Consider the following 72,089-nt stretch of genomic DNA (forward strand, 5'->3'; position numbering starts at 1 on the left):
CCAGCCACGGATGCGCTTTGGTGGCGGTTCGTCGGAGGAGGTGTCGTCCTCCGGTTCCTTCTTCATGTCGGAGGAGATGTCTTCGTCTTCGTCATCCTCTTTTTCTCTGGTGACGGAGGTAAATTTACCCCGGAAGGGAGGGTCGTCGTCGTCGCTCTCTGCCTCCAGTGCTCCGTCGATCAGGAATCGGAGGTCATCCTCCCCGTCAGTCAGGGGCATGGCCCCATCTGACCAGACGAGTTCTTCGCCTTCTGGCACGAAATCGAAGTCCCACTCCCGCTTGTCCCAATGCTTGGGAGCGCGCCGGTTGTACGCCTCCATCTGGTTGGTTTCTGGGATCGACTCGTTTGAGGAGGAGGATTGGAGGGAAACAGAAGAGGAGGAAGAGGACGACATAGCCATGAAAGGAGAGGATTTTTTTGGCTGAAGGCTAGTTTGGAGCAGAAGGGTGAAGTGGCGAACCATTCGGCATAGATAAATAAAGAGGGTGTAGTGGAGATTTAATGCCATAACGGTTCTCGAGGACGTGATGCCAAAATTGTCAATTCGTGCAGAGAAGCCCAGGAGGCGAGGCGTAATGATGAAAGATTCTGCGGCAGTTCTGCTCTGCCACGACATGACCCGACGAAAGAAGAGCATAATGATTTTAGAAATGTCATTTCCAAAACCAGGGGGGCATGTGTTATCACCAGATTTTGGCTAAATCAGCAGATGGGCCGCGATCAAGATGGGCTTGGAAGATTACACATGGAAGATCTCTGAAGCGGCCTTGCACGGAGAATGAGGGCTAGATTGCCCATGTATCTTTAATTTCAGTAGATTGTATCTAGATTAAAAGTTAGAGTTTGTCTCGTACACGGTGGGGATCTCCCACGTTAGAAAGTCCGCTGGACTATAAATATGTATCTAGGGTTTATGGAATAAACAACAACCAACGTTCAACACAAACAAATCTCGGCGCATCGCCAACTCCTTCGTCTCGAGGGTTTCTCCGGTAAGCACCATGCTGCCTAGATCGCATCTTGCGATCTAGGCAGCACAAGCCTGCCCACGTTGTTCATGCGTTGCTCGTACTGAAGCCTTTTTGATGGCGAGCAACGTAGTTATCTTAGATGTGTTAGGGTTAGCATTGTTCTTCGAATTACATGCTTTCGTTATGCGACCCTTGCACATCTAGCCGCCCTTACACCTATCTTAGGTGTAGGGGCGGCACCCCGCTTGATCATAGTTTAGTAGATCTGATCCGTTACGGTTGCTCCTTGTTCATCAAGGATTAGTTTAACATCCGCAATAGTTAGGCCTTACAAAGGGTTGGAGGATCCAGCGGCGTGTAGGGTGACGTTTGCTAGCCCTAGAAAGGATGTTCCGGGGATCAACCTCGTGTTGGTTTTTAGGCCCTGTCTAGGATCGGCTTACGGTCACCGTGCGCGAGCGCGAGGCCCAATCGTGAGTAGGATGATCCGATTATGCGGTGAAAACCCTAAATCATCGTAGATCTAATCAGCTTTATCTTGATCAAGCAGGACCACCATATATTCGGACACCTCGTTCGAATCATGGGTGGATCGGCTCTTTGAGCCGATTCACAGGATAACCTGAGAGCCGATCGAGGCTCGTATTTAATGTTTACGTGTATGCCATGCAGGAAACTAAGCGAGGCATCATCCACACCTTCCTGACCAGGTATAGGTCAGGTGGCACGCCCTTGCGATAGCATCGGACGTGCGACCAGGAGGCTTTGCGGGCCGTCGCTCTGAGGGACTGGGGCCAGCCGCAGCCCTAGTTGTTCCCGGCTCTACTGTTTTGCCCGTCTCTGCCCGCCAGGGGGTTTCTGACGTCAACAATTGTACTTTCTCCACTGCCAGTTGCTCATATCTAATTGGAATACTCCCTCCTTTGCCCGTACAACCAGCTCATTTTTGTCCTCAAATACGCAGAGTAACCTTACTGCATGTTTCCAATTGTATGGAAATGATGTGTCAAGGCCAAAAAAAGTATCCAATTCAAAATTTATATGACATGTCCATGACTCGTGATCGCCTGTTGATGATCTTGTACTGGCCCATGTTTGTAGGGTGAAGTCTCTTATAACAGCAAGGGCAACATCTCCATTTTGTCCCTTGAAGATGTGAATGTTAAGCATGAATATATCATGCGTCTCATGAGGGCACTGAATATATTTCAGAGCCTTCTTTGCATGGTCAAGCTCAATGATATATCTAGACTTCGTTGGCCAGTACAAAATACCCCCTATGAGAGTTGCCGGTCTACGGTCAATCTCTGACAGCATCGGAGTTGATCGAGCTAGAAACTCCCATTCTTTTGAATCTGGTGAGTAGATATGAGCCTGTGCATCGTAATGTTTAGTTGTTATCCAAACAACCGAGAACTTGCCACAATGTGTAAACGGTTCAGAGTTGTTTCTCGAACAGAGAATTGAGCCGCTGCTTTCAATTGTGTGATTGCGCCACAATGGTGGTTCTGGTATCGCTGTGAGAACTTGCCTAATTGGATCCTGCATCGATATATACCCACTGGATACATTAGAATGGAGTAGCACCATACCATCGTGGCATCCCAGGACATAGATTTTGGGACCGTTCACTTGAGACGGGATTGCCAGCATCTTCAAGATGGCCGGGTGAAGATCATGCTCTGTGATGAATCGATTGTCCTCGGAGTTGTTGGTGAAAAACCCTAGCAACGGGTTTCCTCCATTGTGTGACACAGTTAGCTTTCTGAAATAATTGCTTCCCATACATTGCCTCCATGCTTTCTTGGTGCCTGATGCAGCTAGTAAGCAGGTTGGATGGGGAGGAAGCCTGACAAGATTCTGAGAGACTACATCTCCAGGCAGATCGTTGATTGTTGTGGGTGTCCTTCGACTGAAGCTGGTAGGATTATGCAAATCGCACGATGCATCGTCAAAATTATGTAAACAACACACTGCATCATCTATTTTTAAAACAAAATGCAACATCTAATTTGACTGAGCAGCAAAATGCATCATCTAATTCATCATCAAAGTTTCCTAAACTGCACGGTGCATCAGCAAAATCAAAATAGTGTAAACAGCACAATGCACCAGCAAAATCAAAATAATGTAAACAGGACAATGCATCAGCAAAATCAAAATAATGTGAACAGCACAATGCATCAGCAAAATCAAAATATTGTAAACAGGACAATGCAATTGTAATCCTGTTGCATAATCAATGAAGCCCTTAATTTGCAAAAAAAAAAAAAACACCACAAAAATAGGACGCACCAACGGAAGGCAATCTCGCATATACAGTAATAATTGCTAACGTGTCAACACGATTGGAGGAAAAAGAGACCTCTACAGGACCCAAAACGCTGTGGTAACATCAGATGGGGTTAGCTTTGATATAGGTAATAAAATGTAAACAGCACAATACATCATCTAAGTTGACAGCAAAATTCTTCATCGAAATTTCCCACACTGTTCAAGGAATCAGAAAAATTACCTAAAAGGCTAAAAGAGCAAAATGCATCATCAGAGTAAAATATATGTAAACAGTACAATGCATCATCCAACTTTTGGCTAAACAGCTGAGAGCATTAGCTAGGTTGACAGAAGAAAAAAAAAACCATGAAAAATTCCTGAAGAGGTGAGTGCATCAGAAAAATTACTACCTAAAAAGCATAACGAATCACCCAAATTACAAAAGAAGCAGAATGCATCATCAAAAATACAAAAACATCTCAATGCATCATCACGTCTGGTTTGGGAAAAAAACCCAATCCACCAGATCTAACCTCATTGCAGTTGGGGAAGCTAGACATTACAAAGCGGTAGACGAGACACGATCATCTGCAACAATCGCCGCCTTACATGAACTCACAATCCAAGCTCTCGACGCGTTCAAAGCAGCCAGCTTCGAAGCCTCCGACGGTTCTCCCGACTGCGCCACCAAAACTCTCGAAGCACGCGCCAAGACTTTCCAACAAAATGCAGCTTCGATACGAGCATTTGCCAGCGCCACAGCGCCCGGGCCCGTCCTAGCCACCGCCTTCGCCTTTGCCTCCGCATCCGCATCCGCATCCGCTTTACATGTCTCCGCCGATGCATGCAGAGCATCCGTCTCCGCTTTCCATGTATCCGCCGACGCAGTGTAGGCATCGAGCGACGCCGTTTTCATTTCCTAGAAAACCCAGTAAGTTACTCACATTGCAATCCCCAAATTAAGGTTATATCGAACACAATGACCGATGAACCTCTGTACTCGCTGGAGGTTGGAGATGTACATACCTGCGAAGATCGGTCCGGTGGTGCTTGACGTAGGTGCGTCGGGGACGGGGGAGAACTCGGCGGGGAGAATGGTGGCGCGGCCCAAGACGGCGGCGCGGAGAGGAGCGACGGTGCGGTCATCGAACCTCGGCAGACAGTATTTTGTATATATATATGAGAAGAAGAATAAAGTCTGGTCGAATGAGGCAGCGAGACCGGCAGAGTACAACCGAAGGCTACTAGTGCTACCTTGGAGTATTGTAGTAATATAACATAATAAAAATAATGGCCTTGTTTAAACCACTCTTGTCAGTGTGGCATCGTGTCCAAATTTAATGCATTCTGTGGAAATCGGAATAATGCTGTAAAAACTCTCATACTAGTGTGGTATATAGCATGCACCGACACTTTTCAACAAAATGTCGTCTCCATTTCATAGGAGACTGCTTGCACACTGGGATACGATGCTGACATGACGAAGGGCGCAGAAGTATTTTGGAGTATTTCATTCGAGCAGATCGGGGCGACGGTGCGTCTTTGGAGGGAATACCGTGTGGTGTGTCTTTGGAGGGAATACCGTACGTACTTAGGAGTATTTCATTCGAGCAGACTGCTTGCACACTGGGATACGATGCTGACATGACGAAGGGCGCAGAAGTTTGCGAAAATGGTTGTACTACCATCCGACCATTAGTATAATCATTGCGCGATAGCTTACACGAGAAGGAAAAGAGCCGAACAGCTGTGGATAATAAAAGCATTTGGCTCTTCGAAGATCCTTCTTCTACTGCCTTCTCAAAGGAGTACTACTATTGTAATCTTTTTTTGTTTTTCTGGGACCTTCGGGTCCCTTCCCCGTTGAAAAGTGAAGTGTTTCGAATACATTCATATGCCTATGTTTCTATTTTTACAAGCAAATAAATAACAAAGGATGACTCAATGCACAAGTTGATCTCATTTTGAAATTTTTTTAAACTTCTTCTATTGTATTCAAATTTGATTAGAAGGAGTCGATCGATTGTACATGCCAATCGTATAGCTTGGTGGGTGGATTGGCATTTGAAGTTTGGTCATTGTGTTCTTGTTTGTTACCACCCTCGCAAGGCACGTCCAAGTATTTCCTGTCAGAATTTATGGCACGTATGTAGTTAAATAACCTACATTATTTCAATTATGAGTTTAATTACTAGGCAAAAGCTTAAAAATTCATATATAGTTGCAGATTAAGATGAACAAATCCTTGAACCTTGATGACCCACAAGTATAGGGGGTGTATCGTAGTATCTTCGATAAGTAAGAATGTCGATCCCAACGAGGAGCAGAAGGTGTTGACAGGCAGTTTTGATGAAGGATTCACTGTAAATGCTCACAGACAAGTATTCAGGGGGTTTTGATGTAACAGATGAATAAAGTACGAGTAAGTAAAATGCGAGAGAAATAATTGCAGCGAGTGGCCCAATCCTTTTTAGCACAAAGGACAAGCCGGTTTGTTTACTTATAATGACCAAACGTTCTCGAGGACACACGGGATTTTAGTCTAGTGCTTTCGCTACATACAGTTGATTAATCTTCATTGTTTTGATAAGTGTTGTGTGGGTGAACCTATGCTAATGTACCGCCCTTCCTAGGACTAATACATACTTGTGAGTATACCCCTTGCAAGCATCCGCAACTACAAGAAAGTAATTAAGATAAATCTAACCACAACCTTAAACTCTGAGATCCTGCGATCCCTCCTGCATCGATATACCAACGGGGGTTTAGGTTTCTGTCACTCCGGCAACCCCGCAATTGGCAAACGAGTACAAGATGCATTCCCCTAGGCCCATAAATGGTGAAGTGTCGTGTAGTCGACGTTCACACGACACCACTAGAAGAATAACACCACAACTTAAATATCATAACATTGAATATTACTTAACCATAGTTCACTACTAACATTTAGACTTCACCCATGTCCTCAAGAACTAAACGAACTACTCACGAGACATCATATGGAACATGATCAGAGGTGATATGATGATGAATAACAATCTGAACATAGACCTTGGTTCAATGGTTTCACTCAATAGCATCAACAACAAGTAGAAATCAGTATCGGGAGAGTTTCCCCTATCAAACAATCAAGATCAAACCCAAATTGCTACAGCGGTGACGATGTCCAGCGGTGGAGATGGCGGTGATGATGGTGGAGATGATGATGATGGTGATGGAGATGATGTCCAGCTCGATGGCGGTGACGATGGCGTCGATTTCCCCCTCCGGGAGGGAATTTCCCCGGCGGATTCCTGCCCGACGAAGGGTTTCGCGAAGAAAAGGAGGCGAAAGAGGCCGAGGGGGCTCCACACCACATGGTGGCGCGGCCAGGCCATGGGCCGCGCCGCCCTATGGTGTGGGCCCACCTTGGGTCCACCTGACTCCCCCTTCTGGCTTCCTTCGTCATCTGGAAAAATAGGATTTTTGGTAAAACTTCCTTCCACAGTTGATCTTCCGAAATATTGCATCCTGACGGTGCTTTTTCCAGCAGAATCCTGGCTCCGGTGCTCGATCTCCAAATAATCATGAAACATGCAAAATAGATGAAATAACATAAGTATTGTGTCCCAATATGAAATATATCAATGAATAACAGCAAATTATGATATAAAATAGTGATGCAAATTGGACGTATCAACTCCCCCCAAGCTTAGACTTCGCTTGTCCCCAAGCGAAACTGAACTCGGTAAACAGGTCCACATGTTTATGGAGTGAAGAGTCGATAAATAAAATACGGACAAGAAGCATCATATTCATTCACACAAGACATTATAGTAAACAACTTCCTCATACAACTCAACTTGAAACAAGTATAAGGTAATCACAAATAAAGGTGCATAAGAAATCATAATTGATGATGGCAAACTTTGTTCTTGGTCAGAGAACAGTTAACAGATTATACTTATCTATTGAGCAGCGCTCTCATATTAAAGCTTATGGTAAATTTGCATATTCAATCATATTAATCATTGATGACTTTCAAGGCTATATTCATTCAGGTAAAACTTGTAATAAACAAGAAAGAGTAAAGACATGATGAAGCAAATCACAATATAATAGTTTGATCACAACAACTCAAATGCTTGCTTGAGATGGAGGGAAATAGGTTTACTGACTCAACATAAAGTAAAAGACAGGCCCTTCGCAGAGGGAAGCAGGGATTAAATCATGTGCTAGAGCTTTTTCAGTTTTGAATCATATAAAGAGAATAAAAGTAAAGTTTTGAGAGGTGTTTGTTGTTGTCAACGACTGGTAGCGGGCACTCTAACCCCCTTGCCAAACAGACCTCCAAAGAGCGGCTCCCATGAAGAACGTTATCTCTACCAGCAAGGTAGATCATCCCTCTTCTCTTTTGTTTACACATGTACTTTAGTTTATTTAAGGATGACACTCCCCCCAACCTTTGCTTACACAAGCCATGGCTAACCGAATCCTCGGGTGCCTTCCAACAATCTCATACCATGGAGGAGTGTCTATTGCAAAATTAAGTTGCTTACTGATGAATCAGGGCAAAACATGTGAAGAGAATTATTAATGAAAGTTAATTAATTGGGGCTGGGAACCCCGTTGCCAGCTCTTATTGCAAAATTATAGGATAAGTGGATGAAGCCACTAGTCCATTAGTGGAAGCTGTCTAACAAGACTGAAAGATAAAACACCACATACTTCCTCATGAGCTATAAAACATTGACACAAATAAGAAGTAATAAGTTTTGAATTGTTTAAAGGTAGCACATGAAGTATTTACTTGGAATGGCAGAAAATACCATGCAGTAGGTAGATATGGTGGACACAATTGGCATAGGTTTGGGTTCAGGTTTGGATGCACGAGAAGTATTCCCTCTCAGTACAGGTCTTTGGCTAGCAAGGTTAAATAGCAAGCATAGGAGTTGAGGGAAACAAACAAATATACATGTGATAGAAACAATCATGCATCTTACTTGTAAGCACAAACAGTTTTAACTTTAGAATACTAATGCTAAGGACTGATAAGAAAGATAATAATATCTTCTACATGTACTTCCTCTATTCTTCTTAAACTCAAAATGTTGTTGCTATTGACCATTGCTAAGTTTGCCAAAACCAAATAGATTTACTCAATGCTCCCAAAGTGGTACCAATACTAAAATCAAGATCAATCATATAGTAGAAATTGCAAACTAAAATAAGGTGTGCAATATGTAAATGATAAGACTTCTCATTAATATTCCATAACGATAACTCACACCAAGGGATACATAGACAAACTAAAGGAGAGATACTTCCACACTGCAACCCATCTCATACGATAACTTCCCTACTCATGATATGACACTACTTGATAGTAAAAAGTAAAAGGTAATGATAATGTGATACCGCGGCACTCCCCCAAGCTTGGAACAAACCAAGGGGATGCCAATACCGATGATGAATTACTCCTTTGGCGATGGTGGTGATGAATTCCTGACAAGCTTCTCAATAAGCTCCTGAAGCTCATCAATCTTGTATATGAGGTTGCGAATCATCTCCGAATTGTGCTCGACGCGGTTAAGAAGTCTGTCCGACGAAGAGTCCCAACTCTTGGAGTTATTTCCCCAACCTTCAGCTTCGGGCTCCGTCTTTCCTGCATTGTTAGAACGATCTATATCCCAATTGCTAAGCAGTGCTGCCTTGGGAGTCCTTTCAATTTGATTATTGTAGATTAGATTGTGGAAAGGATGGTGAATGCCTGAAGAAGATGTCCTTGGAGCTAGGTAATGGCGGGGAAGTCCTCCTCCGGTCCTAATCCGTGCGCTCTTCTTGGCGTTGAGCGAGTTTGTCACCACTCCGATGCTTGCAATGGTGGTGCGTGGGTGCTCTTGCGGAACTTCTTAGACTTCTTCTTCATCCTCCTTTGCTTCTTCCTTGATGCTCTTGTCCTCTTCTCTCCACTCACGATCTTGATTATCTTCATCCGGAAGCTCCTTGCCCTTGTTCTTAGAGACCATGGTGCTTCTAAACTGAAAACAGATCCTGGCAGAAACAGCTCGAAACAAAACACGTCGAGAAAGCGATATACGGACCTCCAGGGGTCCGGGGGATTTTATAATAAAAAATTTCAGAACAAACGGAAAGTACCAGATCGAACCAGAGTCGGAAAGGGGCGACGAGGCGGTGTCACCATAGGGCGGCGCGGCCAGGCTGGGGCCCGCGCCGGCCTGTGGTGGTGTAATATCCCAGGTAATGGGGTTACAAAAATAGAGGAAACAGATGTGTGCATTGCATTCATGCATAGAAAATCTGGGGAATTTTCGCGCTTTAAAGTAAAACAGTCACAGTAACTGAAGTTTCACTTGACCTTGGTGGAATTGAAGAAGCTCATCAAGTCAAGCGCTATAAACCTCAATGTGACTTTGGTTAAACCTTGTTTTGGGTAGAGATGATTTGATCTAAGGGGTTAGATCAAATGGAACGAATAATCAACACAACAACACTTTACTCAATGATCAACTACCTGATCTTATTAAATATCACAACATGATATTCCTAGCCATAACATGTGAACATCCATGTAATTGGAAATCAAGTAACAATAATTGAAGAAACTATTCTCCACTTATCTTCTCCATGTATTAAACTAATCCATGATCCTACCATGAATCTCATGGTATTTATTTTACTTCATTCTTGGAAGCAAGACAAGGAGATAAACTCTAGAAATATATAATCCTCTCTACTACATATTAATATACATCAAACCTAGAGAAGTGAGAGTTCTATGTTACTTATTAGAGGATCAATGATAAACCTTGAACTAAACCTTGAATATACATCCATGTATTCAAATCATCATCTCAGTGAAACCCTAGGATATTATTGAAGACATTTCCTAGAGAGAGAGAACCCATTTATGTAACCATAGATAGTGGTGACCACATCATTATCTTTGGAGAATAACCTTAGGTTAGCATTGAAGTCCTTTCCAAATGAGAGAGTCCATTCATATCAATCCTAACTTTACCTAATTAAGAATAAAGGACAACCTGTGAACTAAAAGTATTAGGAGATTAACCATTACATCTTGGAGTGGTGAGACAACTTAGTATCACATGGAATAATAACATATCCATGAATTGATAGAGTAGGGAGGAGATTAATTCAACCAAGATAGCCAAGTGGAGTTTAGACTAGATACCTATTGAGATAAGGTGAGTACACCATAAACTCTAGGATAAACCATTCCTTTATAAGAAAGCCCCAAGCTATGGTGTTACACTTAAGTAGTTAAGGAAACAATTGAATATGAGGGAGATAACTATCCATACACTTGATGATTATATCATCATTGATTAAGTAGAACCCTAACATAATATCTCAGGCATTCTCCTGGGATATAAACTTAAGAGGCAACCATAGTAGTCCAATTCAAGAAACTATAAAAGAAAGTAGTTATTCAATTGATCAAGACAACACTTGATCTTGAGAGTGGGAAACCTATTAAATAAGAGATATCTTAGGAAGCCAAACTTTGATCATTATAAATTGGGTAATGATCATAAACCCTAAGAACTTGAGGTAAGGATTTTAAGAACAAGTGGATCATGCCTAATCCATGATCATGCTCTTGAGGTAGGTGAGGATAAGTTAAATCTTAATAGGATAAGAGGATATCGTTCACCACATGAAATCATAGGGAGGAAACTAATAAGCAACCCTTGGCTGATATTCCAACCTATAATTGTAAATCAATTGGTGATAATAAGTAGAATCTTCCCACATCTATTTTCTCATTCATTCATCAGTTAATGAACCTAAGGAAACCTTAGAGTTAAACACTATACTTCATATGGTGAGAACCCATATATCCATATGACCAAAGTTAACTATAAAAAGAACTATAACCAATGTAATTACTTAAATGATAAATTAAGGTTAATAATAGAAGCCAAATAGTAGAAGATAAAACCAATACTTAATTATGGAGTATAAGATAAACCTGGTCTAAACCTTTCAGTTAAACCATGTATGGTTCTCAACCACTTAACATTATAATCAAGACCAAACCATAATGAGGGTAATCTCTACCTTAGGTAATTCATGGTGCTATTAAAATATGATGATAATGCCAACCTTGAAATAGGATAAACCCTACAACATCTTAGAAACAGTTCTTCACATAAAATCATGGTCCAATCCAATCTCATTACCATTCATCCTAAAACCTAGCCTTAATCAAAATATATGTGAACCTTCAATATTGCTAAGTATTAGAAAACCTAAAAATGTGCTCACCCTGCACATGTTAGAAACTTCAAATCATCTAAATAGATCTAGTTCCCAAATTGGTTAGGGAATTGAAATAATTACCTCAACCCATGCTTATTTCTAATTTGGCATAACTCTCACAACAATCCCAATTTAATCAAGTAATAATTATTGTTAAGCAAAACAATTATGCTATAAGCATTATTCTCAAATCTTTTGGAGACTCAGATAATTTAGAACCTGCAAGTATAACCTGAATTCAAAATTTGAATTCAAACAATAAAATAGAAAACAGAAAATAAAAACAGAAAAAGAAAAAGAAGGGAAAAACTTACCTGGACCTTACCTGCACCGCAGCCCAGCCCAAAGAACCAAGCCCGTAGCAACCAGCTGACCCACCAACACGGCCCAACGCCAGCCCAAGATACCCTTTCGCCAAAATAACAGGGGAGGGGCGTCGTCCTCATCTTCACCGTGTGCTGGAGGACAGCACGACGCCGTGGAGCTTTTCTCCTCGCGCTGGCGCCTCCTCCTTCCTCGACGGTGTGACGAGGCTCGCTTCTGCGCCTATAAAAGCTCCGCGATGAACACAGGCCCGAGTTCTTCCCTCTCTCTGTAAAAAAATTCCCCAAACCGAAACCCTAGCCGCTCGGACGCCGACCATCGCCGTCGTTCGGAGCATCCCTGAGCTTCGCCGTGGCCACCATCAGCATCGTCGTCCTCGACTTGCTCTTCCTGCAAGAGTGTAACAGCCCAGGGTAATACCCATATTAGAATTGTTTGTTCTTTTTCTTTTATGCATCATCATGGCATATGCATCACATCAACCATGTTTTCAACAAATAAAATAATTTTTATTAAACCCTAGCTGCTATTTTCCCTCTCATATGGTTTATATAATAAAACCTCCTCTTCTCTTTCATTTAACAAAACCCTAAATACCGGCACTATGAAACAAAATAATTATTATTTTCAAATGTTTCAAATAAATTTGTTTGTTTGGGTTTGTTTCCAAATGCATGTTCCAAAACCAGTTTTCAATTTCGAATGAGAAAAGAAAAACCCCATCTCTCTATCCCCGAACCTCCTTTCTTCTCCCTGGCCCATCCTCTTTTTCTTTCTCTTCTGGCCTGGTTTAGCCCAACACATCCTGGCGGCCCATTTCTTTTCTTCCCTTCCTAGCCTGGTACCGTTCCAGAAAACGGAGGAACGCTCCTGTTCTTCGTCCTCGCTCACGGTCGATGGACGCCGTGAGCATATCTCTCTATTCCCCTCACGGCCACCTGCTCCTCCCCCTCCTCTTTTAATCTCCTAGCGCCTGGAAACCCTAGCTCATCTCCCCTCTCTGCCGCCGCCAACATCCCATTTTTTTCCCTCACATTGTCTTCTTCTCTGTAAGCAACCGAACAACATCAACGAACACCTCTGGACCATCTCCTCGCCATGGCGCCGCCGCGGCAGGCCGCCCCTCGCCGAGCCGATGGTACCAGGAGATGTGGCTCGACGTCCTCGTCATCTCCCTGCAAGGAATCGACCTGGGATCCCTTCAATCGACGGCGAATTCGCCGATTCTGTCTCCAACTCCGGCGAGTAAATCTTCGATTCCGGCCGCTACGGTGCACCTCCGGCCTCAACGACCCCTTGCACGGCTTCCTGGTGATGTTCTTGTTCACCATGACATCTTCTTTTCCTTCGTCTCGCTCTGGTTCGTTCCAACGTCGTTGACCGTCGCCGTTTCCCCGCAGCACCTCGACGCCGGCGATGCTCCGGTGCCTCCCCGACCCTCGCGCCGCCCGCTGCTGGTCCGCGGCGTCTAGGCGAGCCTCCGAACCCAAGTTCTCCGTCCTGGTTCGGCCGTCCCGGCATTCCTGTGCTCGACCTGGTCATCCTCCGCCATGAGTGTTCTGGACCGAGCTCTTTGTTAGGCTGCTTCAAGTCGTTACATGACCCTATCTGTACGTGAAGCTGGTGTACCGTAGTGGTTCATCCTTGATCTGTTATATGCTGCAGATCCAAGTTCAAATCCCCACCCCTGCGAGTTAATTCGTCCTTTTTGTCTTTGTTCTGTCCAGATCTTGAGTTCATAGATGTTTCACTTCGTGCGTGAGATCATCCGAGTCAACAACAGCAGTTAGCTCTTCTGGTTCGTGCCCCTGTAATGCATCTGGAGATCTAGTGTTCAATTCCCAGGGTTGGCGATTCCTTTTTTAACCCTATATGGTGTTTTTCTGCTCCACATACACAGACGGGCCTCAGCCCATATCTCCCTGGCGCAGCTAGATGCTGATGTGCGCCCAGCATCTATCCACCGCCGGCCGAGCACCGGCGCAGCAGAGTCCCTAAGCCAGGTCCGGCCCGGTTCACTACCCCTCTATGTTAATCTTTTCTTTTACAAAATTCATATCTTTCAAACCGTTTATCGAAATGCAAAGTATTTTATATGAAAATTGATCAGAAAAACATGAGGAACATGAATATGCCAACCATGCTTGCTGTTGCACCATGCATCATAAAATTTCGTGGTAGTTTGCATTACCACCTAATATGTAACATATGGAATATGTGGGATATTATATAAATGTTGTCCCGGTTCCATTTAATTTTGAAGTATCACACCCCTGCCATGTCTTTGCCATGCTAACCAACAATTAGTATGCGGGGTAGATAAATAACTTGAATCTAATAGTTGTTTGTCGGAATTCCGATTCCGTTTAAATTGGATATAAGTTGCATCGCCGCATCATGTTTGCCATGTCATGCATGCATATCATATCATGAGCATGCCGATTCTTCTCCGTAGTAGTAAGATTTGCATTTGTTGCTTGTTCCAGCATTTGCTTCTTCCCGGATAGGATCGCGAAGTGGTGTTGTGAGACACGACAAGTTCTCCGGATGTCCCTCGACAAGTTTTAACAGGCAAGCATTTCCCCTATACTTCTGCCCCTGCAGAAGTCGCTCACCTATTTTATTTTGCCTTCTCCCTCATGCTATCCTTAAGTTGCGTTCTTGTCACGTGTCCCTTCCACTTGTTAACTCAAGCAGCCCATATTGCCACCACCAACCACCAACCTCCTACAGCTGTTGTTTGGTTATCGGGTCTGCCTTGCGAGTCGTAGTGCATGCTAGTGCTGTTATATCTTGTTACCGTTATCTTTATCTTATCGGGTAATATGTTAAGGAATCATGACACATGCTACATGTTTATATCTGTTGAGGGTATCATGGTTACTTGTTAATAGTTGTTAACGGAGGCATCGGTGGGTCAGCTGATCGTTTTGTGACGGCTCACTTGTGTTTCTTTAAAGCTTAGGACCCGAGTTCCTGTTATCTGTTCCGAGACTGAGCGCTCTAACCACACGTGGGTATGCCTATGGGTCTCCCCTCGACCACTGCCGGAATCTACAGCTTTGTCCAGTGGCCACAACTAGTTCGTAATGTTTTACCATTTGTTGTTGCGTGCATGCCAGCTTGTTACTTGTTTACTTTGGGAAGCCCCTGGGTGTCTTGTATCCCTTGTTTCTGGTATGCACGTATAGGATGCGGTACGTTCGTTCATCGATGCTGAAGCGGGTCATTCGCCCCAGTGTGTGTTCTGACCCTCGGAAGCCGTAGGCGCAAACAGCTAGGTCCGTCTCGGAGATTCGGCCGGACTTCGATTCGGGTTCAACTTAGTTAGGTGGCTTCCTGGACATTGATGTAGTGAAGGAGAGTGAGAGTCGTGATATCTTTCCCTCGCCAGGTTGGATAGATCGTGCGTGTGGGTACATTTGGGCACCCATGCAGGGTAAAATCTTATCGATAAGCCGTGTCCGCGGTTATGGACGACTTGGAGCTGTATGACTCGACCATAGACAACTTACACCTGTTGTTTCCATACTAATAACTTGCGTAGTAAGTTAGCACAACTTCAATAATAACTGGTTAAAACTTGTCAACCGTGTGTGTGCCCTTGTAAGTACTTCCTTGCGAGGGGGGAACGCATCGGCTGTGTTATGTTTGCAGAGTATAGAACTGTTAGTTTATGCGCTCTCTCACCTTCTCTGTTTAGACGAATGTTGTAGAGCGTCTCTATAGGTTTTTAGTGCTTGCGCGCTGCCGCTTAACCCCACCATATTGCCTATGACGTTCCTCTTGCGTCCTCTAAGTCCCCTGCGTGCCTCAAGTACAAAGGACGACTGGTTGACGATTGCTTATACGTCTTGAAGTCTTGTTAAGTACGAACCCGTACTTATTGCTGCTTCTACGGGATATAACCGGGCAGGTATGAAGATCATGTTCAATGAAGACGACGCTAGCAAGGTTACCCTTCCGGCTTGGCCTGGGCAGGGTTATGGACGCCACTTGGTTATCTTCAGGACTCTTAGTCCAAATTTGTATCTTATCCGTACTCGGATGTATTTGATCTTCTGTATGATTTGGATCTTTGAATGTATCTATTTGTATTCTTGACTCGTTGGAGTCGTCGTTGTAATATATCTGTTTCTTGTGGGCCCTATTGTAATCCTGTTGTAATGTTACCGCTCGTGATTGATTCCACCCGCATCGCGTGCATGCTTCGGCGTGTACGAGGCGCTTGGTGGTGCGTCTCCTAAAATCGATATCGTGCGGATTTCGGTGGATTCACTGGGATCCTCATGGTACCGGTTCTGGGGCGTCACAAAGAGGAATCGAGCTGGGGAGACCCGTAGCGCCGTCGTCGACTCCATCCTCTCCGACGGCCGGAACTAGAAATTCCGGCGATGCCGACCTCCTCTCGTCTCGCCGCCATGCTCATTGTGCTCAGGGTGAGTCACTGATGCTCAAGCGCCTCCTATCCCCCTCGATTGCTCGCTGTATCGCCGCCGCCGCGTTAGACCGTGAGTACCGCCGCCGCCCCTCACCGCCGAGCACGCTCCGGCGACCATACCGGAGCGGCGCCACCACTATTAGGTTCGCATAGATGTCCTCTCGCGATTGAGCACGCGCACGGGTCCGCGGGAGGCCTCCAACGCCGGCGTCGTCGACGACTGGCCGCCGGTAAGGCACAAGGTTGCCACCTCGGCGCCATGTGGCCTCCAGCGTGGACACGGACCCACCAGCCAGTGGCTGTTTGGGTAGAATCCCGGGTAGCTTTAGTCAATCCAGTTTTAAATTTAAATCCAGTAAATTACTGCAACTTCACATAAATTTAAAAAATTCAAATTAAGTCAGAAAAATATAAATGAGATATGAAAATTCTTAGAAAAGAAAACTCTATCCAATAAAAATATAACATGCAATTTTTATTTTTAATAAAAATTCAATTATTTATTACTTGTTAATTAAGCCTTTAGTTTTAATTCCAAATCCAAGTAAAAATTCAATAATTAGTAAAAAATCTCATAAAATAAATAAAAACCAGTAAATAAATAAGGAAAACATTAAAATTAGTTTTCCTTTTCTATTAACTTATTAAATCCTTATTAGGAGGATTTAAAACCATGATTAATAAATACCTTAATTGTTAATTATTTAAAAATAATAAAATATCAAATCTAATATTATTTTTATTTCAAATTTATTAATAACTTCAACTTTATCAATGAAGTTATTAACCCAATAATTATAGGGTAATTAGCAAACCCTAATTCCACATGGAATAATATTATAACCCTATCATTTCATGTTGAACTCTAAAACCCTAAATTAATTAGGAACCCTAGTTCCATTATAACATGTGAACCCTAAATTTGCTTCTAACCTAAACCCAAGGTTAGAACTGGTGATCATGGTACTTTAATTCAAATCATAGAGCCACCATTAGCAACTAAAAGACATACCTATATCCACATAAAATGTAGAACCCTATCACTAGCCAATTAGTATTCCATATATGCATATCACTAAACCCAGTTGATCAAGTAGGATCAACCAAGTTTAAACCCTAGCTTCTACTGTCAAAACCATCATCCTTATTCATCCATGTTTAGCATCACACCATTGTGATGAACCCAAATAGCATCTAGGCCCAATATTTATCATTACATAACCATAGGCCACTAAACCCTACAAGTACTTCATAATTATGAACCATCCTAATTAGGAGCCAATAATTCTTTACTTAGGAAATGAAATAGCAAACCTAAACAACCTCAACCTAATTGATATACTTCTTAATACTTAAGAAGTATGTTCTTCAAAAGTTATTCTTTTGAAGTAAATAAAGAATCATCATCAACCCTGCTTATAAGAACCTATAAACTCTAGCTAGCACTCACCAGGATGAATCAACCTTGATAACAACCATGTATAAATACTTGCTTAGGATACCTAGGCTTATCTTAACCTTACAAGCCCTAGTAGGTGATGAATCCAACTAGGTTGTGATCCATCTAATATTTACTCCAACAACTACACCGAAACCATAGTCAACCATCGAAACCCAACCTAATTACCATACTTGTTCTTTATCTAAGAACATGTTCTTCAAAAGTTATTCTTTTGAAGTATATGATAATCAATCATTAACCATGCCATATAGTACTAAAACTGACCACTGTTCTTTACTTGATAACATTATGCCAACTGTTATTCTTTGTGTGCTCAATTGATTACTATGCTTTATTATCTACCTGTTCATGATACCAAGTAATCACACCTGAATAAGAACCTTGTTTGTGAATCACTCTAAAAGTGCAACACACCTGACTCAATCATTACCACTGACTAATCATAAATCATCGGGGTTAGGTCACACTTAGAGCGATTGCATCTCATTCTTATGCATTATTGCATCCTTGCCAATCTTTTAAACATTGTCCTTACCGGACGATGATGCTATTTCAGAATTTGGAGTTATTACGCATCGAAGACCTTGTCTGCATAATCTTCTGAGCCAAGAAAGGCAAGTTCATCACTTGCTCATGTCATTTGAAGTATTTTTATCAAATTACTTGCAAAGTATTATGGTTATCACTATTGCACAAAAATCAAAACCACTACTTTCATAATATGAATATGACTATGTGGTGGGCAATGGAACCATGGATTGTGTTGATATGGTGGAGGTTCCATTGCACGGGTTTATATCCATCTAGGATTAAACAACAAATGTCGCCAGTGATTCTTGTGCCGTAATACCCGTGTTAACCATAAGATCCGGAGTGGGACGGAATAGTCAAAAGTGTTTCCACCTCTCGTTCATCAACGGATGCGCTTTACCGTAGTACACTTGTGATCCAAGGGGGCAAGGCTGGTGAGGCTGGGAGTCCTAAGTCCCCACGGCATAGTCCGTAGTACACTTGTCACCCGAAGGAGCAAGATGGTGAGGCTGGGGAGTCCTAAGTCCCCACGGTATTGCGGTCTATGATGGATTGTAAGATGTCCGGAACGGTCTATCCATGATGATAGGGGAAGGCATATGAATGCCCGGAACGGTCTCATCATGGATATAGGGGAGGACAATCTTACAAAAGGGTGGGTGTTCGAGGTAGCGGAGGAACATGATTGGCTAGACCTTATACCGGGCCTCACACCATAGGAAGTGTGGACGGGGAAATTGCCCGGTTGGCACCAAGGTTAAGATCTCTTATGGGTAAAGCAACACACCTCTGCAGAGTGTAACGAATCGTGACCGATCCACTCCTCGTTCCGGATATGGAATCGCGAACGCGGCCGGAAAGGAGCTCCATGAAGTTCTAGTAAACCGGTGAAGGCCGACGGACATAGTTCTTACGAATAAAAGCAACCTCTTGAAGAAATGATTATGAAAACCTGCATTGGTATTAGACTTTACGGTCTAATGTCGTAGCTAGTGCATTAAACACCTCTTTCCTATAATGAACTTGTTGAGTACGCTCGTACTCATCCCACTCTTAAATCCCCTGCTTAGATATGGAGGCCACGATGGAGGATCTACAGTGCAACTCGAAGACCGAGGAGTCAACAACTACTTCAAGAGACAGGACCATGTCAGAGGAGTCAGATACCACGTTCAACAAGGAGAAAACCTAGTTTAGCCATAGAAAGGAACTAGCTTCCTAAACCTAGCTCCTATTTAGCTAGAATCTATTCATAGCCCCTACAGCTAGTCAAATACTCTACAAATAGAGTTCGTGATAGGATTAGACTACGAGTCGTTCTTCTGGAGTTTATTTGCAGATTTACCTCATTGTAAAGTAGGAGGCTGTGATGATCTTATGTAACAGAGTAAATGTTGTAATTCTATAGACATGCCTTGGACCCGCATATGTTTCTGTTGTACCACTCTGAGCGATATAATACGAGTGGAACTGTGTTTCATTGGTGTTATATCAGACCTGCATACTACACCATGCAGTGGTATGCCGGGTCACCACAGTTGGTATCAGAGCAAATGCTTTGACCTTAGGATTAAAACCCTTTAATGGAGACCTATAGGATTGGTAGCGTCTATAGGAAGTTGTCCTAGGTAAACCACATACTTCTTATGACTTGAGATGGATATTCACTTGAGAATAATCCTGACACACTTGAGTCAACATTTCCTACCTATCCTTCCTAAGTGAAGTTAGTTAGCTAATCCAAAACATGTAGCACATCAATAAGACTTTAAAACAATAGATGAGTAGATCACAGTTGGTATACAATACATGGTAGTCCAAAGAGAGGATACAACCATAAGGAAGATATCCTATTGGAAGATGTAGACCAACACATGTTATGGTCAAGTAAGATATATCCAGACCTGTAAGTGGAGTAATATCAAAAGATGAAGGTAATCCAGATATCCTAATAGAAGATGTAGACCAAGATAAGTAATGAGTAAGTAAAATTATCTAGACATGTGAAACAATTGATAGTAACTGATAACTATGAGTTATATGAGGTAGTATAGACCATGATGAGTCAATCATGAGAGGTAAGGAAGAGAAATAGGAATAAAATATGTCCACTTACATGGTAGAATTGTTAATCATAGATGATTCACTTGAGAGTCATTATGTGATGGACTAAAACATCATAAATAATTAAAATATGTACAATAAGAAGCCAGTTGTTCAACAATAGTGCAAGAACTGTGTACCAAAAATAGGAAAGTGTGCCAAGCACATCATGACCATATGCTTATAACAGAAACACTTGGAAGTATAGGAGTTATATCTTAATAGATATGTATTCAGAGTAACCATATTAGAACTAGAGGTATCATACCAAATAGTCCTCAATAGCACTTATATAAGGTATAATACTAAGTTAAGTAGTACTTCCAAAGAAAATTAGGCTAACCTTAGCTATCCTAGACCATTTTGTTTCCAGTTTATCTCATTGCAATTGTGCAATTCAGGTAAATGTCAAGACAAATAGTAGAATGCCAACTATATGTGCTAAGTATCACAATATAAACCTATCTATGTGGTGTTATATACTACACATCAGAGCCTGATGTTTAGAGATGTCTTACTCAAATATTATATTCAGGCTTATGATGATGTGTATTATAAGCACAAAGCTGAATCTTCTTGGATTTTATTGGATTTTCGTTGTTTGACTAGATCCATACATGAAGTTTGACTTTGATATGCAAATGCATGTTGCAATATCAAGTTCTTACTTGATGCTATAGATCTAGAGGGTAATGGTAAACGTGTGAGGAAGCGACGAATTCTGGAAGATTCCAAAGACAATATGAAGGTTCATCAGAGAAAGGAAGCAAAAATTGTGGGAAGCAACCACAATACTCCGAAGGTAGTGACAATCAACATTCATGCTTTACCTCCACAGAGGAGTACTTTAGTACATAAGAAGCATGAAGGTGAGAAACCTGGTGATTATGGTGAAGCTGAAGCAGATCCATAGTCAACATAGAAGAGGGAATACATGGGAAATCACTTAGGATACTATAATGATAGTGTCAGCTAGTGGTTTTCTTGCAAAATAAACCCTGAATGAAGGAAGGTGATATATGAAATCATAGCAGACATAAGAAGACCATAGTCGATATCAGAAGACCACAATTGGTATAATATCAATACTGCGAGATAAAGCAGAAGATATCTCGTACAGTTGATCAGAACCTATAATAGAATCCATTTTTTTTAGATATCAAATAGCCACAGTTGGTATAATAACCACAGCTGGTATCAGTTGGTATTACAAATAGTCCACGATTTAATTATTTGTAACAAAAGTTTGTGAACAAATAAAACCTTATTAGCCAAATAACAATGATCTATAAACATTTAGTCGAAGGATTCACATTGGAGGTCCACAATTGAGTGGATACACCACTGATATTCTTCGTAAGACCTTAGAAGAGTACAACCCATAAGCTAGACCCAGACTAATATTCTAAATCATAAGCTCAATAGTTGGAAGAAAAGGAGTCGAAGAACATAAGTAAACTCTAAGGGGTAGAGTAAAGATTGAGTTGGATGTACAATAACTCAATACTTTGAGCAAGATAGATGAAGAAGGTCTGAACTGAGAGGAAGTTCGATCTTATTTTCATAAGATTGTTGAACACTACTTCCAGAGGGATGTCAGACCAGAAGCCGAGATTCATACCTCGAGGAAGTAAGAAGTGGACTATAACTTGAGAAAGTGAGTAGTATTTACTCAGAAGTACAGAAGCTCAAGTAAGCTAAGTTTAATGAAGTTGGATGGAGGAAATACCATAGACCAAATACAGTTCAAAAGGGCCAAAGACCGAAGAAGATTGAACATACCAATACCAAAGACTAATAGAATGATTCCTTTCATGGAACCTAAATAAACCAAAATAGTTATAGGTATCAATAATAAGCCATGATTGGATGGACTAAATGAGTCTAATCCATTCTTAAAGGAACAAACCAACATGCTCATTCCCATGTCAGGTACCTTACTTAGTACCATTATTGAAGTTTTGGTAGTAAGGGAAAAACAAAGACCTATTTTATCAAATAGGAGAATGTTAACCAATTAGTCCCCAATTTAGATTATTAGGACAAGAAGAAGTCCCAATCATTGAATATTCAATGAGAAAGGAAACAAGCTTATAATGTTGGAAGAAAGCAATGAATAAAAGTAAGAACCATGGTTCGGAGACAAACCCTAAGGGATTCCAGGAAGAATCTGGACAAGGGATATATTCAATTATATCCAGTGAGATCACCAAGGAGTTTGGGAAAAGATGTAGTCTGCACAAGACAGATCCACGCTCCGAAACGTGAGAGATATCAAACTTCGAGGACGAAGTTTAGTTTAAGGGGTAGAGACTGTAATATCCCAGGTAATGGGGTTACAAAAATAGAGGAAACAGATGTGTGCATTGCATTCATGCATAGAAAATCTGGGGAATTTTCGTGCTTTAAAGTAAAACAGTCACAGTAACTGAAGTTTCACTTGACCTTGGTGGAATTGAAGAAGCTCATCAAGTCAAGCGCTATAAACCTCAATGTGACTTTGGTTAAACCTTGTTTTGGGTAGAGATGATTTGATCTAAGGGGTTAGATCAAATGGAACGAATAATCAACACAACAACACTTTACTCAATGATCAACTACCTGATCTTATTAAATATCACAACATGATATTCCTAGCCATAACATGTGAACATCCATGTAATTGGAAATCAAGTAACAATAATTGAAGAAACTATTCTCCACTTATCTTCTCCATGTATTAAACTAATCCATGATCCTACCATGAATCTCATGGTATTTATTTTACTTCATTCTTGGAAGCAAGACAAGGAGATAAACTCTAGAAATATATAATCCTCTCTACTACATATTAATATACATCAAACCTAGAGAAGTGAGAGTTCTATGTTACTTATTAGAGGATCAATGATAAACCTTGAACTAAACCTTGAATATACATCCATGTATTCAAATCATCATCTCAGAGAAACCCTAGGATATTATTGAAGACATTTCCTAGAGAGAGAGAACCCATTTATGTAACCATAGATAGTGGTGACCACATCATTATCTTTGGAGAATAACCTTAGGTTAGCATTGAAGTCCTTTCCAAATGAGAGAGTCCATTCATATCAATCCTAACTTTACCTAATTAAGAATAAAGGACAACCTGTGAACTAAAAGTATTAGGAGATTAACCATTACATCTTGGAGTGGTGAGACAACTTAGTATCACATGGAATAATAACATATCCATGAATTGATAGAGTAGGGAGGAGATTAATTCAACCAAGATAGCCAAGTGGAGTTTAGACTAGATACCTATTGAGATAAGGTGAGTACACCATAAACTCTAGGATAAACCATTCCTTTATAAGAAAGCCCCAAGCTATGGTGTTACACTTAAGTAGTTAAGGAAACAATTGAATATGAGGGAGATAACTATCCATACACTTGATGATTATATCATCATTGATTAAGTAGAACCCTAACATAATATCTCAGGCATTCTCCTGGGATATAAACTTAAGAGGCAACCATAGTAGTCCAATTCAAGAAACTATAAAAGAAAGTAGTTATTCAATTGATCAAGACAACACTTGATCTTGAGAGTGGGAAACCTATTAAATAAGAGATATCTTAGGAAGCCAAACTTTGATCATTATAAATTGGGTAATGATCATAAACCCTAAGAACTTGAGGTAAGGATTTTAAGAACAAGTGGATCATGCCTAATCCATGATCATGCTCTTGAGGTAGGTGAGGATAAGTTAAATCTTAATAGGATAAGAGGATATCGTTCACCACATGAAATCATAGGGAGGAAACTAATAAGCAACCCTAGGCTGATATTCCAACCTATAATTGTAAATCAATTGGTGATAATAAGTAGAATCTTCCCACATCTATTTTCTCATTCATTCATCAGTTAATGAACCTAAGGAAACCTTAGAGTTAAACACTATACTTCATATGGTGAGAACCCATATATCCATATGACCAAAGTTAACTATAAAAAGAACTATAACCAATGTAATTACTTAAATGATAAATTAAGGTTAATAATAGAAGCCAAATAGTAGAAGATAAAACCAATACTTAATTATGGAGTATAAGATAAACCTGGTCTAAACCTTTCAGTTAAACCATGTATGGTTCTCAACCACTTAACATTATAATCAAGACCAAACCATAATGAGGGTAATATCTACCTTAGGTAATTCATGGTGCTATTAAAATATGATGATAATGCCAACCTTGAAATAGGATAAACCCTACAACATCTTAGAAACAGTTCTTCACATAAAATCATGGTCCAATCCAATCTCATTACCATTCATCCTAAAACCTAGCCTTAATCAAAATATATGTGAACCTTCAATATTGCTAAGTATTAGAAAACCTAAAAATGTGCTCACCCTGCACATGTTAGAAACTTCAAATCATCTAAATAGATCTAGTTCCCAAATTGGTTAGGGAATTGAAATAATTACCTCAACCCATGCTTATTTCTAATTTGGCATAACTCTCACAACAATCCCAATTTAATCAAGTAATAATTATTGTTAAGCAAAACAATTATGCTATAAGCATTATTCTCAAATCTTTTGGAGACTCAGATAATTTAGAACCTGCAAGTATAACCTGAATTCAAAATTTGAATTCAAACAATAAAATAGAAAACAGAAAATAAAAACAGAAAAAGAAAAAGAAGGGAAAAACTTACCTGGACCTTACCTGCACCGCAGCCCAGGCTGCAGCCCAGCAACCAAGCCCGTAGCAACCAGCAGCAGCCCACCAACACGGCCCAACGCCAGCCCAAGATACCCTTTCGCCAAAATAACAGGGGAGGGGCGTCGTCCTCATCTTCACCGTGTGCTGGAGGACAGCACGACGCCGTGGAGCTTTTCTCCTCGCGCTGGCGCCTCCTCCTTCCTCGACGGTGTGACGAGGCTCGCTTCTGCGCCTATAAAAGCTCCGCGATGAACACAGGCCCGAGTTCTTCCCTCTCTCTGTAAAAAAATTCCCCAAACCGAAACCCTAGCCGCTCGGACGCCGACCATCGCCGTCGTTCGGAGCATCCCTGAGCTTCGCCGTGGCCACCATCAGCATCTCCGTCCTCGACTTGCTCTTCCTGTAAGAGGAATCGAGCTGGGGAGACCCGTAGCGCCGTCGTCGACTCCATCCTCTCCGACGGCCGGAACTAGAAATTCCGGCGATGCCGACCTCCTCTCGTCTCGCCGCCATGCTCATTGTGCTCAGGGTGAGTCACTGATGCTCAAGCGCCTCCTATCCCCCTCGATTGCTCGCTGTATCGCCGCCGCCGCGTTAGACCGTGAGTACCGCCGCCGCCCCTCACCGCCGAGCACGCTCCGGCGACCATACCGGAGCGGCGCCACCACTATTAGGTTCGCATAGATGTCCTCTCGCGATTGAGCACGCGCACGGGTCCGCGGGAGGCCTCCAACGCCGGCGTCGTCGACGACTGGCCGCCGGTAAGGCACAAGGTTGCCACCTCGGCGCCATGTGGCCTCCAGCGTGGACACGGACCCACCAGCCAGTGGCTGTTTGGGTAGAATCCCGGGTAGCTTTAGTCAATCCAGTTTTAAATTTAAATCCAGTAAATTACTGCAACTTCACATAAATTTAAAAACTTCAAATTAAGTCAGAAAAATATAAATGAGATATGAAAATTCTTAGAAAAGAAAACTCTATCCAATAAAAATATAACATGCAATTTTTATTTTTAATAAAAATTCAATTATTTATTACTTGTTAATTAAGCCTTTAGTTTTAATTCCAAATCCAAGTAAAAATTCAATAATTAGTAAAAAATCTCATAAAATAAATAAAAACCAGTAAATAAATAAGGAAAACATTAAAATTAGTTTTCCTTTTCTATTAACTTATTAAATCCTTATTAGGAGGATTTAAAACCATGATTAATAAATACCTTAATTGTTAATTATTTAAAAATAATAAAATATCAAATCTAATATTATTTTTATTTCAAATTTATTAATAACTTCAACTTTATCAATGAAGTTATTAACCCAATAATTATAGGGTAATTAGCAAACCCTAATTCCACATGGAATAATATTATAACCCTATCATTTCATGTTGAACTCTAAAACCCTAAATTAATTAGGAACCCTAGTTCCATTATAACATGTGAACCCTAAATTTGCTTCTAACCTAAACCCAAGGTTAGAACTGGTGATCATGGTACTTTAATTCAAATCATAGAGCCACCATTAGCAACTAAAAGACATACCTATATCCACATAAAATGTAGAACCCTATCACTAGCCAATTAGTATTCCATATATGCATATCACTAAACCCAGTTGATCAAGTAGGATCAACCAAGTTTAAACCCTAGCTTCTACTGTCAAAACCATCATCCTTATTCATCCATGTTTAGCATCACACCATTGTGATGAACCCAAATAGCATCTAGGCCCAATATTTATCATTACATAACCATAGGCCACTAAACCCTACAAGTACTTCATAATTATGAACCATCCTAATTAGGAGCCAATAATTCTTTACTTAGGAAATGAAATAGCAAACCTAAACAACCTCAACCTAATTGATATACTTCTTAATACTTAAGAAGTATGTTCTTCAAAAGTTATTCTTTTGAAGTAAATAAAGAATCATCATCAACCCTGCTTATAAGAACCTATAAACTCTAGCTAGCACTCACCAGCCAGATGAATCAACCTTGATAACAACCATGTATAAATACTTGCTTAGGATACCTAGGCTTATCTTAACCTTACAAGCCCTAGTAGCTGATGAATCCAACTAGGTTGTGATCCATCTAATATTTACTCCAACAACTACCTGAAACCATAGTCAACCATCGAAACCCAACCTAATTACCATACTTGTTCTTTATCTAAGAACATGTTCTTCAAAAGTTATTCTTTTGAAGTATATGATAATCAATCATTAACCATGCCATATAGTACTAAAACTGACCACTGTTCTTTACTTGATAACATTATGCCAACTGTTATTCTTTGTGTGCTCAATTGATTACTATGCTTTATTATCTACCTGTTCATGATACCAAGTAATCACACCTGAATAAGAACCTTGTTTGTGAATCACTCTAAAAGTGCAACACACCCTGAATCAATCATTACCACTCACTAATCATAAATCATCGGGGTTAGGTCACACTTAGAGCGATTGCATCTCATTCTTATGCATTATTGCATCCTTGCCAATCTTTTAAACATTGTCCTTACCGGACGATGATGCTATTTCAGAATTTGGAGTTATTACGCATCGAAGACCTTGTCTGCATAATCTTGCAGCCAAGAAAGGCAAGTTCATCACTTGCTCATGTCATTTGAAGTATTTTTATCAAATTACTTGCAAAGTATTATGGTTATCACTATTGCACAAAAATCAAAACCACTACTTTCATAATATGAATATGACTATGTGGTGGGCAATGGAACCATGGATTGTGTTGATATGGTGGAGGTTCCATTGCACGGGTTTATATCCATCTAGGATTAAACAACAAATGTCGCCAGTGATTCTTGTGCCGTAATACCCGTGTTAACCATAAGATCCGGAGTGGGACGGAATAGTCAAAAGTGTTTCCACCTCTCGTTCATCAACGGATGCGCTTTACCGTAGTACACTTGTGATCCAAGGGGGCAAGCTGGTGAGGCTGGGGAGTCCTAAGTCCCCACGGCATAGTCCGTAGTACACTTGTCACCCGAAGGAGCAAGATGGTGAGGCTGGGGAGTCCTAAGTCCCCACGGTATTGCGGTCTATGATGGATTGTAAGATGTTCGGAACGGTCTATCCATGATGATAGGGGAAGGCATATGAATGCCCGGAACGGTCTCATCATGGATATAGGGGAGGACAATCTTACAAAAGGGTGGGTGTTCGAGGTAGCGGAGGAACATGATTGGCTAGACCTTATACCGGGCCTCACACCATAGGAAGTGTGGACGGGGAAATTGCCCGGTTGGCACCAAGGTTAAGATCTCTTATGGGTAAAGCAACACACCTCTGCAGAGTGTAACGAACTGTGACCAGTCACTCCCTGTTCCGGGATATGGAACTGCGAACGCGGCCGGAAAGGAGCTCCATGAAGTTCTAGTAAACCGGTGAAGGCTGACGGACATAGTTCTTCTGAATAAAAGCAACCTCTTGAAGAAATGATTATGAAAACCTGCATTGGTATTAGACTTTCTGGTCTAATGCTGTAGCTAGTGCATTAAACACCTCTTTCCTATAATGAACTTGTTGAGTACGCTCGTACTCATCCCACTCTTAAATCCCCTGCTTAGATATGGAGGCCACGATGGAGGATCTACAGTGCAACTCGAAGACCGAGGAGTCAACAACTACTTCAAGAGACAGGACCATGTCAGAGGAGTCAGATACCACGTTCAACAAGGAGAAAACCTAATTTAGCCATAGAAAGGAACTAGCTTCCTAAACCTAGCTCCTATTTAGCTAGAATCTATTCATAGCCCCTACAGCTAGTCAAATACTCTACAAATAGAGTTCGTGATAGGATTAGACTACGAGTCGTTCTTCTGGAGTTTATTTGCAGATTTACCTCATTGTAAAGTAGGAGGCTGTGATGATCTTATGTAACAGAGTAAATGTTGTAATTCTATAGACATGCCTTGGACCCGCATATGTTTCTGTTGTACCACTCTGAGCGATATAATACGAGTGGAACTGTGTTTCATTGGTGTTATATCAGACTTGCATACTACACCATGCAGTGGTATGCCGGGTCACCACAGGTGGCACGCCCTCGTGCGTCTTTTCCACTCCGTTTCGATCTCGTAATTTTTCTTATTTTCCAAAAACAGCAAAAATAATGTTCGGAAAGTAAATCGCGAACTTTTCATTACCAGTACTGTTACCTATTCAAAGTCGAGTTCTGGCGGACTGTCAATTTGTCCTTTGATGAAAGCCTCCGGTGTTTCCACTTGAATAATATCAACATCAACATTATAAGAATCACCTGAGATATAATGCTTGAGTCTTTGTCCATTCACCACTTGCGTAGCATTGCCTTGGAGAGAGCTAATTTTAATTGCCCCTGAACGATACACCTCCTCAACAACATATGGTCCTTCCCATTTCGAGAGTAATTTCCCTGCAAAGAATCTGAGACGAGACCGATACAATAGGACTTTATCCCCAATATTAAACTCTCTTTTGATGATCCTTCTATCATGCCATTTTTTAACTTTTTCTTTAAAGAGTTTAGCATTTTCATAAGCTTCACTTCTCCATTCATCTAGAGAACTTAATTTTTAGCAACCTCTTATCACCGGCAAGTTTAGGATCTTTATTTAATTCTCTAACAGCCCGATAAGCTTTGTGTTCTAGTTCTAAGGGTAAATGACAAGCTTTTCCATAAACCATTTTATAAGGTGACATTCCCATGGGGTTTTTATAAGCAGTTCTATAAGCCCATAGTGCGTCTTTCAATTTACTAGCCCAATTCTTTCTAGATTTATTAACGGTCTTCTGCAAGATAGATTTAATTTCTCTATTTGATAGTTCTACCTGACCACTACTTTGAGGGTGATAAGCGGAAGCAATTCTATGATTAATACCATACTTAGCAAGAGTTTTTCTAAAACCTCCATGAATAAAATGAGAACCTCCATCAGTCATAATATATCTAGGTACTCCAAATCTAGGAAAAATAACATCTAAAAGCATTTTTAAAGAGGTCTCACCATCAGCACTTTTTGTAGGTATGGCTTCCACCCATTTAGTAACATAATCAACAGCAACAAGTATATGAGTGTTACCTTTTGAAGAGGGAAAAGGTCCCATGAAGTCAAATCCCCAACAATCAAACGGTTCAATAACAAGAGTATAATTCATAGGCATTTCATTGCGTCTGGAGATATTACCAACCCTTTGACATTCATCACAAGATAAAATAAACTTCCTTGCATCTTTGAAGAGAGTTGGGCAATAAAAACCTGATTGTAGAACCTTTTGCGCGGTTCTATCTCCGGCGTGATGTCCTCCATAAGCACTGCCATGACATTTACTCAATATCTCTTGTTGTTCATCTTCAGGAACACACCTTCGCATAATACCATCCACTCCTTCTTTATATAAGTGTGGGTCATCCCAGAAATAATACCTCAAGTCATAAAAGAATTTCCTCCTCTGCTGAGCTGAAAAGGTTGGAGGCAAGTACTTGGAAACAATAAAGTTAGCATAATCAGCATACCAAGGACTGTCTCGCGAGCTCACCTTTATTACAGCCAATTGTTCATTTGGAAAACTATCATTAACAGGAACAGGATCATAAGCAATATTTTCCAATCTAGACAAATTATCAGCAACAGGATTATCAGCACCTTTCCTATCTACAATATGTAGATCAAATTCTTGCAAAAGAAGTACCCATCTAATAAGCCTTGGCTTAGCATCTTTCTTTGTCATAAGGTATCTAATTGCAGCATGATCAGTATGAATCGTAACTTTTGAATCAACAATATAAGATCTAAATTTATCACAAGCAAAGACTACAGCTAACAATTCTTTTTCAGTAGTAGCATAATTTCTTTGAGCAGCATCAAGAGTTTTACTAGCATAATGAATAACATTTAATTTTTTATCTACTCGCTGTCCAAGAACAGCTACTGACAAAATCACTAGCATCACACATAATTTCAAATGGTAAATTCCAATCAGGAGGTTCAACTATAGGAGCAGTTGTTAAGGATTTCTTTAGAGTTTCAAAAGCTTCCTTACAATCATCATCAAAAACAAAAGGTACATCTTTTTGAAGAAGATTAGTAGGAGGCTTTGAAATCTTGGAGAAATCTTTAATAAATCTCCTATAAAACCCAGCATGTCCAAGAACACTACGAATACCTTTAACATCCCTCGGATAGGGCATCTTCTCAATAGCTTCAACTTTAGCTCTATCAACTTCAATACCTCTCTCAGAAATTTTATGTCCCAATACAATTCCTTCATTAACCATAAAGTGGCATTTCTCCCAATTAAGAACAAGGTTAGTTTCTTCACATCTCTGCAAAACTTTATCAAGGTTTCGCAGCCAACTATCAAAAGAATTCCCATAGACAGAAAAATCATCCATGAATACTTCCACAATACTCTCACAAAAGCCATGAAAAATAGCAGACATGCATCTTTGAAAAGTAGCAGGAGCATTACATAAACCAAAAGGCATACGCCTATAAGCATAAGTTCCATAGGGACAAGTAAAAGTGGTTTTCTCTTGATCTTTAGCTTTAACAACAATTTGTGAAAACCCAGAATAACCATCAAGAAAGCAAAAATGAGTATTTTTAGATAACCTTTCTAGCATTTGATCAATAAATGGTAAGGGATAATGATCTTTCTTAGTGACTTTATTAACTTTTCGATAATCAATGCACATTCTATACCCTACAACTACTCTCTGAGGTATGAGCTCATCATTATCATTAGGCACAACAGTCATTCCTCCTTTCTTAGGAACGCAATGCACAGGACTAACCCATCTACTATCAGCAATAGGATATATAATACCTACTTCAAGAAGTCGTAATACCTCATTTCTTACCACATCCTTCATCTTAGGAATTAGACGACGCTGAGGTTCAACAACAGGCTTCACATCATCTTCCATATTAATGGCATGTTGGCAAATAGAGGGAGAAATCCCCTTCAAGTCATCAAGAGTATAGCCAATAGCACCTCGGTGTTTCTTCAATATTTGCAATAATCTTTCTTCTTCAAACTCTGTAAGCTGAGAACTAATAATAACAGGATATATTTTCTTATCATCAATATGAGCATATTTAAGATTATCAGGCAAAGGCTTTAAATCAAAAACAGGATCTTCCTTTGGTGGCGGTGTTGTACCCAAGTCTTCCACCGGTAAATCATGCTTGAGAATAGGTTGGCGAAGAAAAATCTCCTCAAGCTCATCTCTTTCTTTCCTAAAAACTTCACTCTCGCTATCTTCCAAATGTTGCTGCAAAGGATTATTAGGAACAAGAACAATAGATGCACACTGCTCCATTTTAAAATCATTACTAGGCAAATCAGCTTTATAAGGAGTTTTGGTAAATTTAGAGAAGTTAAACTCATAAGATTCACCAGCAAATTTAGTCAAAATTTTCTCTTTCTTGCAATCTATAATAGCTCCACAAGTATTTAGAAAAGGTCTACCAAAAATGATAGGACAATAATCACTAGCAGCAGAACCAAGTACCAAAAAGTCAGCAGGATATTTAATCTTACCACATAGAACTTCCACATCTCGAACAATACCAATTGGAGAAATAGTTTCTCTATTAGCCAGCTGAATAACCACATCAATATCTTCAAGTTCACAAGAATCAATTTCGTGCATAATCTCCGTGTAAAGCTCATAAGGTATAGCACTAACACTTGCACCAATATCACATAAACCATAATAGCAATGATCACCAATTCTAACAGATAGCATAGGAACACTAGCTTGTTTGGGTTTATTAGGATGTGAAACAATATTAGAAGCATCTTCACAGAAAATAATATGACCATCCTCTACATTTTCAGTCACAAGATCTTTAACTATTGCAACAGCAGGTTCAACTTTTATTTGTTCTTCAGGTTCTATAGGTTTCTTTTCACTTTTATGAACCGCACTATTTATAATAGAGTACTCTTTCATTTTAGCAGGAAAAGGAGTTTTTTCAATATAAGCTTCAGGAATAACACGATCAGCAGTTTCAACTACAACACACTTATTAATAGATGAATCAATTTTATCTTTGTACGGTTCATGATACTTATCAAAATTCTTCTTAGGCAATTCATAATGAGAGGCAAAAGCTTTATAAAGGTTTGCAGCAACTTGAGAATCAAGACCATATGTAGCACTCATATTACGAAATGTATCAGTATCCATAAAAGCTTCAATGCATTTATAATCATAAATTATACCTGATTCTCTATCTTTGTCGTTCTCCCAACCTTCAGTATTTTCTTGGATCCGATCAAGAAGGTCCCTTTTAAACTCTTCTTTGTTGCGTGTAAATGATCCAGAACAAGAAGTATCCAGCAAGGTCTTGTCTTGAAAAGAAAGTCTTGCATAGAAATTATCAATAATAACATTACCAGGAAGCTCATGAATGGGGCATTTGAGCATTAAAGACTTCAATCCCCCCCAAGCTTGGGCAATACTCTCTCCATCATGAGGCCAGAAATTATATATGCGGTTCCGATCTTTGTGAATTTCACTTGGAGGATAAAATTTGGAATAAAATAAAGGCACAATGTCCTCCCAATCAAGAGAATCACCATTCTTGACAATTTATACCAATGCGCCGCTTTACCGACATATGATATAGAGAATAGTTTCTTTCTAACTTCATTCATAGCAATACCTGCACATTTGAATAACCCGCATAATTCATGCAAAAACAGTAAATGATCACCGGGATGGACAGTTCCATCCCCTTCATAGCGGTTATCCATAACATGTTCAATAATTTTCGTAGGTATTTTATATGGTATTACTTCCTCACCTGGCGCCTCATCCACTACCGTTGCAGTAGTAGTAGATTTCCCAAATAGAAATTGAAGAGAAGATCTCTCCATAATGACTTATAGCAGCAGGCAGAAATAAAATCAGCACAAACAGTAAAGGTTTTCCTTACCAATTCCACTTACCAATAGCGCTTCACTCCCCGGCAACGGCGCCAGAAAATAGTCTTGATGACCCACAAGTATAGGGGGTGTATCGTAGTATCTTCGATAAGTAAGAATGTCGATCCCAACGAGGAGCAGAAGGTGTTGACAGGTAGTTTTGATGAAGGATTCACTGTAAATGCTCACAGACAAGTATTCAGGGGGTTTTGATGTAACAGATGAATAAAGTACGAGTAAGTAAAATGCGAGAGAAATAATTGCAGCGAGTGGCCCAATCCTTTTTAGCACAAAGGACAAGCCGGTTTGTTTACTTATAATGACCAAACGTTCTCGAGGACACACGGGATTTTAGTCTAGTGCTTTCGCTACATACAGTTGATTAATCTTCATTGTTTTGATAAGTGTTGTGTGGGTGAACCTATGCTAATGTACCGCCCTTCCTAGGACTAATACATACTTGTGATTATACCCCTTGCAAGCATCCGCAACTACAAGAAAGTAATTAAGATAAATCTAACCGCACCCTTAAACTCTGAGATCCTACGATCCCTCCTGCATCGATATACCAACGGGGGTTTAGGTTTCTGTCACTCCGGCAACCCCGCAATTGGCAAACGAGTACAAGATGCATTCCCCTAGGCCCATAAATGGTGAAGTGTCGTGTAGTCGACGTTCACACGACACCACTAGAAGAATAACACCACAACTTAAATATCATAACATTGAATATTACTTAACCATAGTTCACTACTAACATTTAGACTTCACCCATGTCCTCAAGAACTAAACGAACTACTCACGAGACATCATATGGAACATGATCAGAGGTGATATGATGATGAATAACAATCTGAACATAGACCTTGGTTCAATGGTTTCACTCAATAGCATCAACAACAAGTAGAAATCAGTATCGGGAGAGTTTCCCCTATCAAACAATCAAGATCAAACCCAAATTGCTACAGCGGTGACGATGTCCAGCGGTGGAGATGGCGGTGATGATGGTGGAGATGATGATGATGGTGATGGAGATGATGTCCAGCTCGATGGCGGTGACGATGGCGTCGATTTCCCCCTCCGGGAGGGAATTTCCCCGGCGGATTCCCGCTCACGGAGAGCTCTTTTCTCTCTGGTGTTCTCCGCCCCGCAGAGGCGGCTGTAACCCTTCGTGAGTATTCCTCTGTGGCTTAGGTCTTCGGGACGAAGGGTTTCGCGAAGAAAAGGAGGCGAAAGAGGCCGAGGGGGCTCCACACCACATGGTGGCGCGGCCAGGCCATGGGCCGTGCCGCCCTATGGTGTGGGCCCACCTTGGGTCCACCTGACTCCCCCTTCTGGCTTCCTTCGTCATCTGGAAAAATAGGATTTTTGGTAAAACTTCCTTCCACAGTTGATCTTCCGAAATATTGCATCCTGACGGTGCTTTTTCCAGCAGAATCCTGGCTCCGGTGCTCGATCTCCAAATAATCATGAAACATGCAAAATAGATGAAATAACATAAGTATTGTGTCCCAATATGAAATATATCAATGAATAACAACAAATTATGATATAAAATAGTGATGCAAATTGGACGTATCAACTCTATATCTACAAAATTGATGGCACTAACACATCCTACCAAGCGGAAAGCATGTCTACCCTACTGCTTCCAAAAGGTGGAATTATGACAATAATGTGCAACTGTTAAAATTTGGTAGCCCTCCTTCACAAATAACACACATCTAGCCATTTTTGTACAGTAATAAAAAAGGGAAATCATTCTTTCATGCATGCATATAATTGTTAGAATCTCTTGTTTGTGAAGTTGCTTAAAATACGATCTCTTCCAAACTTGAGGTCATATGATAACTAAAAAGTTTTGTATGGCGGGATTTTGCATCAAAGTACATGCGCACAATACTCACTTGTGGGCAGAAAGCCAAACAAACTCATATTACTAGGTTTGTATTAATTTGTTCTAGAAATTTCACCATCACACATGATTTTGTGCTTGCGTTAATTTTAGTTAAAAAACTTCTTCCAAATTCAAATTTTCTTCAAACATGCCAACGGTACATGTCTACCAATTAATAATTAAGGGTACACCACACGTACTGCCTCGTAGGGTACATAAAAAATTACTATATTTTATGGCATGTACTAATTTCACATAATCTACAACTCAATGTTGAGTTTAATGATCAGCCCAGAACTAGAAAACAAATATACATATAGTTGCAAATTAACCTAGAAAAGCTCTAGTATCCTTTAAAACCCTAGAAAATGGCCATGCATGCATGCATCCTACCCATAATAATTAATTAAGGTCTCGATCTCTATACTGCTCACGAAGTTTGGAATTCTGGCAAATATGCAACTTGTTTCATTAATTTACCATGGCGAGATAGATGCATGCACATCGATCTCTTAAAAAATATAAGGGCTCCTTTGATTCATAGGATTGATATAGGAATTATGTAGGAATTGGATCCTATAGGAAAATTTCTATACAAGTCATTTGATTCATAGGAACATATCCTATAGGAATTATTCCTATAGGAATCTTGTAGTACAAATCCTATAGGAAAAAAGCATTAGCTCATACCTCATGGAAAAATTCCTTTGCTACAATCAAAGACACACCATATTCCTATAGGATTCAACTTGGCATGACATTCCAATCCTACACCTTTCCTATTCCTACACTCTTCATATTCCTATGAATCAAAGGAGCCCTAAGTTTGTAAAGGATTTGGCATCCATATATGCTCACCGGATATATAGATAAGGCCAAGCAAACACATCGAATATTTGTGAAGAAATGTTTTTGCTAGAACCTTCAAATTTTTAGATTTACATCACACACAAAGAACACACCTTTAATTTCGCCAGGTTTGTGCACTAATAAAGTACTTCTACAGTACTAGAAATTGGATTGTTCTACTCCGGAGTGATATGCTCACCGGAGTATTTTTGGATCTTAGCTGGAGCGGCGTTTGGTGGTTGCACGAAGCCGTGCTGGATGTTAAGCCTGTCGAGGCACGCCTGGTGGAAAGCGTGCGCCACCTTAGCCTCATCGGCGGGCCGCTGCAATGCTGCGTCCCTGGGATTTGTAGCCGCCGCATTCTTAGCCTGCACGAAAGCTTGCAGAGCATCCCGGCATCTATAGAGTGCCGGGAACATCACGTTATATACGAGCTCCTTGGCGGTGTTGCTCCTGCAAAGGGCGTCGCCGTGATGCGCTTCGAAAGAACGGCCTGGCTCCACGGCCGGCACCGCCTGAAGTGCGGTCGGATTAGGCGGCTGGCCACGGGAGCTCCCTGCCTCCGCATCGTTCGCGCCGGCCGGGAAGGGGATCTCACCTGCTGGCAAAGAAAACCATGCGGCATGCGCGGGCGGAAAAGCCGGCCAGGGCCGAGCGGGCATCGCATGCGGGGTTGCGTGGGAGATCCCTGCCTCCGCATCCATCGGCCCGCACGGGAAGCGGCTGGCGAGGGGCTCCACGGCCAGCGCCGCCGCCGCGGGCTGAACAACCGGCCAGTGCAGAGCGGGCGGGTTATGCCTTGGTGCGCGATGGACGAAGCGAAGGCGGCGCTGATGCTCCGCTTCCTCGTCGGTGGTAGGACTACGCGCGCGGCGACCAGAGCCAAGTCGGAAGGCCATAGCTATGTCGATTGGTCACTTAAGCTGGAGAGATCTCTTACGTACCATTTCGGAGAAGCGGAGTAAGAGGAAGTTGTTGCTTATACGGGTTCACTGCCACGTTGGGTTAAGACGGGCAAAGTTGGTCAATGCCTAGGAAGTTGGAATCGTTTTGGCCCCAATTTTTTAATTACCTTGCGGTTCATCTCTCGGTCTCTCCCACCTCTTCACTATCCCTCCCCTTGCCTCCTTTCATGCTTCATCGTAGTGAATCTTGTTTTTCTAGCACCTTCACAAAAATCATACACATTTGGCCGATTCTGTCATTGTGTGCACTAATAAAGTAAAAAAAATCCATTATATGTGAATAAACGTTTAATACACTAGCTCGCAAAGATGTTTCTCAAGGCGATATGCACAATGCACACTTAAAAAATGGGTCATGATAACTAAATTTCGTGTTAATTTTTGCATGACATGTACTCACTTGTGTATGAAGCCAAGCAAACTCATAATCTATACCAAAAAATGTGAAAGAGTTCTTTTTAGTATCCTTCATACATGGGGTTCCTATTTTTACTTTCTATTTTTACTAGTTACAAGTAGTCATGCATGAAAACTTTTGAAAATATGTGCATTTTGGGCTATGTGGAGACATGGTACAATAATATATTCAAGTTGATATACAAAGTCTAGACATATTCAAACTAGACAAATAATGTATCTAACCCCCTGACCCTAAACTCTGTCTTATGAAGTCAAGCATGCATGAAGAGAATTGGTTTTGGGTTTCAAACATGGAAATTTCAAAATCATCCCAAAAGCTTCATTTTAGAGCGACTAAGAAGGATCCAGGCTTACCTTTCCATTTTCATGTTTTAAACTTGTTTAAATCTTGGTCAAATTTAGGATTTGACCACGATTCAAATGGGCATAAAATAAAAAAATGAAAAAATGAAAAACCAAAGCGCACATAGTCTTCTTATATGTCATATAGTAAGCATTAAAGTTGGTAAACAAGGTCTAGACATATTCAAACTAGACAAATCATGTATCTACCCCCTAACCCCTAAACTCTGTCTTATGACGAAGTCAAGCATGAAGATTAAGTGGTTTTGGGTTTCAAACATGGTGTTATCACCAGAATTTGACCAAGTCAGAGGTGGGCCGCGATCAAGATGGACTCGAAGAATATATATAGAAGAAATACGTGAATCGGCCTTTTATACCAAGTTGGGCTTGTTTGCCCACGTATCTGTAACATATTAGATCGCATCTTAGTTTAGAAGTTAGAATCTTATTCGTGCACGGTTTGGTGCACGCCCACATTAGAAAGTCCGCTGGACTATAAATATGTATCTAGGGTTTATGGAATAAACAACAACCAACGTTCAACCACAAACAAATCTCGGCGCATCGCCAACTCCTTCGTCTCGAGGGTTTCTACCGGTAAGCACCATGCTGCCTAGATCGCATCTTGCGATCTAGGCAGCGTAATGCCTATCCACGTTGTTCATGCGTTGCTCGTACTGAAGCCTTTTTGATGGCGAGCAACGTAGTTATCTTAGATGTGTTAGGGTTAGCATTGTTCTTCACATTACATGCTTTCGTTATGCGACCCTTGCACATCTAGCCGCCCTTACACCTATCTTAGGTGTAGGGGCGGCACCCCGCTTGATCATTATTTAGTAGATTCGATCCGTTACGGTTGCTCCTTGTTTCATCAAGGATTAGTTTAATATCTGCAATAATTAGGCCTTACAAAGGGTTGGAGGATCCAGCGGCGTGTAGGGTGGCGTTTGCTAGCCCTAGAAAGGATGTTCCGGGGATCAACCTCGTGTTGGTTTTTAGGCCCTGTCTAGGATAGGCTTACGGTCACCGTGCGCGAGCGCGAGGCCCAATCGTGAGTAGGATGATCCGATTATGTGGTGAAAACCCTAAATCGTCGTAGATCTTATCAGCTTTATCTTGATCAAGCAGGACCACCATATATTCGGACACCTCGTCTGAATCATGGGTGAATCGGCTCTTTGAGCCGATTCACAGGATAACCTGAGAGCCGATCGAGGCTCGTATTTAACATTTACGTGTGTGCCCTGCAGGAAACTAAGCGAGGCATCATCCACACCTTCCTGACCAGGTATAGGTCAGGTGGCACGCCCTTGTGATAAACATCGGACGTGCGACCAGGAGGCTTTGCGGGCCGTCGCTACGAGGGGCCAGGGCCAGCCGCAGCCCTAGTTGTTCCCGGCTCTACCGTGTTGCCCGTCTCTGCCCGCCAGGGGGTTTCTGACGTCAACACATTCTGGCACGCCCGGTGGGACGACCTTCGACATCCACAACATCGCCATCTACATCCGAGATGGCGGAAGGCACTCCGGTCAAGTACGAGGATCTGCCTGATGAGCTCAAGAAGAAGCATGACGAAATCAAGGCAGTCCTCGAAGCCGAACTCATCGGCTCTTTCCACCGAACCCGCTCCCATGGCGTCAGGTGGAAGGGTTTCACACCTGAAGGCGCACTCGATGGAGTGGACCTGTCCGCCCCGTCAGAAGAACGCACCAGGTCACTGCGGCAGGAGATCAACTACATGGTGGCTCATTCGCTGCACCGCCACTCTGAGAGCCTGGTGAACACTTTGGAGCGTGTCGCTCTGCGCGTCGTCCAGGAAATCATGAGCCACCGGTATTCTCCATCGGGACCAGCTCTGGGGACTTTCAAGGGAGAGATGCCGCTCCAGCCCCAGCCGTTCGCATGGGCAGCACCGGAACTGCCGAACTCATCGGCATACGTCGTCTACAAGATTGGTGGTGATCCTAGTGACTACCAATTCCTACCTGAGGCACCCAAGGAGATCCCGCACGGATACGCATGCGCGTACGTACCGGACTGCAACACCTGGGCACTCTCGAACCAGGCTGCAATATCAGGGGCCTCTGGAACGGCAGGAGGAACGTCAGGAGCCGATCCTGAGAAGCAATCGTGGCTAGCTAAGTACGCCACTCCGACAAACCTCCAGAGCCCAGCTCCTGCAGTTGGCTCAGAACCGGAAAAGCAAGCATGGCTGGTTAAGTATGCCACCCCGGCGAATCTTCACGGTTCGACACCTTCAGCCATCACAGCGGATCAGATTTGTGCAATTCTGAAAGATCAGTTTGGCATGATGCCGAAAAGGAAGACGTTCGGCTACACCAAGCCGTACCCCAACGACTACGAACTGATCCCGCTACCACCCAAATATCGGCTCCCGGACTTCACAAAGTTTAGTGGATCAGATGGTTCCAGCTCCATCGAGCATGTGAGCCGATATTTGGCACAGCTGGGCACGATCTCAGCGTCAGACGAGTTGCGTGTGAGGTTCTTCGCACAGTCCCTCACAGGATCGGCTTTCGGGTGGTACACATCGCTGCCACCGAACTCCATTCGGCCTTGGAAGCAGTTGGAAGAACAGTTCCGTGAGCAGTATCACTCAGAGGCTTCCGACGTTGGTATTGCCGATCTAGCGCAAGTACGACAGAAGCGCGGGGAGACAGTGTCAGAATACGTCCAGCGCTTCAGGACCATTAGGAACCGATGCTTTTCGGCTCATATAAGTGAAAAAGAAGCAGTCGAGCTGGCGGTGGTGGGTCTCTCATCATCGATTAAGGACGTGGCCTCCCAAGCAGACTACCCTTCATTGGCGCACATGGTGCAGAAGCTGTCAGCATATGAGCAGCGCCACCCAGATGTTTACCAGGACAAATTCAAGCGTGCGGTGACCCTGGTTGAGGCAGACGAGGATGAAGGTGCTGCGGGAGATCGAGAGATAGCAGTGGCTGAATGGACTCGAGCGACAGGCCCCGTGACCTGCAAATGGGTAAAGCCACAAGGCCCTCCAAAAGGGTTCGACTTCGACGTGACCAAGACGGAGCAGATTTTTGATCTCTTACTCACGGAGAAGCATATAAAGGTACCCGAAGGCCACAAGTTCCCCACGGTGCAAGAGCTGAACGGAAAGCCATACTGCAAATGGCATAACACGTTCTCCCACACCACCAACGACTGCAGGGTGTGGCGGCAGCAGATCCAAATGGCGATAGAAAATGGACGGTTGATTTTTAACCAGTACGCCATGAAGGTCGACACACACCCTTTCCCCGCCGTAAATATGGTGGAGTATACTTACCATGGAGGGTGCCAGCCGGATTTTTCGTGCAAAATCAACATGGTAGATCTTGGGCACCACTCTGGTGAGGACGGAGATGAGGGCAGCTGCTCTCATAGCAAAGATACAGAGGAAGCCGCTCCACGCGATCGGCTCCGCCAAAACGGCAAGCGCTACGTCACAGAGGGAGAGGTGAAAAACATAAGGTATCAACGACCTCTCTCTGATCACCTCGTCAACAAGTATGTGAGTCAGTATGACCAACGCCGGCGATACAACGGCGATGATGAAGAAGATCGTCTGGCTAGGGACGACAGGAGACGTCGTCGGCATGATCATGATGAGGAGGAGCACGAGCGCCGTGCCAAGGAAAAGCTGGGGGAGCAAGTCAACAAGGATAGGCATTGGGACTGTCCCTTCTTCAGACACTGCTGGGATTCAGGAATGAGCCGATTGCCCACAATCGGCAATTGCCCAGAATGCAACCAGAAGAAGAAGGAGGCAGCCAACGTGTCCGTATTCAAGCGCCTAGGGCCTCTCCCGCCACAGAGCAAACGAGCTGAGTCCCCTCGGTTGAAAGATCTCGAAGATTCAGAAGGCGAGGGGGAAGAAGAAGACAGGTACCACCGGCCAAGGTGGTGCCCTGATGGACTCAGCCGTTCTCAGAAACGCAGGGTTCAGCGATTGCGCGGCCTGGAGGAAGCCGAGAGGTTATACTTGCATACATTGAGGAAGGCAAGGCCTGATCTGGCCGCGAAGATTCAGCGAGCCCTGGATGAAGAGGGTCGTCCACGGAAAATGGAGTGGCGCCCCAAGCAAAGGAAAGCCGATGATGAAACATCGGCTGGCACAAACATGGTGCTCGTTCTTCCGACGAAGCTTAGTGCTCCACGATTATACGATGCACTCAAGGTGGACGACAGCGAGCGCACCAACAGGATAAAATCAGAGATTGGGCTGGTTTTATCTACCGGCCTGAGCGAGTAGCAAGAGCTCGTCAATAAGCTAACGTGGCGAGGCTGATCCTTGTGATCGGCCCCAAAAAATTTTATGAAGGGACATTACAAAACCTTCATCGAACAAGCAACATGGAGGCCGATTCCAGCAATCGGCCAAAATTATCCTCACCATCCATTCTGCCTGGGTTCAACATGTTATCCAACAGAGCCGATACCATCAATTCTCTTGACAGAATCGGCTCGGGGGGGCACCCAGGTGGATAAAACACGAGGATATGCAGTAGAAGTAGCTCATCCTTTGGTGATGGGTATTGGAGTGTGGGGGCCGATGCATAAGTCGGCCGTAAAAAAAATTTCAAAAAATTCGAAATTTTTTGAGCACAGCCGATGCAGCAGACATCGACTTAAGGATATGAAAGCCGATGCATGGCCATCGACTCAAGAGGAATAACGAAGGGAGATTTTAATGGAAGAACTCCTCAATGGAGTCGTTTAAGGGCTTGGATCCTCTCTTCAAGAGCAATGCCAAGAGCAGCCTGGACGTGCAGATCAGGTCAAGGATGGATTGCCTCAGATCCACCGAAGGAAGGGGGCCGACTGAAAAGCTCGGGGGGCAGCTCACCCTGAAGGTTCTCTGCTCTGGGGAGCCGATTTTGTTGAAATCGGCTGGCTCTGCATTGTGGCATGAGGTCAATGGCGACCTGATTGGCTATTTCGCTACCTTTCTCGCCTTGACTAAAGCTCGGAGGGCCACTAACTTGGGAGGTGCTCTATTTTTGAGAGCCGATTGGAGTTACCTCGGCTGCCTCTGCATCATGATCTTCTCAGGGAGGAACTGGGAAGGAAAGGCCGTCGTCTGGTACGAGGTTTGGACCGTGCTGGTGCTGCAAGAAAAGGAAGGAGACTGGTTCCTCAAATTAGCCGATGAACTGTCATCGGCTGTGGGACTGCGAAATACCACAGTCAAGAAAAACACAATAATCCGATTCGTTGCTATCGGTCTTGGTGTGACAAGCGGAAGGAGGGAAATTGGATTAATGGAAAGAGAAATTGAGAGAACAATTCTCATTAATTCAAAGGAGCGGCTTTACAAGAAGAGCCGATGGCTCTCAAAAGAGGGATCTGGTGCCTAGTGCACTACTACTACTGGTCCTACTCTTCTAGTCGTCGCTATCCTCATCATCGCCGTCGTCGAGGTCGTCGGCGCTGCTCCCAGGAAGCTCCTCGCCGCTGCTGCCCCAGCCGTCGGCTGGAGCTTCCTCCTCCTCCTCGTCATCATCATCATCCTCGCTATCCGCCCAGCTGCGGAAGCGCTTCGTTGGAGGATATCCAGCGGAGGAGGAGGAATCGTCTTCCTCCTCCTCATCTTCTTCTTCTTCGTCGTCGTCGTCGTCCTCGCTGTCCGCCCACATGCGGGAGCGCTTCCTCGGCGGAAGCCCGGCGGAGGGGGAGGCCTTGGTCTTCTCCGCTTCTCCTTCTTTCTTCTCCTTGTCAGAGGAGATGGGGTTCGCCCCGGAGCGGGGATCGTCCTCTTCCTTGTTCTTCGGCGACGAGTGGAGAGAGAGGCTTGAAGCAGAGGAGGAAGAGGAAGACATGGCTGCAGGGGGAGAGGGTTTTTTGGTTTGGTGAACAGAGCAGAGCAAGGGGATGGAGCGGTGAACCGTTTGGCAAAGATAAATAAAGAGAGTGAAGTGGAGATTTAATGCCATGACGGTTCTCGAGGGTGTGATGCTGAAATTGCCAATTCATACAGAGAAGCCCAGGAGGCGAGGCGTAATGATGGAAGATTCTGCGGCAGTTCTGCTCTGCCACGACATGACCCGACGAAAGGAAGCGTAATGATTTTGGAAATGTCATTTCCAAAACCAGGGGGGCATGTGTTATCACCAGAATTTGACCAAGTCAGAGGTGGGCCGCGATCAAGATGGACTCGAAGAATATATATAGAAGAAATACGTGAATCGGCCTTTTATACCAAGTTGGGCTTGTTTGCCCACGTATCTGTAACATATTAGATCGCATCTTAGTTTAGAAGTTAGAATCTTATTCGTGCACGGTTTGGTGCACGCCCACATTAGAAAGTCCGCTGGACTATAAATATGTATCTAGGGTTTATGGAATAAACAACAACCAACGTTCAACCCCAAACAAATCTCGGCGCATCGCCAACTCCTTCGTCTCGAGGGTTTCTACCGGTAAGCACCATGCTGCCTAGATCGCATCTTGCGATCTAGGCAGCGTAATGCCTATCCACGTTGTTCATGCGTTGCTCGTACTGAAGCCTTTTTGATGGCGAGCAACGTAGTTATCTTAGATGTGTTAGGGTTAGCATTGTTCTTCACATTACATGCTTTCGTTATGCGACCCTTGCACATCTAGCCGCCCTTACACCTATCTTAGGTGTAGGGGCGGCACCCCGCTTGATCATTATTTAGTAGATTCGATCCGTTACGGTTGCTCCTTGTTTCATCAAGGATTAGTTTAATATCTGCAATAGTTAGGCCTTACAAAGGGTTGGAGGATCCAGCGGCGTGTAGGGTGGCGTTTGCTAGCCCTAGAAAGGATGTTCCGGGGATCAACTTCGTGTTGGTTTTTAGGCCCTGTCTAGGATCGGCTTACGGTCACCGTGCGCGAGCGCGAGGCCCAATCGTGAGTAGGATGATCCGATTATGTGGTGAAAACCCTAAATCGTCGTAGATCTTATCAGCTTTACCTTGATCAAGCAGGACCACCATATATTCGGACACCTCGTCTGAATCATGGGTGAATCGGCTCTTTGAGCCGATTCACAGGATAACCTGAGAGCCGATCGAGGCTCGTATTTAACATTTACGTGTGTGCCCTGCAGGAAACTAAGCGAGGCATCATCCACACCTTCCTGACCAGGTATAGGTCAGGTGGCACGCCCTTGTGATAAACATCGGACGTGCGACCAGGAGGCTTTGCGGGCCGTCGCTCTGAGGGACTGGGGCCAGCCGCAGCCCTAGTTGTTCCCGGCTCTACCGTGTTGCCCGTCTCTGCCCGCCAGGGGGTTTCTGACGTCAACACATGGAAATTTTAAAAACCTCCCAAAAACTTCATTTTAGGGTGACTAAGAAGGATACATGCTTCCCTTTTCATTTTCATGTTCTATACTTGTTTAAATCTTGGTCAAACCTAGGATTTGACCAAGATTCAAATGTGCATCAAAATTCCAAAAAAAATCAGAAAAATGAAAAACCAAAGCACATAGTTTTCTTATGTCATATAGTAAGCATTAAAGTTGATAAACAAGGGTCTAGACATATTCAAACAAGAAAAATCATGTATCTACCCCCTAACCCTAAACTTTGTCTTATGTAGTCAAGCATGAAGAGAAGTGGTTTTGGGTTTCAAATATGGAAATTTCAAAAACCTATCAAAAGCTTCATTTTAGAGTGACTAAGAAGGATCCATGCTTACCTTTTCATTTTCATATTTGATACTTGTTTAAATCATTGTCAAACCTAGGATTTGACCAAGATTTAAATGGGCATAAAATTAAAAAAAAATCGGAAAAATGAAAAACAAAAGCACATAGTCTTCTTATGTCACATATATATAGTAAGCATTCAAAAGTTGATAAACAAGGTCTAGCTAGACATATTCAAATAAGACAAATCATGTATCTACCCCTCTAACCCTAAACTCTGTCTTATGAAGTCAAGCATGAAGAGAAGTGGTTTTAGGTTTCAAACATGGAAATTTCAAAAACCTCCCAAAAACTTCATTTTAGAGTGACTAAGAAGGATACATGTTTCCCTTTTCATTTTCATGTTTTAAACTTGTTTAAATCTTGGTCAAACCTAGGATTTGACCAAGATACAAATGGGCACAAAAAAATGAAAAACAAAAAGCACATAGTGTTCTTATGTCATATCGTAAGCATTCAAGTTGATAAACAAGGTCTAGATATATCCAAACCAGACAAATCATGTATGTACCCCGTGTCGATCTTATGAAGTCTAGCATGAAGAAAAGTCGTTTTGGCCGGGTTTCAAACATGGAAATTTCAAGAACATCCCAAAAGCTTCATTTTAGAGCGACTAAGAAGGATCCAGGCTTACCTTTCCATTTTCATGATTTAAACTTGTTTAAATCTTGGTCAAATCTTGCTCAAGCATGAAGATAAGTGGTTTTGGGTTTCAAACATGGAAATTTCAAAATCCTCCCAAAAACTTCATTTTAGGGTGACTAAGAAGGATACAGGCTTCCCTTTTCATTTTCATGTTCTATATATACTTGTTTAAATCTTGGTCAAACCTAGGATTTGACCAAGATTCAAATGTGCATCAAAATTCTAAAAAAATCAGAAAAATGAAAAACCAAAGCACATAGTCTTCTTATGTCATATAGTAAGCATTAAAGTTGATAAACATGGTCTAGACATATTCAAACCATACAAATCATGTATCTACCCCCTATCGACCCTAAACTTCGTCTTATGAAGTCAAGCATGAAGAGAAGTGGTTTTGGGTTTCAAACATGGAAATTTCAAAAACCTCCCAAAATTAAAGCTTCATTTTAGAGTGACTAGTTAAGAAGGATCCAGGCTTACCTTTTCATTTTCATGTTTTAAACTTGTTTAAATCTTGGTCAAACCTAGGATTTGACCAATATTCAAATGGGCATAAAATAAAAAATAAATAAAATAAAAAACCAAAGCACATAGTCTTCTTATGTCATATAGTAAGCATTCAAGTTCATAAACAAGGTCTAGACATATTCAAACCAGACAAATCATGTACCCAATAACCCTAAACTTTGTCTTAATTATATATGAAGTCAAGCATGAAGCAGAGAAGTGTGGTTTTGGGTTTCAAACATGGAAATTTCAAAAACCTCCCAAAAAGCTTCATTTTAATTAGACTGGCTGGTTAATTAAGAAGGATCCATGATTAATTACCTTTTCATTGTCATGTTTTAAACTTGTTTAAATCTTGGTCGAACCTAGGATTTGACCAAGATTCAAATGGGCATAAATTTCAGAAAAAAATCGAAAGAATGAAAAACCAAAGCACATAGCCTTCTTATGTCATATAGTAAGCATTCAAATTGATAAACATGGTCTAGACATATTCAAACCAGAAAAATCATGTATCTACCCCTAACCCTAAACTCTGTCTTATGAAGTCAAGCATGAACAGAAGTACGGTGGTTTTGGGTTTCAAACATGGTAAATTCAAGAACCTCCCAAAAGCTTCATTTTAGAGTTACTAAGAGAAAGATCCAGACTTAATTACCTTATCATTTTCACATGTTAAACTTGTTTAAATCTTGCTCAACAAACCTAGGATTTTACCAAGATTCTCAAATGGGCATAAACATCAAAAAAATGAAATACCAATGCACATAGTCCTCTTATGTCATATAGTAAGCATTCAAGTTGATAAACAAGGTCTAGACATATTCAAACAAGACAAATCATGTATCTACCTCCTATCGACCCTAAACTTCGTCTTATGAAGTCAAGCATGAAGAGAAGTGGTTTTGGGTTTCAAACATGGAAATTTCAAAAACCTCCCAAAATTCAGCTTCATTTTAGAGCGACTAAGAAGGATCGATGCTTACCTTTTCATTTCCATGTTTTAAACTTATTTAAATCTTGGTCAAACCTAGGATTTGACCAAGATTCAAATGGGCATAAAAATTTAGACAAAAAATCTAAAGAATGAAAAACCAAAGCACATAGCCTTCTTAATTATGTCATATAGTAAACACTCAAGTTGATAAACAAGGTCTAGACATATTCAAACCAGAAAAATCATGTGTATATCTACCCCGTAGTTGGATTTTTTGAACCTTGATCTGTAGTACTGGGCAAAACCCTAGTTTAACCTATTTAATTATAGATTCGTAGGTCGATTTTTCTACCTTTTTATTATTACTATGCAGCACATGTGTGTTTGCCCGTCGAGTGAAACTCGGAGGAATCGGAAGGAGAGAAGAAGGGAGAGAATTATGGTGTCTCCCCTTTTTCGGGTGATGATGTTGACTTTTGTGCAGGGTTTGTCAGTGAGCAGGAGGTGCGAGCGAGCGAGCGAGTCGAGCGAGGCCGAGAATGAGAGAGATTTGTTTTTTTTTGTGAGAGGGACAACCGAAGGATCCAGAAGGACCCACGGACTTCCAATGCGCATCCTGATGCGTCTTCTCTTGACAAAGAAAATGGCTGGGAGTTTGCGTACCTATTGCACGTGACCTGTGCTCACTGAAGTGTGGGACCTCACGCATGGGCACCACACGTAAGTGACATACCTGCTGGTGTAAAAGCTCGGTTGATTAGTATAGTGCATTAGAACAAAGTTTCCTATGGATTCAAGGGTAGGAAATCCAAGTTAACTCATTTACATGACATTATTTTTTCCATGAAGCAAAGTTAACGCACCTATCAATTGGTACATTTTGGAGTGACTAAGAAGGATCCAGGCTTACTTATTCGTTTTCACGTGTAAAACTTGTCTAAATCTTGGTCAAACAAAATTGGCAGAAAATTCAAAAAAAAAAACAGAAAAATGAAAAACCAAAGCACATAGTCTTCTTATGTCATATAGTAAGCATTAAAGTTGATAAACAAGGTCCAGACATATTCAAACCATACAAATCATGTATCTACCCGCTAACCCCTAAACTATGTCTTAAGAAGTCAAGCATGAAGAGAAGTGGTTTTGGGTTTCAAACATGGAAATTTCAAAAACCTCCCAAAACTTCATTTTAGGGTGACTAAGAAGGATACAGGCTTCCCTTTTCATTTTCATGTTCTATACTTGTTTAAATCTTGGTCAAACCTAGGATTTGACCAAGATTCAAACGGGCACAAAAAAACAAAAAAAAAACACATAGTGTTCTTATGTCATATCGTAAGCATTCAAGTTGATAAACAAGGTCTAGATATATCCAAACCAGACAAATCATGTATCTACCCCCTATCGACCCTAAACTTCGTCTTATGAAGTCAAGCATGAAGAGAAGTGGTTTTGGGTTTCAAACATGGAAATTTCAAAAAACCTCCCAAAATTCAGCTTCATTTTAGAGCGACTAAGAAGGATCGATGCTTACCTTTTCATTTCCATGTTTTAAACTTATTTAAATCTTGGTGAAACCTAGGATTTGACCAAGATTCAAATGGGCATAAAAATTCAGACAAAAAATCTAAAGAATGAAAAACCAAAGCACACATAGCCTTCTTAATTATGTCATATAGTAAACACTCAAGTTGATAAACAAGGTCTAGACATATTCAAACCAGAAAAATTATGTGTATATCTACCCCTAACCCTAAACTCTGTCTTATGAAGTCAATCTAGGATTTGACCAAGATTCAAATAATGGGCATAAAATAAAAAAACAGAAAAATGAAAAACCAAAGCGCACATAGTCTTCTTATATGTCATATAGTAAGCATTAAAGTTGATAAACAAGGTCTGGACATATTCAAACTAGCTAGACAAATCATGTATCTACCCCCTAACCCCTAAACTCTGTCTTATGACGAAGTCAAGCATGAAGATAAGTGGTTTTGGGTTTCAAACATGGAAATTTCAAAAACCTCCCAAAAACTTCATTTTAGGGTGACTAAGAAGGATACAGGCTTCCCTTTTCATTTTCATGTTCTATACTTGGTTAAATCTTGGTCAAACCTAGGATTTGACCAAGATTCAAATGTGCATCAAAATTCAAAAAAAAATCAGAAAAATGAAAAACCAAAGCACATACTGTAGTTTTCTTATGTCACATACATATATATAGTAAGCATTCAAAAGTTGATAAACAAGGTCTAGCTAGACATATTCAAATAAGACAAATCATGTATCTACCCCTCTAAAACCATAAACTCTGTCTTATGAAGTCAAGCATGAAGAGAAGTGGTTTTTGGTTTCAAACATGGAAATTTCAAAAACCTCCCAAAATTAAAGCTTCATTTTAGAGTGACTAGTTAAGAAGGATGCAGGCTTACCTTCATTTTCATGTTTTGAACTTGTTTAAATCTTGGTCAAACCTAGGATTTGACCAATATTCAAATGGGCATAAAATAAAAAAAAAAACCAAAGCACATAGTCTTCTTATGTCATATATAGTAAGCATTCAAAAGTTCATAAACAAGGTCTAGACATATTCAAACCAGACAAATCATGTTCCCCCTAACCCTAAACTTTGTCTTAATTATATATGAAGTCAAGCATGAAGCAGAGAAGTGTGGTTTTGGGTTTCAAACATGGAAATTTCAAAAACCTCCCAAAATTCAGCTTCATTTTAGAGCGACTAAGAAGGATCGATGCTTACCTTTTCATTTCCATGTTTTAAACTTATTTAAATCTTGGTCAAACATAGGATTTGACCAAGATTCAAATGGGCATAAAAATTCAGACAAAAAATCTAAAGAATGAAAAACCAAAGCACATAGCCTTGTTATGTCATATAGTAAGCATTCAAATTGATAAACATGGTCTAGACATATTCAAACCAGAAAAATCATGTGTATATCTACCCCTAACCCTAAACTCTGTCTTATGAAGTCAATCTAGGATTTGACCAAGATTCAAATGGGCATAAAATAAAAAAAACAGAAAAATGAAAAACCAAAGCGCACATAGTCTTCTTATATGTCATATAGTAAGCATTAAAGTTGATAAACAAGGTCTGGACATATTCAAACTAGCTAGACAAATCATGTATCTACCCCCTAACCCCTAAACTCTGTCTTATGACGAAGTCAAGCATGAAGATAAGTGGTTTTGGGTTTCAAACATGGAAATTTCAAAAACCTCCCAAAAACTTCATTTTAGGGTGACTAAGAAGGATACAGGCTTCCCTTTTCATTTTCATGTTCTATACTTGGTTAAATCTTGGTCAAACCTAGGATTTGACCAAGATTCAAATGTGCATCAAAATTCAAAAAAAAATCAGAAAAATGAAAAACCAAAGCACATACTGTAGTTTTCTTATGTCACATACATATATATAGTAAGCATTCAAAAGTTGATAAACAAGGTCTAGCTAGACATATTCAAATAAGACAAATCATGTATCTACCCCTCTAAAACCATAAACTCTGTCTTATGAAGTCAAGCATGAAGAGAAGTGGTTTTTGGTTTCAAACATGGAAATTTCAAAAACCTCCCAAAATTAAAGCTTCATTTTAGAGTGACTAGTTAAGAAGGATCCAGGCTTACCTTCATTTTCATGTTTTGAACTTGTTTAAATCTTGGTCAAACCTAGGATTTGACCAATATTCAAATGGGCATAAAATAAAAAAAAAAACCAAAGCACATAGTCTTCTTATGTCATATATAGTAAGCATTCAAAAGTTCATAAACAAGGTCTAGACATATTCAAACCAGACAAATCATGTTCCCCCTAACCCTAAACTTTGTCTTAATTATATATGAAGTCAAGCATGAAGCAGAGAAGTGTGGTTTTGGGTTTCAAACATGGAAATTTCAAAAACCTCCCAAAAAGCTTCATTTTAATTAGACTGGCTGGTTAATTAAGAAGGATCCATGATTAATTACCTTTTCATTGTCATGTTTTAAACTTGTTTAAATCTTGGTCGAACCTAGGATTTGACCAAGATTCAAATGGGCATAAAAATTTAGAAAAAAATCGAAAGAATGAAAAACCAAAGCACATAGCCTTGTTATGTCATATAGTAAGCATTCAAATTGATAAACATGGTCTAGACATATTCAAACCAGAAAAATCATGTATCTACCCCTAACCCTAAACTCTGTCTTATGAAGTCAAGCATGAACAGAAGTACGGTGGTTTTGGGTTTCAAACATGGCAAATTCAAGAACCTCCCAAAAGCTTCATTTTAGAGTTACTAATTAAGAGAAAGATCCAGACTTAATTACCTTATCATTTTCACATGTTAAACTTGTTTAAATCTTGCTCAACAAACCTAGGATTTTACCAAGATTCTCAAATGGGCATAAAAATCAAAAAATGAAATACCAATGCACATAGTCCTCTTATGTCATATAGTAAGCATTCAAGTTGATAAACAAGGTCTAGACATATTCAAACAAGACAAATCATGTATCTACCCCCTATCGACCCTAAACTTCGTCTTATGAAGTCAAGCATGAAGAGAAGTGGTTTTGGGTTTCAAACATGGAAATTTCAAAAACCTCCCAAAATTCAGCTTCATTTTAGAGCGACTAAGAAGGATCGATGCTTACCTTTTCATTTCCATGTTTTAAACTTATTTAAATCTTGGTCAAACCTAGGATTTGACCAAGATTCAAATGGGCATAAAAATTCAGACAAAAAATCTAAAGAATGAAAAACCAAAGCACATAGCCTTCTTAATTATGTCATATAGTAAACACTCAAGTTGATAAACAAGGTCTAGACATATTCAAACCAGAAAAATCATGTGTATATCTACCCCTAACCCTAAACTCTGTCTTATGAAGTCAATCATGAAGAGAATTGGTTTTGGGTTTCAAACATGGAAATTTCAAGTACGTCCCAAAAGCTTCATATATTTTAGAGTGACTAATTAAGAAGGATCTTGGCTTACATTTTCATTTTCATGCTTGAAACTTGTTTAAATCTTGGTTGAACCTAGGATTTGACCAGAATCAAATGTGCATAAAATTCTTAAAAAAAAATAGAAAAATGAAAAACAAAAGCACATGGTCTTCTTATGTCATATAGTAAGCATTCAAGTTGATAAACAAGGTTTAGACATATTCAAACCAGACAAATCATGTATCTACCCCCTAACCCTAAACTCGGTCTTATGAAGTCTAGCATGAGGAGAAGTCGTTTTGGGTTTCAAACGTTTAAGCCAAAAGCCCCATTTCAAATATTTCAAACTTATTCAAATTTGGTTCAAATTTGAAAGACACACAAGTTATAGCACACATAGTGCATACATTCTCACACATACTGCACTAGATGCTAACCCGGCCTATAGTTTGAGGCCATTGGATGAGGTCGAAAAAAATCTTGGATTAGAAATGGGGTTGTTCGAACCCCGTAGTTGGATTTTTTGAACCTTGATCTGTAGTACTGGGCAAAACCCTAGTTTAACCTATTTATTTATAGATTCGTAGGTCGATTTTTCTACCTTTTTATTATTACTATGCAGCACATGTGTGTTTGCCCATCGAGTGAAACTCGGAGGAAAGAGGGATCACTAGGAAGGAGAGAAGAAGGGAGAGAATTATGGTGTCTCCCCTTTTTCGGGTGATGATGTTGACTTTTGTGCAGGGTTTGTCAGTGAGCAGGAGGTGCGAGCGAGCGAGCGAGCGAGCGAGTCGAGCGAGGCCGAGAATGAGAGAGATTTGTTTTTTTTTGTGAGAGGGACAACGAAGGATCCAGAAGGACCCACAGACTTCCAATACGCATCCTGATGCGTCTTCTCTTGACAAAGAAAATGGCTGGGAGTTTGCATACCTATTGCACGTGACTTGTGCTCACTGAAGTGTGGGACCTCACGCATGGGCACCACACGTAAGTGACAGACCTACTAGTGTAAAAGCTCGGTTGATTATTATAGTGCATTAGAACAAAGTTTCCGATGGATTCAAGGGTAGGAAATCCAAGTTAACTCATTTACATGACATTAATTTTTCCATGAAGCAAAGTTAACGCACCTATCAATTGGTACATTTTGGAGTGACTAAGAAGGATCCAGGCTTACTTATTCGTTTTCACGTGTAAAACTTGTCTAAATCTTGGTCAAACAAAATTGGCAGAAAATTCAAAAAAAAAACAGAAAAATGAAAAACCAAAGCACATAGTCTTCTTATGTCATATAGTAAGCATTAAAGTTGATAAACAAGGTCTAGACATATTCAAACCATACAAATCATGTATCTACCCGCTAACCCCTAAACTATGTCTTAATAAGTCAAGCATGAAGAGAAGTGGTTTTGGGTTTCAAACATGGAAATTTCAAAAACCTCCCAAAACTTCATTTTAGGGTGACTAAGAAGGATACAGGCTTCCCTTTTCATTTTCATGTTCTATACTTGTTTAAATCTTGGTCAAACCTAGGATTTGACCAAGATTCAAATGGGCACAAAAAAATAAAAATAAAGCACATAGTGTTCTTATGTCATATCGTAAGCATTCAAGTTGATAAACAAGGTCTAGATATATCCAAACCAGACAAATCATGTATCTACCCCCTATCGACCCTAAACTTCGTCTTATGAAGTCAAGCATGAAGAGGGGTGGTTTTGGGTTTCAAACATGGAAATTTCAAAAAACCTCCCAAAATTCAGCTTCATTTTAGAGCGACTAAGAAGGATCGATGCTTACCTTTTCATTTCCATGTTTTAAACTTATTTAAATCTTGGTCAAACCTAGGATTTGACCAAGATTCAAATGGGCATAAAAATTCAGACAAAAAATCTAAAGAATGAAAAACCAAAGCACACATAGCCTTCTTAATTATGTCATATAGTAAACACTAAAGTTGATAAACAAGGTCTAGACATATTCAAACCAGAAAAATTATGTGTATATCTACCCCTAACCCTAAACTCTGTCTTATGAAGTCAATCTAGGATTTGACCAAGATTCAAATGGGCATAAAATAAAAAAAACAGAAAAATGAAAAACCAAAGCGCACATAGTCTTCTTATATGTCATATAGTAAGCATTAAAGTTGATAAACAAGGTCTGGACATATTCAAACTAGCTAGACAAATCATGTATCTACCCCCTAACCCCTAAACTCTGTCTTATGATGAAGTCAAGCATGAAGATAAGTGGTTTTGGGTTTCAAACATGGAAATTTCAAAAACCTCCCAAAAACTTCATTTTAGGGTTACTAAGAAGGATACAGGCTTCCCTTTTCATTTTCATGTTCTATACTTGTTTAAATCTTGGTCAAACCTAGGATTTGACCAAGATTCAAATGTGCATCAAAATTCCAAAAAAAATCAGAAAAATGAAAAATCAAAGCACATAGTTTTCTTATGTCACATACATATATATAGTAAGCATTCAAAAGTTGATAAACAAGGTCTAGCTAGACATATTCAAATAAGACAAATCATGTATCTACCCCTCTAAAACCATAAACTCCGTCTTATGAAGTCAAGCATGAAGAGAAGTGGTTTTTGGTTTCAAACATGGAAATTTCAAAAACCTCCCAAAATTGAAGCTTCATTTTAGAGTGACTAGTTAAAAAGGATCTAGGCTTACCTTTTCATTTTCATGTTTTGAACTTGTTTAAACTTTGTCAAACCTAGGATTTGACCAATATTCAAATGGGCATAAAATAAAAAAATAAATAAAATAAAAAACCAAAGCACATAGTCTTCTTATGTCATATAGTAAGCATTCAAAAGTTCATAAACAAGGTCTAGACATATTCAAACCAGACAAATCATGTTCCCCCTAACCCTAAACTTTGTCTTAATTATATATGAAGTCAAGCATGAAGCAGAGAAGTGTGGTTTTGGGTTTCAAACATGGAAATTTCAAAAACCTCCCAAAAAGCTTCATTTTAATTAGACTGGCTGGTTAATTAAGAAGGATCCATGATTAATTACCTTTTCATTGTCATGTTTTGAACTTGTTTAAATCTTGGTCGAACCTAGGATTTGACCAAGATTCAAATGGGCATAAAAATTCAGAAAAAAATCGAAAGAATGAAAAACCAAAGCACATAGCCTTGTTATGTCATATAGTAAGCATTCAAATTGATAAACATGGTCTAGACATATTCAAACCAGAAAAATCATGTATCTACCCCTAACCCTAAACTCTGTCTTATGAAGTCAAGCATGAACAGAAGTACGGTGGTTTTGGGTTTCAAACATGGTAAATTCAAGAACCTCCCAAAAGCTTCATTTTAGAGTTACTAAGAGAAAGATCCAGACTTAATTACCTTATCATTTTCACATGTTAAACTTGTTTAAATCTTGCTCAACAAACCTATGATTTTACCAAGATTCTCAAATGGGCATAAAAATCAAAAAATGAAATACCAATGCACATAGTCCTCTTATGTCATATAGTAAGCATTCAAGTTGATAAACAAGGTCTAGACATATTCAAACAAGACAAATCATGTATCTACCCCCTATCGACCCTAAACTTCGTCTTATGAAGTCAAGCATGAAGAGAAGTGGTTTTGGGTTTCAAACATGGAAATTTCAAAAACCTCCCAAAATTCAGCTTCATTTTAGAGCGACTAAGAAGGATCGATGCTTACCTTTTCATTTCCATGTTTTAAACTTATTTAAATCTTGGTCAAACCTAGGATTTGACCAAGATTCAAATGGGCATAAAAATTCAGACAAAAAATCTAAAGAATGAAAAACCAAAGCACATAGCCTTCTTAATTATGTCATATAGTAAACACTCAAGTTGATAAACAAGGTCTAGACATATTCAAACCAGAAAAATCATGTGTATATCTACCCCGTAGTTGGATTTTTTGAACCTTGATCTGTAGTACTGGGCAAAACCCTAGTTTAACCTATTTAATTATAGATTCGTAGGTCGATTTTTCTACCTTTTTATTATTACTATGCAGCACATGTGTGTTTGCCCGTCGAGTGAAACTCGGAGGAAGAGGGATCACTCGGAAGGAGAGAAGAAGGGAGAGAATTATGGCGTCTCCCCTTTTTCGGGTGATGATGTTGACTTTTGTGCAGGGTTTGTCAGTGAGCAGGAGGTGCGAGCGAGCGAGGCCGAGAATGAGAGAGATTTGTTTTTTTTTTTGTGAGAGGGACAACCGAAGGATCCAGAAGGACCCACAGACTTCCAATACGCATCCTGATGCGTCTTCTCTTGACAAAGAAAATGGCTGGGAGTTTGCGTATCTATTGCACGTGACCTTGATACGTCTCCGACGTATCGATAATTTCTTATGTTCCATGCCACATTATTGATGTTATCTACATGTTTTATGCACACTTTATGTCATATTCGTGCATTTTCTGGAACTAACCTATTAACAAGATGCCGAAGTGCCGATTCTTGTCTGCTGTTTTTGGTTTCAAAAATCCTAGTAAGGAAATATTCTCGGAATTGGACGAAATCAAAGCCCAGAGGCCTATTTTTCCACGAAGCTTCCAGAAGTCCGAAGACGAGACGAAGAGGGGCCACGGGGTGGCCAAACCCTAGGGCGGCGCGGCCCCACCCCTGGCCGCGCCGGCCTATGGTGTGGGCCCCCCGTGCCGCCTCTTGACTTGCCCTTCCGCCTACTTAAAGCCTCCGTGATGAAACCCCCAGTACCGAGAGCCACGATACGGAAAACCTTACTGAGATGCCGTCGCCGCCGATCCCATCTCGGGGGATCCAGGAGATCGCCTCCGGCACCCTGCCGGAGAGGGGAATCATCTCCCGGAGGACTCTACGCCGCCATGGTCGCCTCCGGTGTGATGTGTGAGTAGTCTACCCCTGGACTATGGGTCCATAGCAGTAGCTAGATGGTTGTCTTCTCCCCATTGTGCTATCATTGTCGGATCTTGTGAGCTGCCTAACATGATCAAGATCATCTATCTGTAATTCTATATGTTGCGTTTGTTGGGATCCGATGAATAGAGAATACTTGTTATGTTGATTATCAAAGTTATATCTATGTGTTGTTTATGATCTTGCATGCTCTCCGTTATTAGTAGATGCTCTGGCCAAGTTGATGCTAGTAACTCCAAGAGGGAGTATTTATGCTCGATAGTGGGTTCATGCCTCCGTGAATCTGGAGGAGTGACAAGAACCACTAAGGTTATGGATGTCTTTGTTGCCACTAGGGATAAAACATTAGTGCTATGTTCAAGGATGTAGTCACTAGTTACATTACGCGCAATACTTAATGCAATTGTCTGTTGTTAGCAACTTAATACCGGAGGGGGTTCGGATGATAACTTTGAAGGTGGACTTTTTAGGCATAGATGCAGTTGGATGGCGGTCTATGTACTTTGTCGTAATGCCCAATTAAATCTCACTATACTCATCATGATATGTATGTGCATGGTCATGCCCTCTCTATTTGTCAATTGCCCAACTGTAATTTGTTCACCCAACATGCTGTTTATCTTATGGGAGAGACACCTCTAGTGAACTGTGGACCCCGGTCCAATTCTCTTTACTGAAATACAATCTACTGCAATACTTGTTCTACTGTTTTCTGCAAACAATCATCTTCCACACAATACGGTTAATCCTTTGTTACAGCAAGCCGGTGAGATTGACAACCTCACTGTTTCGTTGGGGCAAAGTACTTTGGTTGTGTTGTGCAGGTTCCACGTTGGCGCCGGAATCCCTGGTGTTGCGCCGCACTACATCTCGCCGCCATCAACCTTCAACGTGCTTCTTGACTCCTACTGGTCCGATTAAACCTTGGTTTCTTACTGAGGGAAACTTGCCGCTATGCGCATCACACCTTCCTCTTGGGGTTCCCAACGGACGTGCCAACCACACGCATCAAGCAAATTTCTGGCGCCGTTGCCGGGGAGATCAAGACACGCTGCAAGGGGAGTCTCCACTTCTCAATCTCTTTACTTTGTTTTTGTCTTGCTTAGTTTTATTTACTACTTTGTTTGCTGCACTAAATCAAAATACAAAAAAATTAGTTGCTAGTTTTACTTTATTTGCTATCTTGTTTGCTATATCAAAAACACAAAAAAATTAGTTTACTTGCATTTACTTTATCTAGTTTGTTTTATTTACTGTTGCTAAAATGGCCAACGCTGAAAATACTAAGTTGTGTGACTTCACAACCACAAATAATAATGATTTCTTATGCACACCTATTGCTCCACCTGCTACTACAGCAGAATTCTTTGAAATTAAACCTGCTTTACTGAATCTTGTTATGAAAGAGCAATTTTCTGGTGTTAGTTCTGATGATGCTGCTGCCCATCTTAATAATTTTGTTGAACTATGTGAAATGCAAAAATATAAAGATGTAGATGGTGACATTATAAAATTAAAATTGTTCCCTTTCTCATTAAGAGGAAGAGCTAAAGATTGGTTGCTATCTCTGCCTAAGAATAGTATTGATTCATGGACTAAATGCAAGGATGCTTTTATTGGTAGATATTATCCCCCTGCTAAAATTATATCTTTGAGGAGTAGCATAATGAATTTTAAACAATTAGATACTGAACATGTTGCTCAAGCTTGGGAAAGAATGAAATCTCTGGTTAAAAATTGCCCAACCCATGGACTGACTACTTGGATGATCATCCAAACCTTCTATGCAGGACTAAATTTTTCTTCACGGAATTTATTGGATTCAGCTGCTGGAGGTACCTTTATGTCCATCACTCTTGGTGAAGCAACAAGGCTTCTTGATAATATGATGATCAACTACTCTGAATGGCACACGGAAAGAGCTCCGCAAGGTAAGAAGGTAAATTCTGTCGAAGAAACCTCTTCCTTGAATGATAAGGTTGATGCTATTATGTCTATGCTTGTGAATGATAGGACTAATATTGATCCTAATAATGTTCCGTTAGCTTCATTGGTTGCACAAGAAGAACATGTTGATGTAAACTTCATTAAAAATAATAATTTCAACAACAATGCTTACCGGAACAATTCTAGTAACAACTATAGGCCATATCCTTATAATAATGGCAACGGCTATGGTAATTCTTATGGGAATTCTTACAACAATAATAGGAATTCACCCCCTGGACTTGAAGCCATGCTTAAAGAATTTATTAGTACACAAACTGCTTTTAACAAATCTGTTGAAGAAAAGCTTGGGAAAATTGATATACTTGCTTCTAAAGTCGATAGTCTTGCTGCTGATGTTGATCTTTTGAAATCGAAAGTTATGCCTAATGAAAATCATAATAATAAGATTGTTACTACAGCAAATGCCATCCAAGTTAGAATTAATGAGAATATAAGATTAATGGCTGAGCTGCGTGCTAGGTGGGATAGAGAAGAAAATGAAAAACTGGCTAAAGAGAAGAATATAGCTAAAGTTTGGACTATTACCACCACTAGTAATGCTAATGCTACACATGTTGCTGCACCTCCTACTAATACTAATAAAAGAATTGGTGTTAGCAATGTTTCCACTTCTAATGCAAAGCAAAAAACTGCTAAACTGCTAAATCATTAAATCGCTGTGATAAAGCTGCTGAAAGTTTTTCCAACATTGGGGATGATGATCCCATTGCTTTAGATTATAATGGTTTGAATTTTGATGATTGCCACATCTCTGAAGTTATAAGGTTCTTGCAAAAACTTGCTAAAAGTCCTAATGCTAGTGCTATAAATTTGGCTTTCACGCATCATATTACAAATGCTCTCATAAAAGCTAGAGAAGAGAAACTAGAGCGTGAAGCCTCTATTCCTAAAAAGTTAGAGGATGGTTGGGAGCCCATCATTAAGATGAAGGTTAAAGATTTTGATTGTAATGCTTTATGTGATCTTGGTGCAAGTATTTCTGTTATGCCTAAGAAAATTTATAATATGCTTGACTTGCCACCGCTGAAAAATTGTTATTTGGATGTTAATCTTGCTGATCATTCTACAAAGAAACCTTTGGGTAAAGTTGATAATGTTCACATTACCGTTAACAATAACCTTGTTCCCATTGATTTTGTTGTCTTGGATATTGAATGCAATGCATCTTGTCCCATTATATTGGGAAGACCTTTTCTTCGAACTGTTGGTGCTATTATTGATATGAGGGAAGGTAATATAAAATATCAATTTCCTCTCAAGAAAGGTATGGAACACTTCCCTAGAAAGAGAATGAAGGTACCTTTTGATTCTATTATGAGAACAAATTATGATGTTGACACTTCGTCTCTTGATAATACTTGATACACACTTTCGCGCCTAGCTGAAAGGCGTTAAAGAAAAGCGCTTATGGGAGACAACCCATGTTTTTACCTACAGTACTTTGTTTTTATTTTGTGTCTTGGAAGTTGTTTACTACTGTAGCAACCTCTCCTTATCTTAGTTTTGTGTTTTGTTGTGCCAAGTTAAGCCGTTGATAGAAAAGTAAGTACTAGATTTGGATTACTGCGCAGTTCCAGATTTCTTTGCTGTCACGAATCTGGGTCCACCGCCCTGTAGGTAGCTCAGAAAATTATGCCAATTTACGTGCATGATCCTCAGATATGTACGCAACTTTAATTCAATTTGAGCATTTTCATTTGAGCAAGTCTGGTGCCATTTTAAAATTCGTCAATACGAACTATTCTGTTTTGACAGATTCTGCCTTTTATTTCGCATTGCCTCTTTCGCTATGTTGGATGAATTTCTTTGATCCACTAATGTCCAGTAGCATTATGCAATGTCCAGAAGTGTTAAGAATGATTGTGTCACCTCTGAATATGTCAATTTATATTGTGCACTAACCCTCTAATGAGTTGTTTCGAGTTTGGTGTGGAGGAAGTTTTCAAGGATCAAGAGAGGAGTATGATGCAACATGATCAAGGAGAGTGAAAGCTCTAAGCTTGGGGATGCACCCGGTGGTTCACCCATGCATATATCAAGAAGACTCAAGCGTCTAAGCTTGGGGATGCCCAAGGCATCCCCTTCTTCATCGACAACATTATCAGGTTCCTCCCCTGAAACTATATTTTTATTCCATCACATCTTATGTGCTTTTTCTTGGAGCGTCGGTTTGTTTTTGTTTTTGTTTTGTTTGAATAAAATGGATCCTAGCATTCACTTTATGGGAGAGAGACACGCTCCGCTGTAGCATATGGACAAGTATGTCCTTGGTTTCTACTCATAGTATCCATGGCGAAGTTTCTTCTTCGTTAAATTGTTATATGGTTGGAATTGAAAAATGATACATGTAGTAATTGCTATAAATGTCTTGGGTAATGTGATACTTGGCAATTGTTGTGCTCATGTTTAAGCTCTTGCATCATATGCTTTGCACCCATTAATGAAGAAATACATAGAGCATGCTAAAATTTGGTTTGCATATTTGGTTTCTCTAAGGTCTAGATAATTTCTAGTATTGAGTTTGAACAACAAGGAAGACGGTGTAGAGCCTTATAATGTTTTCAATATGTCTTTTATGTGAGTTTTGCTGCACCGGTTCATCCTTGTGTTTGTTTCAAATAAGCCTTGCTAGCCTAAACCTTGTATCGAGAGGGAATACTTCTCATGCATCCAAAATACTTGAGCCAACCACTATGCCATTTGTGTCCACCATACCTACCTACTACATGGTATTTTCCCGCCATTCCAAAGTAAATTGCTTGAGTGCTACCTTTAAAATTCCATCATTCACCTTTGCAATATATAGCTCATGGGACAAATAGCTTAAAAACTATTGTGGTATTGAATATGTAATTATGCACTTTATCTCTTATTAAGTTGCTTGTTGTGCGATAACCATGTTTACTGGGGAACGCCATCAACTCATTGTTGAATTTCATGTGAGTTGCTATGCATGTTCGTCTTGTCTGAAGTAAGGGCGATCTACACTGAGTTGAATGGTTTGAGCATGCATATTGTGAGAGAAGAACATTGGGCCGCTAACTAAAGCCATGATTCATGGTGGAAGTTTCAGTTTTGGACAAATATCCTCAAATCTCTAATGAGAAAAGAATTAATTGTTGTCAAATGCTTAAAGCATTAAAAGAGGAGTCCATTATCTGTTGTCTATGTTGTCCCGGTATGGATGTCTAAGTTGAGAATAATCAAAAGCGAGAAATCCAAATGCGAGCTTTCTCCTTAGACCTTTGTACAGGCGGCATAGAGGTACCCCTTTGTGAAACTTGGTTAAAGCATATGTATTGCGGTGATAATCCAGGTAGTCCAAGCTAATTAGGACAAGGTGCGGGCACTATTGGTACACTATGCATGAGGCTTGCAACTTATAAGATATAATTTACATGATGCATATGCTTTATTACTACCGTTGACAAAATTGTTTCATGTTTTCAAAATCAAAGCTCTAGCACAAATATAGCAATCGATGCTTTTCCTCTATGAGGACCATTCTTTTACTTTCAATGTTGAGTCAGTTCACCTATTTCTCTCCACCTCAAAAAGCAAACACTTGTGTGAACTGTGCATTGATTCCTACATACTTGCTTATTGCACTTACTATATTACTCTATGTTGACAATATCCATGAGATATACATGTTACAAGTTGAAAGCAACCGCTGAAACTTAATCTTCTTTTGTGTTGCTTCAATACCTTTACTTTGAATTATTGCTTTATGAGTTAACTCTTATGCGAGACTTATTGATGCTTGTCTTGAAGTGCTATTCATGAAAAGTCTTTGCTTTATGATTCACTTGTTTACTCATGTCATACACATTGTTTTGATCGCTGCATTCACTACATATGCTTTACAAATAGTATGATCAAGATTATGATGGCATGTCACTCCGTAAATTATACGTGTTATCGTTTTACACCGCTCGGGACGAGCAGAACTAAGCTTGGGGATGCTGATACGTCTCCGACGTATCGATAATTTCTTATGTTCCATGCCACATTATTGATGTTATCTACATGTTTTATGCACACTTTATGTCATATTCGTGCATTTTCTGGAACTAACCTATTAACAAGATGCCGAAGTGCCAGTTGCTGTTTTCTGCTGTTTTTGGTTTCAGAAATCCTAGTAAGGAAATATTCTCGGAATTGGACGAAATCAAAGCCCAGAGGCCTATTTTTCCACGAAGCTTCCAGAAGTCCGAAGACGAGACGAAGAGGGGCCACGGGGTGGCCAAACCCTAGGGCGGCGCGGCCCCACCCCTGGCCGCGCCGGCCTATGGTGTGGGCCCCCCGTGCCGCCTCTTGACTTGCCCTTCCGCCTACTTAAAGCCTCCGTGATGAAACCCCCAGTACCGAGAGCCACGATACGGAAAACCTTACTGAGATGCCGTCGCCGCCGATCCCATCTCGGGGGATCCAGGAGATCGCCTCCGGCACCCTGCCGGAGAGGGGAATCATCTCCCGGAGGACTCTACGCCGCCATGGTCGCCTCCGGTGTGATGTGTGAGTAGTCTACCCCTGGACTATGGGTCCATAGCAGTAGCTAGATGGTTGTCTTCTCCCCATTGTGCTATCATTGTCGGATCTTGTGAGCTGCCTAACATGATCAAGATCATCTATCTGTAATTCTATATGTTGCGTTTGTTGGGATCCGATGAATAGAGAATACTTGTTATGTTGATTATCAAAGTTATATCTATGTGTTGTTTATGATCTTGCATGCTCTCCGTTATTAGTAGATGCTCTGGCCAAGTTGATGCTAGTAACTCCAAGAGGGAGTATTTATGCTCGATAGTGGGTTCATGCCTCCGTGAATCTGGAGGAGTGACAAGAACCACTAAGGTTATGGATGTGCTGTTGCCACTAGGGATAAAACATTAGTGCTATGTTCAAGGATGTAGTCACTAGTTACATTACGCGCAATACTTAATGCAATTGTCTGTTGTTAGCAACTTAATACTGGAGGGGGTTCGGATGATAACCTGAAGGTGGACTTTTTAGGCATAGATGCAGTTGGATGGCGGTCTATGTACTTTGTCGTAATGCCCAATTAAATCTCACTATACTCATCATGATATGTATGTGCATGGTCATGCCCTCTCTATTTGTCAATTGCCCAACTGTAATTTGTTCACCCAACATGCTGTTTATCTTATGGGAGAGACACCTCTAGTGAACTGTGGACCCCGGTCCAATTCTCTTTACTGAAATACAATCTCTTTGCCAATACTTGTTCTACTGTTTTCTGCAAACAATCATCTTCCACACAATACGGTTAATCCTTTGTTACAGCAAGCCGGTGAGATTGACAACCTCACTGTTTCGTTGGGGCAAAGTACTTTGGTTGTGTTGTGCAGGTTCCACGTTGGCGCCGGAATCCCTGGTGTTGCGCCGCACTACATCTCGCCGCCATCAACCTTCAACGTGCTTCTTGACTCCTACTGGTCCGATTAAACCTTGGTTTCTTACTGAGGGAAACTTGCCGCTGTGCGCATCACACCTTCCTCTTGGGGTTCCCAACGGATGTGCCAACCACACGCATCAGACCTGTGCTCACTGAAGTGTGGGACCTCACGCATGGGCACCACACGTAAGTGACAGACCTGCTGGTGTAAAAGCTCGGTTGATTAGTATAGTGCATTAGAACAAAGTTTCCTATGGATTCAAGGGTAGGAAATCCAAGTTAACTCATTTACATGACATTATTTTTTCCATGAAGCAAAGTTAACGCACCTATCAATTGGTACATTTTGGAGTGACTAAGAAGGATCCAGGCTTACTTATTCGTTTTCACGTGTAAAACTTGTCTAAATCTTGGTCAAACAAAATTGGCAGAAAATTCAAAAAAAACAGAAAAATGAAAAACCAAAGCACATAGTCTTCTTATGTCATATAGTAAGAATTAAAGTTGATAAACAAGGTCTAGACATATTCAAACCATACAAATCATGTATCTACCCGCTAACCCCTAAACTATGTCTTAAGAAGTCAAGCATGAAGAGAAGTGGTTTTGGGTTTCAAACATGGAAATTTCAAAAACCTCCCAAAACTTCATTTTAGGGTGACTAAGAAGGATACAGGCTTCCCTTTTCATTTTCATGTTCTATACTTGTTTAAATCTTGGTCAAACCTAGGATTTGACCAAGATTCAAATGGGCACAAAAAAATAAAAAAAAAGCACATAGTGTTCTTATGTCATATCGTAAGCATTCAAGTTGATAAACAAGGTCTAGATATATCCAAACCAGACAAATCATGTATCTACCCCCTATCGACCCTAAACTTCGTCTTATGAAGTCAAGCATGAAGAGAAGTGGTTTTGGGTTTCAAACATGGAAATTTCAAAAAACCTCCCAAAATTCAGCTTCATTTTAGAGCGACTAAGAAGGATCGATGCTTACCTTTTCATTTCCATGTTTTAAACTTATTTAAATCTTGGTCAAACCTAGGATTTGACCAAGATTCAAATGGGCATAAAAATTCAGACAAAAAATCTAAAGAATGAAAAACCAAAGCACACATAGCCTTCTTAATTATGTCATATAGTAAACACTCAAGTTGATAAACAAGGTCTAGACATATTCAAACCAGAAAAATTATGTGTATATCTACCCCTAACCCTAAACTCTGTCTTATGAAGTCAATCTAGGATTTGACCAAGATTCAAATGGGCATAAAATAAAAAAACAGAAAAATGAAAAACCAAAGCGCACATAGTCTTCTTATATGTCATATAGTAAGCATTAAAGTTGATAAACAAGGTCTGGACATATTCAAACTAGCTAGACAAATCATGTATCTACCCCCTAACCCCTAAACTCTGTCTTATGACGAAGTCAAGCATGAAGATAAGTGGTTTTGGGTTTCAAACATGGAAATTTCAAAAACCTCCCAAAACTTCATTTTAGGGTGACTAAGAAGGATACAGGCTTCCCTTTTCATTTTCATGTTCTATACTTGTTTAAATCTTGGTCAAACCTAGGATTTGACCAAGATTCAAATGGGCACAAAAAATAAAAAAAAGCACATAGTGTTCTTATGTCATATCGTAAGCATTCAAGTTGATAAACAAGGTCTAGATATATCCAAAACAGACAAATCATGTATCTACCCCCTATCGACCCTAAACTTCGTCTTATGAAGTCAAGCATGAAGAGAAGTGGTTTTGGGTTTCAAACATGGAAATTTCAAAAACCTCCCAAAACTTCATTTTAGGGTGACTAAGAAGGATACAGGCTTCCCTTTTCATTTTCATGTTCTATACTTGTTTAAATCTTGGTCAAACCTAGGATTTGACCAAGATTCAAATGGGCACAAAAAAATAAAAAAAGCACATAGTGTTCTTATGTCATATCGTAAGCATTCAAGTTGATAAACAAGGTCTAGATATATCCAAACCAGACAAATCATGTATCTACCCCCTATCGACCCTAAACTTCGTCTTATGAAGTCAAGCATGAAGAGAAGTGGTTTTGGGTTTCAAACATGGAAATTTCAAAAAACCTCCCAAAATTCAGCTTCATTTTAGAGCGACTAAGAAGGATCGATGCTTACCTTTTCATTTCCATGTTTTAAACTTATTTAAATCTTGGTCAAACCTAGGATTTGACCAAGATTCAAATGGGCATAAAAATTCAGACAAAAAATCTAAAGAATGAAAAACCAAAGCACACATAGCCTTCTTAATTATGTCATATAGTAAACACTCAAGTTGATAAACAAGGTCTAGACATATTCAAACCAGAAAAATTATGTGTATATCTACCCCTAACCCTAAACTCTGTCTTATGAAGTCAATCTAGGATTTGACCAAGATTCAAATGGGCATAAAATAAAAAAACAGAAAAATGAAAAACCAAAGCGCACATAGTCTTCTTATATGTCATATAGTAAGCATTAAAGTTGATAAACAAGGTCTGGACATATTCAAACTAGCTAGACAAATCATGTATCTACCCCCTAACCCCTAAACTCTGTCTTATGACGAAGTCAAGCATGAAGATAAGTGGTTTTGGGTTTCAAACATGGAAATTTCAAAAACCTCCCAAAACTTCATTTTAGGGTGACTAAGAAGGATACAGGCTTCCCTTTTCATTTTCATGTTCTATTCTTGTTTAAATCTTGGTCAAACCTAGGATTTGACCAAGATTCAAATGGGCACAAAAAAATAAAAAAAAGCACATAGTGTTCTTATGTCATATCGTAAGCATTCAAGTTGATAAACAAGGTCTAGATATATCCAAAACAGACAAATCATGTATCTACCCCCTATCGACCCTAAACTTCGTCTTATGAAGTCAAGCATGAAGAGAAGTGGTTTTGGGTTTCAAACATGGAAATTTCAAAAACCTCCCAAAACTTCATTTTAGGGTGACTAAGAAGGATACAGGCTTCCCTTTTCATTTTCATGTTCTATACTTGTTTAAATCTTGGTCAAACCTAGGATTTGACCAAGATTCAAATGGGCACAAAAAAAATAAAAAAAGCACATAGGGTTCTTATGTCATACCGTAAGCATTCAAGTTGATAAACAAGGTCTAGATATATCCAAACCAGACAAATCATGTATCTACCCCTATCGACCCTAAACTTCGTCTTATGAAGTCAAGCATGAAGAGAAGTGGTTTTGGGTTTCAAACATGGAAATTTCAAAAACCTCCCAAAATTCAGCTTCATTTTAGAGCGACTAAGAAGGATCGATGCTTACCTTTTCATTTCCATGTTTTAAACTTATTTAAATCTTGGTCAAACCTAGGATTTGACCAAGATTCAAATGGGCATAAAAATTCAGACAAAAAATCTAAAGAATGAAAAACCAAAGCACACATAGCCTTCTTAATTATGTCATATAGTAAACACTCAAGTTGATAAACAAGGTCTAGACATATTCAAACCAGAAAAATTATGTGTATATCTACCCCTAACCCTAAACTCTGTCTTATGAAGTCAATCTAGGATTTGACCAAGATTCAAATGGGCATAAAATAAAAAAACAGAAAAATGAAAAACCAAAGCGCACATAGTCTTCTTATATGTCATATAGTAAGCATTAAAGTTGATAAACAAGGTCTGGACATATTCAAACTAGCTAGACAAATCATGTATCTACCCCCTAACCCCTAAACTCTGTCTTATGACGAAGTCAAGCATGAAGATAAGTGGTTTTGGGTTTCAAACATGGAAATTTCAAAAACCTCCCAAAACTTCATTTTAGGGTGACTAAGAAGGATACAGGCTTCCCTTTTCATTTTCATGTTCTATACTTGTTTAAATCTTGGTCAAACCTAGGATTTGACCAAGATTCAAATGGGCACAAAATAAAAAAAAAGCACATAGTGTTCTTATGTCATATCGTAAGCATTCAAGTTGATAAACAAGGTCTAGATATATCCAAACCAGACAAATCATGTATCTACCCCCTATCGACCCTAAACTTCGTCTTATGAAGTCAAGCATGAAGAGAAGTGGTTTTGGGTTTCAAACATGGAAATTTCAAAAAACCTCCCAAAATTCAGCTTCATTTTAGAGCGACTAAGAAGGATCGATGCTTAACTTTTCATTTCCATGTTTTAAACTTATTTAAATCTTGGTCAACCCTAGGATTTGACCAAGATTCAAATGGGCATAAAAATTCAGACAAAAAATCTAAAGAATGAAAAACCAAAGCACACATAGCCTTCTTAATTATGTCATATAGTAAACACTCAAGTTGATAAACAAGGTCTAGACATATTCAAACCAGAAAAATTATGTGTATATCTACCCCTAACCCTAAACTCTGTCTTATGAAGTCAATCTAGGATTTGACCAAGATTCAAATGGGCATAAAATAAAAAAACAGAAAAATGAAAAACCAAAGCGCACATAGTCTTCTTATATGTCATATAGTAAGCATTAAAGTTGATAAACAAGGTCTGGACATATTCAAACTAGCTAGACAAATCATGTATCTACCCCCTAACCCCTAAACTCTGTCTTATGACGAAGTCAAGCATGAAGATAAGTGGTTTTGGGTTTCAAACATGGAAATTTCAAAAACCTCCCAAAACTTCATTTTAGGGTGACTAAGAAGGATACAGGCTTCCCTTTTCATTTTCATGTTCTATACTTGTTTAAATCTTGGTCAAACCTAGGATTTGACCAAGATTCAAATGGGCACAAAAAAATAAAAAAAAAGCACATAGTGTTCTTATGTCATATCGTAAGCATTCAAGTTGATAAACAAGGTCTAGATATATCCAAACCAGACAAATCATGTATCTACCCCCTATAGACCCTAAACTTCGTCTTATGAAGTCAAGCATGAAGAGAAGTGGTTTTGGGTTTCAAACATGGAAATTTCAAAAAACCTCCCAAAATTCAGCTTCATTTTAGAGCGACTAAGAAGGATCGATGCTTAACTTTTCATTACCATGTTTTAAACTTATTTAAATCTTGGTCAACCCTAGGATTTGACCAAGATTCAAATGGGCATAAAAATTCAGACAAAAAATCTAAAGAATGAAAAACCAAAGCACACATAGCCTTCTTAATTATGTCATATAGTAAACACTCAAGTTGATAAACAAGGTCTAGACATATTCAAACCAGAAAAATTATGTGTATATCTACCCCTAACCCTAAACTCTGTCTTATGAAGTCAATCTAGGATTTGACCAAGATTCAAATGGGCATAAAATAAAAAAACAGAAAAATGAAAAACCAAAGCGCACATAGTCTTCTTATATGTCATATAGTAACCATTAAAGTTGATAAACAAGGTCTGGACATATTCAAACTAGCTAGACAAATCATGTATCTACCCCCTAACCCCTAAACTCTGTCTTATGACGAAGTCAAGCATGAAGATAAGTGGTTTTGGGTTTCAAACATGGAAATTTCAAAAACCTCCCAAAAACTTCATTTTAGGGTGACTAAGAAGGATACAGGCTTCCCTTTTCATTTTCATGTTCTATACTCCGGATGGCAATGGGTACCCGCCACCCGTTAACCCGGCGGGTACCCGCATCAAATGGAGGAGGGTATGGTGAGAAAAAAGACCCATGGGTCTCTTAATGGTAAATTATCTGACCCAACGGGTCTAGCGGAGGCGGGTATGGAGGTATGAAACCCATACCCTTTAACCCGTGCACCCGTCTCAGACATGTAAAGCCCACCTGTCATTGAGTAAACAAACCCTAAGGCACCCCACCGGTCATCCCAAAAGGCCCAAACCCATCCCATTTCCCATCCCACCCCTCGCGTAGAGCCGCAGCGCGCAAATGACCCAGTCGGCCAGTCCCGACCCCATCATCCTCTCACGCCGCCGCCCGCACCTCCACCTCCCTTCTCCTCCCCGGCCGCCGCCACACGCACCTCCACCCAGCTCCTCCCCGGCCGCCGCACCCGCACCTCCACCCTGCTCCCCCACGGCCGCCGCCGCTGCCATGGAGGCCTTGCCGATCGAGGTCGAGGAGGGGCGCGACCAAGCAGCGTCGCCGCCGCCGGTTGGAGCGGACGCCCGTGCATCTGGAGATGCCGCCGCTGGGGAGCGGGGCGAATCTGGGCTTCCTCGTCGGCGTGCCCCGTCGCGGCCAACATCCAGGGCGGTGCAAGGATCTGTGATGTCAACTATCAAGTCATTTTATTGTTGAAGCAATCTGCGAATCTGTGATGTGTATAAATTTTGAGAACGAAATTGATATGTACCGTGATGAATTTGGTTCCTACTGCTAGATCTGATTTGTATGTACTGTGAACCGCCTCGATCTGCTTTGTATCTTGCATATTATGTAGCTTTTGAATGGACAAAACTTGTATGGAATTATTCGCTGCCGCTTCTATATGAACCTCAAATTTGCTGCCAATTTTTTTTGTTGACTTGTTCTATACCGTTGTGCATGATCATGGGTCTCCAC

At 40.6% G+C, this 72,089-nt stretch overlaps 1 long non-coding RNA gene across 1 annotated transcript; it reads left to right on the top strand.

The window, feature by feature from the left end:
* The first annotated feature begins 12,764 nt into the window (after positions 1-12,764).
* LOC127346644 (uncharacterized) lies at positions 12,765-16,005 on the top strand. Its single transcript, XR_007879585.2, has 6 exons — positions 12,765-13,168; positions 13,258-13,467; positions 13,585-13,655; positions 13,758-13,860; positions 14,344-14,428; positions 15,774-16,005. It is a non-coding gene; the product is annotated as an uncharacterized lncRNA (long non-coding RNA).
* The last annotated feature ends 56,084 nt before the right edge of the window (positions 16,006-72,089 follow it).

Source organism: Lolium perenne, chromosome 1 (assembly GCF_019359855.2).
Source record: "Lolium perenne isolate Kyuss_39 chromosome 1, Kyuss_2.0, whole genome shotgun sequence".
Classification (NCBI taxonomy): Eukaryota; Viridiplantae; Streptophyta; class Magnoliopsida; order Poales; family Poaceae; genus Lolium; species Lolium perenne.